This window comes from Silurus aristotelis, assembly GCF_946808225.1.
Source record: "Silurus aristotelis genome assembly, chromosome: 5".
NCBI classification, from domain to species: domain Eukaryota; kingdom Metazoa; phylum Chordata; class Actinopteri; order Siluriformes; family Siluridae; genus Silurus; species Silurus aristotelis.
In genome coordinates this window covers 10,823,111-10,893,250 of record NC_139578.1, presented here as the reverse complement: position 1 = coordinate 10,893,250, position 70,140 = coordinate 10,823,111, and the positions used below count along the sequence as shown (strand labels likewise).

The 70,140-nt window shown below is 38.4% G+C and overlaps 7 protein-coding genes across 9 annotated transcripts; 5 read left to right on the top strand and 2 right to left on the bottom strand.

Annotated features, from left to right (window-relative positions):
• The first annotated feature begins 5,385 nt into the window (after positions 1-5,385).
• penkb (proenkephalin b) lies at positions 5,386-9,317 on the top strand. The gene is made up of 3 exons (XM_083542223.1): positions 5,386-5,520; positions 6,196-6,333; positions 8,122-9,317. Exons 1-3 carry the CDS (start codon positions 5,512-5,514, stop codon positions 8,755-8,757), a joined length of 783 nt encoding a protein of 260 aa, XP_083398349.1. The 5' UTR covers positions 5,386-5,511; the 3' UTR covers positions 8,758-9,317.
• A 2,942-nt stretch (positions 9,318-12,259) lies between these two features.
• sdr16c5b (short chain dehydrogenase/reductase family 16C, member 5b) lies at positions 12,260-20,907 on the top strand. Its single transcript, XM_083542221.1, has 6 exons — positions 12,260-13,376; positions 14,146-14,277; positions 14,416-14,515; positions 14,621-14,765; positions 15,851-15,976; positions 20,363-20,907. Exons 1-6 carry the CDS (start codon positions 13,056-13,058, stop codon positions 20,457-20,459), a joined length of 921 nt encoding a protein of 306 aa, XP_083398347.1. The 5' UTR covers positions 12,260-13,055; the 3' UTR covers positions 20,460-20,907.
• A 548-nt stretch (positions 20,908-21,455) lies between these two features.
• Positions 21,456-30,324, bottom strand: chchd7 (coiled-coil-helix-coiled-coil-helix domain containing 7). Its single transcript, XM_083542237.1, has 4 exons — positions 30,178-30,324; positions 26,190-26,271; positions 24,662-24,760; positions 21,456-22,421 (listed from the first exon to the last, which is right to left on the bottom strand). Exons 2-4 carry the CDS (start codon positions 26,247-26,249, stop codon positions 22,317-22,319), a joined length of 264 nt encoding a protein of 87 aa, XP_083398363.1. The 5' UTR covers positions 26,250-26,271; positions 30,178-30,324; the 3' UTR covers positions 21,456-22,316.
• A 150-nt stretch (positions 30,325-30,474) lies between these two features.
• Positions 30,475-38,216, top strand: plag1 (pleiomorphic adenoma gene 1). Of its 3 annotated transcripts, none has more exons than XM_083542213.1 (3): positions 30,475-30,788; positions 35,702-36,040; positions 36,492-38,216. In XM_083542213.1, exons 2-3 carry the CDS (start codon positions 35,805-35,807, stop codon positions 37,417-37,419), a joined length of 1,164 nt encoding a protein of 387 aa, XP_083398339.1. In that variant the 5' UTR covers positions 30,475-30,788; positions 35,702-35,804; the 3' UTR covers positions 37,420-38,216. The 3 variants fall into 3 exon arrangements, with proteins under 3 accessions (XP_083398339.1, XP_083398338.1, XP_083398337.1); XM_083542212.1 differs by having other exon boundaries at positions 35,617-36,040; XM_083542211.1 differs by lacking the exon at positions 30,475-30,788 and having other exon boundaries at positions 33,392-36,040.
• A 4,222-nt stretch (positions 38,217-42,438) lies between these two features.
• rps20 (ribosomal protein S20) lies at positions 42,439-44,380 on the top strand. The gene is made up of 4 exons (XM_083542236.1): positions 42,439-42,596; positions 43,460-43,559; positions 43,734-43,807; positions 44,125-44,380. The coding sequence occupies exons 1-4, from the start codon at positions 42,594-42,596 to the stop codon at positions 44,305-44,307; spliced, it is 360 nt and encodes a 119-aa protein (XP_083398362.1). The 5' UTR covers positions 42,439-42,593; the 3' UTR covers positions 44,308-44,380.
• A 985-nt stretch (positions 44,381-45,365) lies between these two features.
• LOC310726532 (kinesin-like protein KIF20A) lies at positions 45,366-53,489 on the top strand. Its single transcript, XM_083542238.1, has 19 exons — positions 45,366-45,524; positions 45,570-45,694; positions 45,769-45,861; positions 46,081-46,200; positions 46,278-46,416; positions 48,811-48,995; positions 49,123-49,216; positions 49,305-49,484; positions 49,857-49,968; positions 50,096-50,158; positions 50,263-50,409; positions 50,839-51,004; positions 51,126-51,305; positions 51,422-51,561; positions 51,892-52,057; positions 52,138-52,252; positions 52,340-52,410; positions 52,972-53,091; positions 53,173-53,489. The coding sequence occupies exons 2-19, from the start codon at positions 45,572-45,574 to the stop codon at positions 53,404-53,406; spliced, it is 2,448 nt and encodes an 815-aa protein (XP_083398364.1). The 5' UTR covers positions 45,366-45,524; positions 45,570-45,571; the 3' UTR covers positions 53,407-53,489.
• LOC310726506 (tyrosine-protein kinase Lyn-like) lies at positions 53,439-69,031 on the bottom strand. Its single transcript, XM_083542204.1, has 13 exons — positions 67,966-69,031; positions 67,285-67,458; positions 65,605-65,647; positions 63,203-63,305; positions 62,948-63,046; positions 61,939-62,042; positions 58,760-58,909; positions 58,170-58,322; positions 57,587-57,769; positions 56,317-56,393; positions 55,869-56,022; positions 55,447-55,578; positions 53,439-55,004 (listed from the first exon to the last, which is right to left on the bottom strand). The coding sequence occupies exons 2-13, from the start codon at positions 67,381-67,383 to the stop codon at positions 54,802-54,804; spliced, it is 1,500 nt and encodes a 499-aa protein (XP_083398330.1). The 5' UTR covers positions 67,384-67,458; positions 67,966-69,031; the 3' UTR covers positions 53,439-54,801.
• Between the last annotated feature and the right edge of the window lie 1,109 nt (positions 69,032-70,140).

The following is a 70,140-nucleotide window of genomic DNA, read 5'->3' as shown; positions in this document are numbered from 1 at the left end:
GTCTAATTACCATGCTTCCAAATGATAATACATTACAATTACTATGTAGATTTTTACCTTTGCAGGAATGGATTTAGATGTATTTTTGATTTGCCATTTGCTTACTTCGGATTGCTGAAAGAGTCTAAAATTTCTTCCTCCGGAGGGAAATTTTTTTTTTTTATCTGGTATCACTTCGCAACTGAACGGCAAGTTATAATTTAATGTGTAATGCCTCAGGCAATCAGTGTCAAAAGAATAATAGAAAATCACCAGCTTCCCTTCGTAGAGCACATACACAGACACACTTCTCTAACTCAATCAAAACTAAATTGTTACTATTTAACCGATATGGCGGAGGCTGCGGAATGACAGCTCTACATTTTTGACAAAGTCATGACTACATGCCACACATCATGAGCATACCGAACAACAGAACACTGTTTCGAAAAAAACATAGCGTGGGAGAACTGCATTATTATTGTAATCCAAGACACTATTACAAAGCCAAATGTTTGTGGACACCTGACAATCATACTTATATTTTCCATAAACTGTTTCCACAAAGTGGGAAGCACCCAATTGTATACAATGTTTAGTATGCTATATTTTCCTTCACTGGAAATAATGATCTTAAGCTTGCCCCAGCATGACCATGTTTGCAAAGTGAGACCCATAAAGTATACTTAGCCAAGGTTTACATTTACAGCATTTTGGCAGACTTACACCATCTAACTAAACAGTTAAGGTTTAAGGGCCTTGCTAAAGGGCCCAGCAGTAGCAGCTTGATAGTGCTGAGATTTTGACTCAAATCATTAAAATCAGAAGTCCAATACTTTAATAATTTAGCTAATACTTCACATATTGCTGAAGTCACTGCCACTGAGGGCAGACCACTGGGCCCTATGAAATTCAGGGCACTATGGGGCCCGGGTGGGGCCACAGTGGATTAGCCAAATTATGCCTGAGTGTGGGCCCACAACCTGCCCACAGACCTCCTCACCTTACATCGGTGATGTTCTTGTCAGGCAATAGGCAAATCCCTAAAGCCATGCACTTACTGTATATCTTATGGACAGCCATCCTAGGAAAATGAGATTATTATAACACCAAAAGAGAGATAAATCTGTAATTAGATGTTCAACAATCACATCCAAGTGTTATGATTAGGTGCCCACAGACATTTGTCCATATAGTTTAGATTTTATCCGTAACATGCTGCCCCATACATACCAATACTCATCATACATAAAATTATATCACTAATTATGCAGCACAGTCTTCGAACTGTGATTGTTCTTTGCCTTTGAAAGTTCCTGCATTATGAACCTCTGTGCTCCTAGCATTCTGTGATGATGACATATTGTCTATGATCTATTTTTCACACATTAATGGGTAAATCTACACCACTGACATCAAAATCATCAACATGGACTGCAAATTAACATGGCAAGTTCAATGAGAGAATGGATCTAAAACGCAATATTCAGTAACTGGCCAGTCTGATAAGCAGTGCAAGCTCAATGGGTTAAAAGCCATCTGGGTTAAGAGGAAAAATATTTAAACTATTGTACACCATCCCATTCTGTTCATCTGGTTAGACATGGATTGATGGCAAATGCTGTTCAGATATTTTGGCGGCTTCCATGCCTTTTTTTTCCTCACTTGTGAGTCACACTTATACCATCAGATGTCACAGAATGTCCTTCATCTCACCCTCTTCCAAAGAGAGCCTTTATCAGTGTTAGGCAACTCCATCTGGTAATTTGATGCTGACAGAAAGATGAGCCCAAAGATCAGTTTGAATCCCAGACGTTTTTTTTCTTTTTCTTTTTTGGATTGGATTATTGCTGTATGATGTTTTGATCCTTAGCTGTCTTTTTGTAGATATTACTTTAGGTTTTTATTAATGATGACTATGTCTGCTTGTGGTTTTTATACCTTTATATGGACCATGAAATGTGTTCAGGAAACACAGCTTCAATAAAACAGTCTAGCTGTTGGTATTATTTCTCCTCATCCTTCAACGTGCTTATCTAAAAGTACCTATTAATTTAATGAAAAACTTAATTATTATGCAAATGATCATTTGTATTGACTGTACAGATTTACACTAACCTTACCTCAGACCTTACCTTCTAGAAATTGATTCGAAGAAACACCTGTTTTTCATTTTCTACTAATATATATGTCCCCAAATCAAGTATGAATATGAAAATAACTATAAAGGCCAATGAGGTAGGAGTAATACAAATGCCCATTCCATTCATAACAAAGAAAATAATTGCATAACAATTGCTAATTTGCACTGCTCTTTTCACAGCACTAGAAAACACTTTTACATGAGTACAATACAGGACAAAATAATAATAAACAACAACAAAAAAAAAAATCCTCTGTATCACACAGGAGCCAGAGACCACAGGGTGTAAGCAGAGGCCTTTTTTATATGAAGCTTTTCCAAAAATCCTTTATAGAGACCACAGAAGGGATCAGGGGGCAGACTGACAAAGTCATTATAGAGAAATTAATTAAAAAAAAAATTTAAACAGACCGAAGTCAAAATTAAAGCAAGGAAGAATAACAAAGCCAGCAAAGAAGGAATGTATATAAAACTAAAAAAGCTAAAAAAGAGAAAAACAGGTATCAAACATAAAGACACAGCTTCCAGCTGCAGCCCAAACATATGGATGGGTATGCAAAGACTAGAGACAAGCATACACTTACTATCTGCTTTGATAGGAACATCTGTTCACTCATGCAGTTATCCAATCAGCCAATCATGTGACAGCAACGCAATGCATAACATCAAGCACAGGTCAAGAGTTTCAGTTAATCTTCACATCAGAATGCAGGGAAAATATAATCTTATAAAACTGAAAATGCCATGGTTATTTTTGTGAGGTGCTTTGTTTGAAGTATTTCAGAAACTTCTGCAGACACCCCCTTAGATTTCACATACAACATTCCCTATATTGTACACTGATTGGCAGGAAATACCGTAAATTCCGGACTATAAAGCGCACCCATATATAAGCCGCACCCACTGAATTTTACAAATATTTTTATTTTGAACATAAATAAGCCGCACCTGTCTATAAGCCTATAAGTCTACACTAATGAACTTTACACAGGCTTTAACAAAAGACACGTTAAACATGGTGTAACGGGTGAAATATGTTACGCTTCCTTTAGGAGCATAGCGGTATTTTGGGAATAGCCTGCCACTGCATTTTTCCAGTATTACTGCATGTGTTCAAGACGAGGATTATGTCCTTATTATTTTCTGATGCTCATTTCTAAGTTTCTTTGACTAACCCGTAACGCTGTTGCCAAGAATAATAAAAAAGCACGAGTTTTGGAAACCTGTCTGTGCTTATATGATTTCTGTTGCAACTGGAGTTAGTGAGCTCTCCCTTCACCCAGACTCAACACGTTACAACGGCTTGTATCTAAACAGTAGCCTACCAAGTAAGTCATTGTTCACTGTCTTCCTCCTTCCTTTCACAACTATTTCTCTCGGGAGTTTTTCTTTTGGCATTTAAAAAAAATGTTTTTTCTCCCGATGCCGTGCAGCTCAGAACACAGGTGAGGTGCGTTTTTTTTCCCAGTTTCCGTTCGGAAATTTCATTGGTCTAATGTTATGGGGTTCAGTTTTTTGGCTTGAAGTTTGTGAAACCGGAAAAAACCCAGGAAAAATTCATAAATTAGCCGCTTCGTTGTTTAAGGTTCAAAACGTAGGAAAAAAGTAGCGGCTTATAGTCCGAAAAATACGGTACTATAACTGCAGGTCAGAGTGGGAGTCATCTTGTTGATGTAATGTCAGAAGAGAATGGCAAGATTGGTTCAAATAACCTTTTTGTTTTTTGTTTATTTTACAAATGTGCTAAACAGAGAAGCATCCCAGAATGCTCAATATATCAAGTCTTAAGGCAGATGGACTACGACAACAGAATTTCATGTTTTTATCAGATTACATGCCAAGCATTGCCTAGTCTTTAACTAGTCTGCAACTGTCCAATTTGGTGAACTGGTGCCCACTGTAGCTCCTGTATGTTCTGTTCAAATCTGAACTTATGCAGTAAATCTGAAATCTCTAAGCACAAAGATTGTCAAAACATTTACATTTACATTTGCGGCATTTAGCAGACGCCCTTATTCAGAGCGACGTACAAAAGTGCTTAAAATCTCTAGTAATGAATAAATATACACTGGTATGCCAGATTACAAACTTAATATAAATATAACCCTAGAATTTTACAAACTTGGAAAGTGCTAATTTAGGTATTTAAGGAAGAGGTAGGTCTTCAGTCGTCGCTTGAAGGTAATCAGGGACTCCGCTGTATGGACATATAAGGGAAGTTAATCCCACCACCTTGGTGCCAGAACAGAGAAGAGCCTTGAAGTGTACTTACCTCTCATTCCGAGAGAAGGTGGTACCAGTCGAGCAGTACTGGAGGATCTCAGACAGCGTGGTGCAGTGCGAGATGTGATGAGGTCACTGAGGTAAGATGGTGCTGGTCCATTTTTGGCCTTGTATGCAAGCAAAACGTGTGCTTGTGATTGGGTGCTCTATTCTGTATATTTCGTCTGCAGTCATACATCTCTCAATAGAGCCTATCACCATGCTATGAGAGGATGTAGAAAGAAAATAGAATAGCTTATAAAGCTGAAAATCTTTCTTAGCTGTAGTTTTGTGTGTATATGTTTGTGTTTCTTTAGTGCTTTAGAACGAATATGAATTTATACCTGTGTGGCTGTTGGAGTGCTTTGCATCAATAACCTTTATTGAGAGTCAAAAGTGGTCAATAGGCGAAGAGAAAAGATTCCCATGGAGTTGAAAGCCTACAGCAAAAGCATGAATGCAATATCACCGTCATTCGCACGATTCCAGTGAAAGGCATCAAACGGGATAATGATTTAGATACAGTAGGTTTGGATTGATATTGGCTGGGTTTTCATATCTGAGAACATTTCAGTGACCCCATAGGAAAAAGATACCCCGTTGCTGTATATGTGTTTGTATGTGACTGTGTGCTAGACCCCTAGAAGTGGTTCAACCTAATGGAAATGGAGGATGCGGCTTTGGTCCATTGAGCTCGCGCTGGGATGTGATTTAGGAGACAGGGACCCTCGTGCCTCCGCACTGACCCTTTTCAACGCGATCTCCTTCTCGCAATCTCGCATAATTAGCCGCGTTGGATGGAGGAGGGCGGTATGTTCTAGCGGTTCGTTCCGTTTGCGTCATTTCACGCCGGAATAGCGCGCGTCGTGGAGAGGGCAACTTTATCATCACGGACACGAGTTCTACAGAGGAAAAGCCCAGTCAGACAGCCCCCTTCTCTCTTTCTCTCTCTCTCTCTCTCTCTCTCTCTCTCTCTCTCTCTCTCTCTCTCTCTCTCCCTCTCTCTCCTCTGCCTGTCTCTCTCCTGCTCCCTCAGTTCACTTTACTTTAGTTGGACGGACTTGTGGCTGCACTTCGGCTTCTTCACTCGGCGGCGCGCGACAGAAGCGGACGCTGCGCACAAAGCAATGATGAAGGTCAGTCATCCTCATAAACATGCCAGAGTTCAATTATAGCAATTATCAGCTAAAGCAAGCTACTTATCTGATTCTGGTGCATCATCTTACAAGTCCTATATTTTATATATCAACTTATATAGCTTGATTTTATAAAATCGTGATGTATTTAAAACTCATTTTCAGCGTGCATATTCCGTATAAAGGGAACTTTTTTGTCGGTTTGGTTATCTTTAAAAATATATATATTTAACATTGATACAATGCACTCGAATCCCTGATAATATAATAAAGTAAAACTTGTTTTAACACGTTTTTCTTACCCTTTATCTAATATTCTTACATTCATTTTTCTTGATAATGAATCTTGATTTCATTATTATTATTATTATTATTATTATTATTATTATTATTATTATTATTATTATTATCAATAATATTAGTAGGTAGGATCAGCTCTCAGTGCCGCACAGCCATAAAACAATTATTCAAATAGACATTAGTGTTTAAAGTGGATTGCAATAAGAAGTCACGAGCAGATTTGCATGCTGGAACCGCACATCCCAGCACTGTTAAATACTATCAAACGTGTCATCAAACATTTTTTCTTGCTCCTTCTTTCTTTCGTGTGTGTGTGTGCGCGTGTGTGTGTGCGCGCGTGTGTGTGTGTGTGTGTGTGTGTGTGTGTGTGTCTAGCCGTGCTCGGGGTTGATGCGCATCCGCTGGGCGCTCTTCATCAGCGCGTGCATGCGGATGGTGAGCGCGGACTGTGACTCGGAATGCGGCTACTGCTCCGTGCACCTGCGCCTGCAAAACACACACGCCAACTCTTTAGTAAGTGTGGCAAGATTGTGCGCTTTCACTGCTCTTTAGCGTTCACTACAATACTTTTTCCCTCATAACGCAGTTCAGAAACGGTTTTTTGCACAGCTGTCATAATGAAGACAAAGATCTACTGGACTTCAGGCTGGGAAGCAATGATAAAAATTATTATTATTATTTAATTCTATTCGTATTCTATTATTTTTAAATGCTGTCAAGGTCTATCTTATATAGTATTTCACCCTAATAAAATGCATCATTTTGTTTGAGAGTGCAATTCTGTGATTCATGCCCTTCTTAAGAGTAAAAAAAGCCAATATATATTGATAATACATCCATTTAATGCTAAAAGAGAAGAGAAATATTGTCTGTCATATATTGATTGTGTAGCATTTTCAAGCTATGGCATGTTCCCTGAATCAATTCATGGTGCTTGATGATGTATTGATCAAAGCTGCCCTAAAACTGTTTGTGAATGCGACTGACAAACGAATTTGTGTGTGTGTGTGTGTGTGTGTGTGTGTGTGTGTGTGTGTGTGTGTGTGTGTGTGTGTGTGTGTGTGTGTGTGTGTGTGTGTGTGTGTGTGTGTGTGTTAAAAAAAACCCTGAGCTTTAAATGTGCATTCTTTCTATCTATTTCCTCTTCTAAACATTCTAATCTTGTAACCCGATTACATTTGGAAATACAGACATGGCATCAAAGGAGATAAAACACTATAATTTGAAGTTAAGTTTAAGTTCACTTATTGTAATATGCAACGTAATACACAGTAGAATGCAACAAAGGTTGTTAGTTTTGCTTAAAAATTCCCACTGCATTAAAATTCATGTGGTATCTCAAGAGCTTAATTCTGCTTCCCACCCGCACACACTTACTCATTAAGCATGACCCACTGCTGCAGTTAGAAAAAAGAATGCAGTTAGTCATGTCTAATATTGACTTTGATGTTAGTATAAAACAACCATCAGCACTGATGTGTTTATTTATGCCAGAGTAAGAAGGTGTTAATATGTACACGCACCACGCATACACCTACACAATCATCCGATTACCTAATCAGCCAATCATCTGGCAACAACACAATGTAAAAGTCATGCAGACACAGGTCAAGAGCTTTGGGTAATGTAAAAATCAGAAGTCGGGTGTAATCTATGTGACTTTAACCATCAGTTGGTGTTCAAAGGGCTGAATTAAATATTTCCAAAAGCTGGACAGTGGTTAACAGAAAACATATTATCTGGACTTTTTCCATTGTTCAGTTTGGGTTACTTTGTGTCGATTAAAACCTCATACACTTGTTGTTGGCTGACAGGAGTGGAACCTGATGTGGTCTTCTGCTGTTGTATGTGGTAGTTTGATGTGTAGTCTGATACCACGCTTGTAAATGGTTGAAATTTGCATTTGTCAACTCAAATTAATTCGACTCTCATCTCTCTCATCAGCATGGTGCAAACCATTCGCTTATAGGACATAAAAAAAATATTTTATTGCCCTATTCTGTGCAAACTTGAAAATAGTGTGTGAAAATCCTAGGAGTTCGGAAGTTTCTGAAATACTCAAACCAGCCGATTTGGCACTAAGCAGAGTCATAGTCACAGATCCTTCTCACATTGAAGTGAACATTAACTTTTGACCTGTATCTGCATTATTTTATGCATTGTGCTGCTGCCAGATACTTGACTAAATGTGCAGTTGTAAAGGTGTTCCTGGTAAATTTGACAGTGAATGTACATGTGTTTTTAAGATTAATGACTGCAGATGGTACATATGTCAAAAACCATAATAATGTGTTTTGGCAGGAATGTGTGTTGCAGTGTGAAGGTCATCTTTCCACTGGTGGCTCTTGGGGTATATGTCAAGATTTCCTGCAGACAACCGAAAGCACGCCAGAAGCAGGTCAAGCATCCACAGAAACCTACAGCTTACCCCAACAACACCATGACGAGAAAAGATATGGTGGCTTCATGAAGCGATACGGTGGTTTCATGAAACGTTATGGAGGGTTTATGAAACGCTATGGAGGCTTCATGAAAAAAGCGGCAGAGGTTTATGAGCCACAGCCAGATGACATAGACAGAGGCAGAGAAATCCTGTCTAAGAGTGACATGGAGATGCTGGCCAATCTGGTTGAAGATGATGCTGAGAAGGAAGGGCCTGCAATGAAGGACAGCCCTAAAGTGAAGGGAGCGGTTGAGGAGTTAGAGGGCATGATAAAGCGTTATGGTGGCTTCATGAGGAGGGGTTATAACTCAGGGGGTGGCACAAAACCACTACAGAAACGATATGGTGGGTTTATGCGGCGGGTGGGCAGGCCAGATTGGGGAGAGGAGCCTAAATTTTACAGAGGTGTCTTTAAACGTTCACCACAGGAGGAGGAAGAGCAAGAGAAGTCATCAGAGATGGTAAAGAAATATGGGGGTTTTGTGGAATACTGACATGCTTGCAGACTGCAGTTCGCTGTTGATATTTCTGTTCGATCCCCCTTCATCTGTTGATTGTTAAAGGTTCTTCGTAATTATGACAGAAAAAATACAAACATGCTTATTAATGCACTTGCTGACATGATTTGTACAAATTTGCTTGTAATATCTTTGTAGTGCTCAACATTTTCAGAATGTAAAAAAAAACAAAAAACAACACAGAGGTATATTGTGGCTACTGGAATTCATGGATCGTAGATGCAAGTCTGTGTAGCAGAATCAGACAGCAGATCAATTATAAAGTTTTATCACTGATGCTTGTCTGTCAGACATGCATTTTCCCTCTTTCGTTTGCTCCACTAGAGATAAAGTTCTCTACACCAAATTCACTTTGAGAATATATATCTTTTTTTGTTACCACCATAACAGACTTAGTGGTGTAAAAGTTATTTTAATAACCACAATCGAGTGAATTCCTCCCACAGCAGTGTTTCTCATTGTGGGTTGTTCTGTTAACTGTCTACATTTGTTATATGCTGTACAGCTTAAATAAACTGCTTGAAACTGCAAAAAAATTTCTCTGTGTTTCAAAATGACTATGGTTTTCATAAATATAGCTATAGTTCAAAAAGTCTAAATTACAGTAGATGCTGCCAAAATCCCTGAGAGGTGCTTCAACATACCATCAGCATGAGACTTCCTTTTGACCATTCTGCCATAAAGCCAAGATCAGTTTCTCCTAACTGCACACATGGTCAGTGGAGCTAGACCATGTGTGGAGCTGTGACCACTGGGTTCTTGGCCATCTCTCTTACAAAGGCCCTTCCCCCAATTGTTTACTTCAACCAGGCAGACAGCTTTAGTTTTGCTTGTTCCAAAAAATCTTCCATATAACAAATATGAAGACCACTGTGCTCGTCTGAACATTTTTCATGCTCAGTGAGATGCAGCAATAATGTTTGTAGCGACTCTCAGATCTGAACATTTTTAGTTTTAGATTGGGAGCTGTGGTCTAAGAGATCTGGGCCCAGTCCTACTTAAGGCCCAGTAAGGCAGCACATTTACCTGGGAATGAGAAAAGACAGAGTGAGAAGGTAACAGTTTACTTCTATGGCATCTTTAATTGAAGGTCCTGCTGATCCATTATAGTCTTGTAAAAAATAAAAAAATAAAAATACAGATTTTTCTACCGCGGCATCCGACCTGTGAAATGGTACATAGTAATTTCTTGGATATTGCTTCATAGACTGATTAAAAAAATGTATTTTAGCTAACCACTCCATCTTCAGGTAGTATTCCAAGGTTTGTATGTGGTCTTTCTGGGGTTACTAACACAATTATTTAAATTATTTGACAAATACATATAGGAGTACAGAACAAGTAGGCGTATACTGTTTAGATAAACTTATTTCCCCATCATTTCTATTCATTTCATTTAACTCTAATTGACATTTGCATTACTTATATACATATACACTTATCCTAATGTATTACAACTTTACTTCACCACCTAATTTTAATATTTTCTATTTGCACATGGGTGTTACATGTATTGCATTGTCTCTGTACATTGTATATTGTCCTCAGTAATTTCCTCAGTAGAGTTGAACCTATGTAAACCCCCCCCCACCCTGATGCATAATTACCTTATGCCCTATTCTAAATATAAGAAATTTAGAGCCATTTTACAAGTGAATTTAAGTGCTGATTATGTTAGCTTACGTAGTGCATAATAACTGTTATAAACCTTTCACCTAGGCATGCTGCAATTCTATATAGAGCTTGTCACCTAAGGACTTTGTATGTCCTTACACATAACAACACTGACTGAGTCTTTTTAGTATGGCCTCACCCAGCAACTTTACAGCTTTATTCCTAATGCAATTTAGGCAAAAGTTCTGCAGATAAAATCCCAATTGTGGAAATCTCAGTTGTGAGTGTGAACTGTGCTCTGTTATTTTATCAATCGATAAAATACAACAAAATTCTCTTTAATTGTAATCAATTCAAGTACAAGTTCACAATACAATTTAGAGCATAAAATGAAATGCAAAGGTGCTAAAAAAGTAGTACAAAGAATATTAAGCAACAGACATGAAGTGCGAGTTCTAACAGTTTATGTGTAGACACATAAAGAAAGAAATTCCCATAGACACCTGGATCTAACAGACCTTTTTGGTTTATGTTTAGGACCCTGACCATTTTGTGATTTATAGACTAGAAGCAACATGCTGAAATCAAACTTGTAACAAACTGGAAGCCAGTACAAAGATTTTATAGGAGGAGTTATTCTAATGTGTGTCTTCTGGATTTGGTAAAAACTCATTCAGCAGCATTTTAAATGAGTTGTTAGTCTTTTTAGGAAGGCGAGTTGAGATTTTTATTTTTATTATTATTTTTTTTACAGAATACAACCCTGTTAGTTATAAAAACATGGATAATTTCTCGAGGTGTTGTAGGCACAATAACCCTTTAAATCGAATTCTTAATATGGCTAGTAAAAGTCTAGTGTGAGTCTATTAGTACACCCAAATGAACCCCCTGGAGCTGAGACTTGCACTAATTCTGAAATGGACCACTTTGCTGCCAACCTCGTTTTGACTCATCCAACAATTTATTTGCTCCATACATTGACACTGTGTGAGACTACTGGTTTGGAATTGTTTGGTAAGAGGGCTGAGTTTGTTTGGGAATGATCTGCATAACTATTGGTAAGCAATAGAGCAGGATGTATTAATGAGAGCACATAGAGATGGAATAACATGGTCCAAGAATTCATCTCAGGTAGGATGTTACCTCAGTGTGATCCTGTCTGGTTCGTAACTGCCAATAATTACGAAATAGTTGAACAAAATAGAAGAGTGAAAAAGAACTTCCAAATTTGGATGTACAAAAAGCAGGATATTTTTTAAAGATCTTATGAAGAAAAACAGTTTGGGTGAAGAGATGACCATGAGGCTTGTGTGTGAATACGGTGTATATTTCAACTCAGGAAAAATGTTAAACATGTTTAGTAGCTTTTTGAATTCCGACGATACGAAATGTGATCCTGAAAAGTTTTCTCAGGCCGCCTGGCATGTCATTCGCCATATCTGTTTTACTTTAAAATACCCTGTTTAATAAAAGCGACCCCAGATTTAGGTCCAGTGCATTTACTGGCTGTTCAGAAATTTGCATTTGCATCTCTAAACATTACCTGCATCTGTGTTGTAGTTAATATCTGACAAACCGTTTATTTCACTCCCACATATATGTCTTTGATGTTTACTTCCTGTAGGCAGGAGCAGCCATAGGAATGTTGGGCCCCATGACAGATTAATAGACTGCCCTCAATCCCAATCCAATACAGGAAATCTTTCATACTAGGGGGAGATGCTCTTGGGTCACCCTCAACTTGGAATTAGCTCCACCTTCTTCCCCCAAAGGAATTCTCTCTGTTTTAACCCTCAGCCATATCGTTTTAACGTACATTCTGGAGTTAAATAGGGACTCTTTCAACAATAAGATATTTGAACAGTTTTATACTATACTCAAAACTGTTTTATCCCATCAATGTGTTCAGCAGAACCTCACATTCTTTTTTACTTTAAAATACTGTATTGTTGAGATTTGCAATGCAGAGTATTATTATTTATTCATACAAATTTCAATCTTTCCTTCATTTTATTGAAATACCTACTAAGTCGTCTTGAGAACAAAAGTTTGCATACCCCTAAAAAAAAAAAAAATGTGTTATCATTCAATCACTATATCCCACTCAACATAAACGGTGTATATATCGATTTATTTATAGATAACAAAATTATATTTTTTTATTGATAGATTAATAATCAGGTTATATCTCTCTCTTTTTTTGTAACTGAGTAAAATGCCATTCTGATATGTACAATAGATGTAACACCCTTCAATTCAGTTAGATTGAAACTTAGAGTCACATGTTTTATTCAAACAATAAAATGTAAGTATGTGTTTCTGAAGTGTTGTTGAACTGTACCGTTTCACAGCTCTGCGCCTGTCGGCTCACAAAGAGTTAACAATAAGAAGCCGCGCCTTCCACATCCTGTACCGTTACCGAGTCGCCCGCACAAATACCGACCTTTGTATCTGAGTGTAATTGGACGTTTTGCAGACCGAAGGTCAACCTTTAACCGCTTGTTTATATAGAAAAAAGGGAATGAACTCATCGCCAGTGTTGGTGTCTGGGGGTGAGTAAACTTCATGTACAGAGTGAGGCTGGTGACGGAGTTTACAGTTTAAAGAAATTTACTCGAAGCTCAGAATCTTACATCGGGCGTCCAGACTCTTCTGCCGCCATGAACTTCTTCTTAGAGACCCTAAAGGTGCTCGGGTTGACGGTCGTGTACTACCTAGAGGCGCTTTTCCGGCTATTTGTGCCTTCGCGGAGGAAGAGTGTCGCGGGTGAGGTGGTGCTGCTGACCGGTGCCGGATCCGGACTCGGCCGAATCATGGCGCAGGAGTTCGCGCGGCTCGGCGCGCGCCTCGTTCTCTGGGACATCGACGAGGCTGGAAACCTGGAGACTGCGCGCCTCGTGCAAGAAGCGCACGGCGCGCGAGCGCACACCTACACCTGCGACTGTAGCAGCCGGGATGAGGTGTACAAAGTGGCCGACAGAGTAGGAACACACACACACACTACTCTACACGTACTTATGTGTTCTTTTACCTAAAAATTGTTTGCATTTTATGCTAATATACGATCCCATTTTCTCATTGGTGTAAACCAAATGTCCCTACAAGGTCATATTTGCATATATTCACCTATATAGGAGACATTCTGTCCTCATAAAGAGCCAAGTGCTTCCTTATACACATATACATAAAACTGTTAAAAGTTAGAAACTGTATTCGTTCACATTTTTTTTATCTCTGACCTGAATTTAACCCAAACTGGTTATTGGTTTAGTAGGTAAAGAGACAAAGAGGCTAAACCGAGCCCACTCAACTCGGCTTACTAGTTAGAGTTAAACGTAAAGTGCTCTAGATAAAAGTTTGGAGTGAGTCTTGATGATATTTGACCACTTATCTGAAGGTTATTTAGTTCCTTATTTCTAGACCGAGGCAAGTCTAGACGGGAAATGAGCTAACGATTTGGCCTGCAATCCTGAACAATAATTTTACAATAGTTGGATTCAGTTCGTTAAATTAAGATATACTGATTGGGTCCGTAAAATGTAATTTACTTTTCGATATTTATGCTACCAGACATGACGTGGATAACTGAACACAGACATACAGTTTTGGCATGAAAGCTACTAAAGCCTCTTGATTCCAAACACTGCTAATTTGTACTAGAAAACAGAGCTGATTACTGAAAGCACTGCATCACTGTATGTTTTTCAGTTGGAGATAAATAAGGCTGATTCAATTTGCTTGGCTTCTTAGGTCAAACGAGAGGTGGGTGATGTTAATATTCTGGTGAACAATGCTGGTGTTGTCACGGGGAAGAAGTTCCTGCAGTCTTCAGATACGCTTATAGAGAAAACTATGGAGGTCAACAGCATGGCACATTTCTGGGTTAGTAACTATGACATACCTTTGCAGGGTAATTTTTTTCCCCCACATGTACACATTTCTAGATTTACATTATTCAGTGCAATGACACACACACAGGAAAATCTTTTTGCACCACAGTGATTTTGCTTCCTTCTTTAGACGTGTAAGGCCTTTCTTCCAGCTATGATTGCTGCAAACCATGGTCATGTGGTCAGCATAGCTAGCTCAGCTGGACTTATCGGTGTTAGCGGACTGGCAGGTATAAACCTACAACACAATTTGTGTGACTGCAAACACTGACTTTCCCCCTGTTTAACAACCATCAAGTCTAACCGGTGGTTGTGTGTTTGTGTGTATTTGACAGATTACTGTGCTAGCAAGTTTGCTGCAGTGGGCTTTGCCGAGTCCATAAGTCTGGAGATGTTGGCTATGGGCTGCGATGGAGTGAAGACCACCATAGTTTGTCCGTTTTTCATCAACACTGGAATGTTTGAAGGGGCTAACACAAAGTAAGACTCAGAATGTACCGCAGTGTGTAAAAACGTTCGATAGGAGACATTGTTTCACCGTGTTTAATGTGGGACAAAATTGAATGCTTGCGAATACAAGAATGAGTGGTTTAACATGTTTGTGTTTAGTCCAGGCAGTGTCTGAGATGTCAGTTATTACTTAAACGATCATTGTGTGTTTTCTGTTTGTATGTAGGTGAGTGTTTTTCACACTCACCTGTAGATTAGAAAAATAAAAATAAAAAGCTACCATCTTGGTAAAATGCAAATCTGTTTGGCATTTCCTATGATAAATAACATCATGCAAAATATACAGTTTATTAAACCTGGACATGTCTTTATAATGTCAAGACTAAAATTGGCAGGTAATGTTTTTCTTTTGGCACTTTTGGGCATTTATTTATTTATTTATTTATTTAGAAAGAACCAAACATTTTCTGCTAAATTCAATTGCGATTCACTAAGTGAAATGAATAAAGGCATCTAAGAATAATAGCGTGAATAATCTTAGTTTTGATATATAACAATGTCATAGGAGGAACTTAGCATTGAGAGTTCTCTGTATTACAGATATTTTCTTTTGCCATCATTTCTGTACCATCAAATGGCTCAAATGAGTTATTATGAATCTGGTAGATATAATTATTAAATCATAGCATATCCTAATCACTGTTTTTGGATAGCTTCTCTGAAAGAATTTATTCGAACAAAAAAAGAAGGATTAAGATGATGTGATAGTTTAAATTTTGGACCAAAAATAATAATCTTTAGATAAGAAAATGTTATTCCACTTTGTTGTAGACTAGTGAGGATATAGCTTATAGACTACTAAGTACTAGTTTGAATGAGTCAAGAGTTACATAAATCATTACAAATAATTAAATAAATAAATAAAAACCTTGATTATGCTTGCTAGGGATTTACTTTGTGTGACAGATGCAGTTTTAATACAAATTTCTTCAGACCAATGAGATTTACATTTCATAATTGTAGTAGTTGTAAAGTGTATTCTTAAAGCCCAAGAAATTCTGTTCTTTTATAAGCATACTATTTGTTAACTGGTTAAAACGACTGTATTTTTGTAGGTGGCCGAGACTCATGCCCATTTTGGAGCCAAATTATGTGTGTAGAAAGATCGTGGATGCTGTTCAGAGAGATCAGGTCTATGTCTATCTGCCTCGTAGCATCTATGTAATCATCGCTCTAAAGAAGTAAGTCACATTTAAGATTTAATTCACTCCAGGAAACAACACTGCTGTGTTTGTTGTGTGTGTAACCAATGCTCATGTTGTGTATGCAGGATTTTGTTTATCTGTATACCGTATGTCTGTAAGAGCCCATACACACACACACACACACACACACCTTTCTGCTGTTTGTGCACAAACCTCTTTGAACTCTAGAATAATTGTGCCATCATTTAAGATTTAAATTAGCGAGACCAGACTATGATGCCATAATGGATAAACCACTTACATGTCTGACTGATCATGTGCCAGGTTTCTGCCAAATTGTTCTTTGTGTTTGTGTGCGTACGTGTGTAGGAGTGTGCTGATTATACTACCTCTTTTAGGTATACGGGTTCACTTTTGGAACAGGAATTGGCATAGGATGTAAAATACACGAAATATTGCCAGAATAAAAAAAACAAAAAAGCAGCAGAATAGGGGATAGGATTTTTATTCTGGTAGAGAACATTTAACACCCAGTACACTTTACTTACTTGTCAGAATGAAAAAATTGCAAAAGGGTTAATTAAGTACTTTGTCTGTACAGTTTGCCACAAATTTCGACCTGCTGTTTTAATCTAATTCCAAAAAGTTGTAAAGGTAAAATGTAAAATTTGAATTGTATAATTGCAATGATTTGCAAATCTAGTAAACCAATATTTTACAGCCTAACTTAGAAAACACTTTAAATGTCTAAACTTAGGAAATATACAATTTTAAGGATAAAATAAGGTAATTTTGTATTTGATCAAAAAAATGTGTTTAGCTTCAGTAAACTGTTTGGCATACCCTCTTCTTCAAGAGACTCAATCTTGCCTCCCTTACCTTGTCTCCAGGACGTCCTACATGTGCTGTCGCTTGAATAAAATAATTTATAATGCTGTCCATCCTCCTCAGTCCCAACAAAAACCTCAACATCTTCAGCTCTGCTGAAGATTTACTCAATGCCACTGTCTCTAAATCATACAACATCGCAGATCTCCCCACAGTCCTATAAACTTTCCCTTTCACTCTTGCAGATACTCTTCTATCACAAATCAATCCTGTCACTCTTCTCCACCCACTCCACCCTGCCTGCACTCTTTTCTTTACTTCTCCATCACACTCTACATTACTCTGCATTGTTGACCCCAGGTACCTGAACTCCTCCACCTTCTTCACCTCTTCTTCCTGCAAATGCACCACTTCACTGCCCTCCCTCTCATTCACACACATGTACTCTGTCTTACTCCTACTGACTTTCATTCCCCTTATCTCCAGCGTGTACCTCCACCTTTCCAGGCTTTTCTTAACCTGCTCACTACTCTCACAACAAATAACTATCATCCGCAAACATCAGAGTCCATGGAGACTCCTGCCTGACCTCGTCGGTCAACCTGTCCATTACTACTGCAAACAAGAAAGGGCTCAAAGCTGATTCTTGATGCAGTCCAACCTCCACCTTTAACCAGTCTGTCGTTCCTACTGCACACTTCAGTGCTGTCACACTGTCCTCATACATGTCCTGCACCACCCTCACATACTTCTCTAACACACCTGACTTCCTCAAACAATACCACAACTCCTCTCTTGGCACTCTGTCATACTCTTTCTCTAAATCCACAAACACACAATACAAATCCCTCTGACATTCTCTATACTTCTCCATCAACATTCTCAACGCAAATAATGCATCTGTGGTGCTCTTCCTCGACATAAAACCATACTGTTGCTCACAGATGGTCACCTCTTCTCTCAGCCTGGCTTCCACTTCTCTTTCCCATAACTTCATGGTGTGACTGATCAACTTTATTCCCCTGTAGGTCTGCACGTCTCCCTTATTCATAAAGATCAGTACCAGCACACTCCTTCTCCATTCCTCAGGCATCCTCTCACCTTCCAAAATCCGGTTAAACAATCTTGTTAAAAACTCCATTGCATCTCTCCTAAACATCTCCATAATTCTACCGGTATGTCATCTGGTCCAACCAACTTTCCACTCTTCATCCTCTTAATCACTGCTCTCACTTCCTCCTTGCTAATCCTATCCACTTCCTGCTTCACCACCACCACTACACTATCCAACATTCTCTCTCTCTCATTTTCCTCATTCATCAGCTGCTCCCCCAGATACTTCCTCCATCTTTTCAACACACTCTCTTAACTAGTCAACACATTTCCATCTCCATCCTTCCCCGTCCCTCTGCCTGGCCAATCGATACAAATACTTTTTTCCTTCCTTAGTGTCCAACCTGTCATACAACTCCTCTTATGCCTTTTCCTTGACTTTCACCACATCCCTCTTCACCTGCTGCCGCATCTCCTTGTACTCCTGCCTACTTTTCTCATCACTCTGTCGATCCTAATTCTCTTTTGCCAACCTCTTTCTCTATATGCTTTCCTGCACTTCCTCATTCCACTACCATGTCTCTTTGTCTTCCTGTCTATTTCCACGTCACACTAGGTACCTTTCTAGCTGTCTCACTTATCACTTCTGCAGTAGTTGCCCAATCATCCCGCACCTCCTCACCACCACCAGTCATCAGTTTTTACCATCTTATTCTTCTTTCAGTCCTCACTCTCCTCCTCTTCTTCTTCACCCCAAAACCATCCTACAGACCACCATCCGATGCTGTCTAGCTACACTGTCCCCTGCCAACACCTTACAGTCTCCAATCTCCTTCAGGTTGCATCTCCTACATAGAACATAGTCCACCTGTGTGCACCTTCCTCCACTCATATACGTCACCCTATGCTCCTCCTTCTTCTTAAAATAAGTGTTCACCACTGCCATTTCCATCCTTCTAGCAAAATCCACCACCATCTGCCCTTCCACATTCCTCTTCTTAAGGCCATACCTACCCATCACCTCTGTTCCCTTCACCTACATGACCATTTAAATCTGCCCCAATCTCTTATCTTTCATTCCTATGTACACCTTCTACCACTTCATCTAACTCCAGAATTTTTCCTTCTTCTCCATCTCACAACCCACTTGAGGAGCATAAGCACTGATAACATTTATCATCATCCCTTCAACTTCCAGCTTCATGTTCATCACCCCAAACTCTCTTCACCTCCACTACACTCTTACTGTACTCTTGCTTCAGAATCACCCCTACACAATTTCTCTTTCCATCTACACCACGAAAAAGAACAGTTTAAAGCCACTTCCAATGTTCCTGGTCTTACTCCCTTTCCACTTGGTCTCCTGAACACACAACATATCTACCTTTCTCCTTTCCATCATATCAGCTACCTCTCTCCCTTTAGCAGTCATAGTACTAACATTTAAAGTACCAATTCTAACCTCCACTCTCCCACACTTCTTTTCCTGCCGTCTCTGTAGACGTCTTCCTCCTCTCCATCTCTGTCTTTGCCCAACAGTAGCCCAATTACCACTGCTACCCTGTTGGCTAACGATACCTGTGGCGATCATTGGTAACCCAGGCCTCGACCGATCCGTCTTGGGACCGGCGCTAAGAGTGCACTGGCTTGTGCAACCCTAATGGCTGGGTTGTTTCCAAAATGACATAAAATGGAAAAACTCCTCAGTTTGAACATTTGATATATTTTCTATGTTCTATTCTGAATAAAATATGGGTTTCTGATATTTGCTAATCATATCATTCTGTAATTATTTAGATTTTACACAACATCCCGACTTATTTGGAATTATTGTTGTATATTTCTGCCATGATCGCGATAGATCATCACAGCAGTGAGTGTGATAATGGCAATCACAGATCACGTGAAGTTGTTGTTGAAGGTTTCGCAACATGAAAGGACAGCCAGCACATTTCTTCCTCTGATGAGACAGTCAGGAAACCTAGTAGCACAGTTCAAGTTTCAATGAAAATTAATCCTTCTCTTGCAGGTGTCTGCATTAAAACTGTAGCGTTGGCATACATGATGCTATGGAATATAGTACACAAAAGCATTTTGATGCAAATTACATTTGTTTTTGACACCAATCAATCAAATACCATTTCACAATTTGTTAATAAACATGCACACTGCTTTTACAATACTGTTTTTTCCTACTTCTTATATTTCAACTTTATTTCTCTCCTATTCTTGAATTCGTTTTTCTACACTAAGTTCTGGACTATTTTTGTCAAACATAGCAGATTATTTCATCAAGTTAACGGTCTTGCTGTAAAAGTGAATCTCTATTTTGCACAGATTCATAAGCAAGAGTTTTGCAACTCTTTGCGTACTGCAAAGATCCAAAGATCACATTCTTATCAGTTCCTATACTAATATTACTACTATTATGCCATAAACATGGAAATATAAACATGCTGTACAGCATATAAAGATGAAATGACATTTATTTTGTATTAACATATAACAGTTATCTCTAACATTTATTTATTTTTCTTTCAGTTTGTTGCCCGTTAAAGTAGGAGTGCTGCTTGGTGAATATATGGGAGCTTTTGACTTTATGGCTAAGTTCAAAGGGCATGGCAAGAAGAGCAACTGAAGCCTGAGGAAAAATTAACCCCATCCGTGGAGCTTCGGAATCACTAAATGCAGCAAAAACTGCATTTAGAAGAATAAAGCAATGAAGAATTATTAAAAAATATGCAAAGCAATAGCAATGCAAATACAGCTCTAAGCTGTAATCACTCACAGGCACTTGATCTGGAAAATACATCAAATTTGCCAGTATAATAACAATGTAATAATAGTAGCAAATGTCTAAACATGTTTTACAATACCGTTTGTGTTTAATGGAGATCATTTATCAACTAAAGCAGCTAGTACATACTGGTTGCAAATGTGTCATATCTTGTATTGTTGAAATATTTTTAAAGAAGGGCAAAAGCTTTTTGAACTTTTTAACTAAGAGTGATATGTAGGTAGTATGGAACTGTTGAAGCAATTAAATGCCTTTCAATGTGAAACCTAATAAACTTTTTAAACTTCTAGTGTGACTTTGTTGCTTTGGATTTGTAGCTAGCCTCTTTAATAGCCAACGAAATCGGACATTCATTCTGGATCTGATTAAACACTCACGGACCCACGAAATCGGCTGATTTTCAGATGTATAATTCTACGTTCAGATCCCCGGTACGAAATGTCATTTGCCAGATTTACTGAGCCTTAACGAACTGTTGCGCTAAGTACTGCATTTCTCAACCATTCATCCTCAAGATGGATTGCACGCCTTCGTGGAACACTTACTCTCTAAAGACGATTACTGAGCTAACAATAATAGTGGTGCAATCAAATCACCCTTCATCCACCATTATGATAATAACATACCATTACTCCAAAAGTCGTTCATGATAACCTATCACTATTTAAAAGGAATGTCAACGATCGCTCATTTACGCTTCAGTAGCAAATTAAGAGGCAGGGGGTTCTGTGATTGCCTTGAATCTGAACCAAGAGGCATAGTAGGAGAAACTACTTTGAGTAAAAAAAAAAAAAAAAAACAACAACAACACAATATTGTGAAATTAAGACTTCAAGGCAGTTTTCCCTCTATTTTATATGCAATATATGCTGCTTACAAGCATCATTAAGCCTGAATTCCTCCAATACATGATTCATAAGGAGTCGTGACTTGAGTGGGAGATGACAAATACACTGCATACAGTGCAACAGCTTGTCTGATTAGTAACAGGTTGGCTGTTCACAGTGAACACAAAACACACAAAGGTTACTGAGGCATCTGTAATGGCTTGGACTGTTAATCCGAAAACAATAAACTCACAGCAAGTCCATAGGCTGAGCTTGCTAGAGCCCAAGATGTGCTGATTGGCAGTCAGTCACTAACATGCACTGTAGTATCCTATCACCCTCATGAGGCCACTGCCAGGAAGTGCAAGCTTTCACAGCCTACAGAACTGTTAGGGTAAATAGCAGCACGCTCATTTCTTGGGACATCAGTACTCTTTTCCTTCTGGAATAAAAAGTTTTCAATTGAATAGTAAAGAAGAAAAACAGGAGTTATTTATTATTACATTATTTATTTGATTCTTGAAAATATTTATGTTAAACACACAGGCGATATTTTATGATTTTTGTGTCAACCTGCCAGATTTATAGAATGATTAACATAGAATCTCTGAGCAAACGTGTTCAGAAACACATCATGGAAACACTTGCACGCTGTCAAGTACACACAAACAACTCCATACAAGTACGTGCACACAAATGCTCACGCAAGTATGCACATCACACACCACACACACACCACAGATGCGCCTGCCTACGGGGCTGAAGTGTAAATAATGTTTTTAAGGCTTCCTATTAGAAGGATGCCCTCGTCTACACATACTTCAACTCCGAGAGGTGCAGTCAGTGTTGTGCTATTAAAAGTCGATAGGTTTCAGTAAGGCTTCGCTCCCAGAGAAGCTAGCATTTCTTCCCTCTCTCTAGCCGTAGGCATATCGGGCTTTATACCTTCACGCCTGCGCTGTAGCATCACAGTGTGCTGAAGGAAAGAAAATTTGTACAGTTTAATACACACATTTATACCAACAATGACATTTTGAATGCTTTTTTGAGAAACCATTACGCCCATTTTTGCACTTAATAAATGTAATTATATCATACGATAATCCATAATGACAAAACGAAATGTATTAACAGTCAGCAAAAAGCTCTGATTTAGTTACTTTACTTGCCTAATGCCAGACTTACACTGCGATTTTGGCTACGAAATTTGGCTACGAAAAAAAAAAAAAAATCCTAGAAGATCCCTATAATCTTAGGCTAAAATTTGTAGTCTTTGATCGCTGGTTTGCCCATTAACGGCCGTGGCAATAATTTTTTTTCTCCGATGAAATTCATGCAGTATCACAAGATTTCAGACGCTTTCCTACAGTGCGACTTCTTTTAGAACACCGTCAAACCAAGAACCCATAGGAGTACTAAACCTGATGACGCAATTAATGCAACAACTTCAAACCACCTCAGGGAAAATGCCGAAACGAGTCAAAGAAACTTAGAGTTATGGAGGGAAAAGGAGTTTGTATGACGTTTAATTGAACCATCATGAACCAAATTAACGCTACAGATCGCTTTTGTTTTGCTGCTAGCGTCAATACTTTAAAGCTATTCACGCTTCAGTACCTCGGTTTTTTTAAATCACAGTTCGGATTGTTTTTTGTTTTTTCGTTTTTTACGTGGTATATTATTATTAACATTTGTGAACATCGACAGTTTACATTAAAACAATTATTAATATAGAATAATATTTCATAGAAATAAAATTTCATAAATCAAAATGAATGCAATACACTTTTTATTATTTTGATTCAATTGAGAAAATAATTAAATTGGCACAAACTAAATTGATTAGTTTACATTTGTTAGACCTCAATTGGGTAATACAGATGTGCATACAAGTGTGTGTGTGTGTGTGTGTTTTACACTTAATATTACATTTTTTGAAGATATGATCTACTTTACTGTTCTACTTATTTAAGCATACTTCCTTCCTTCCTTCCTTCCTTCCTTCCTTCCTTCCTTCCTTCCTTCCTTCCTTCCTTCCTTTATTCACTCCCTCAATATGTGGAATTGTTACGATTTTCTCCTTTTAAGAGAAATTTCTAGAGCTGGACATAAAGCGCTAAAGAATCCACACTGTAGCGTTATAGAATCTTTAGCGTTTTCATGCATGCGCAAAACAAATCTTATTGCCTCTATGGAATAAGTGGGCACAGTGACACTGCGTTGTTTCTTTTTTTATACCCCTGGCATTGCTGTGCATTTTCAAGTTGAAAAACAAATAATAATAAAACGCACTCAAAGTGTGAGGCGGAGACTAAACAAACTTGCGGTCCACCACTTATCACGTTTCTGAGGCAACTCAGATTTTATGCTCCGCATGTAAAAAGGATTGCATTCGGTACACGTGTACCAAACCAAAAGCCCTGTACTGAAAAGTTTCGGTACGGACACGTGTACTGTAACATCCCTATTCACTACAGTGGACCATGGTGGTGGCAACATCAAGCTAAAGGGGGCATCTCAGTGGCAGAGGGAGGGAGACTGGGCAGAACTGAGGAAAGCTGAAATGGAGTCAAATACAGAAAGATCCTGGAAACTCACATATTTAATTACAGCTTCGAATTTTCTTTGAAAAGTCTTTACGATCAGATTGGATGAGGGAGAATGTAAAGACATTGCTATGAAGACTTGAAACTGTAACTGCTGTAAAGACACTTCTACAGAGTATTACATGAAGGGTCTAAACACTAAAGACATTTTCATTATGGGTTACTGGGTGTAGAGTTTAATTATCTAAACAAATCTACATGATTCCTTCCATGATGCTCTACCTAAAATAACTGCAGTGGCTAATTATTAGAAGGTGGCATATTATTTTAAAAATGCAATCAGCACGTAGGTTTGTAACGACTTCACATATATTTCTTTCTGAAGCAGCAATTAAATATAACTATTTGAATAATCGTGGGGGAAAAAGAACATGACAGAGCTATAAACTGTGCTCCTATTAGCTAGTTAGTCTATATTACCTCGCAGTTGAGTAATGTATCCGTACCGAGATGCCAGAAAATGCTGGAAGCAGGTCTCTTTTCATAAGAAAGAGATATTACACCGAGGTGTATGTCGAAAATGGGCAATATTTTGTTTGCAATCTTTATGACTTTAATTTGTTGTGGGAAACGTGAAAGCTGGTGTCCTGCATGGAGTTGAAATACTCACCCAATACTTCCTGCAATTCTTATACTTCAAGAAGAATGCAGAGCACATGCTCTTATCATAGTTATTTGCTTCCAGGCATCTTTGGGAACCATCACTCTCCTATACAGAGAAGAAGGCATTACTTTATATTGTAGTACTGTAATTTCCGGACTATTAAGCGCACCCATATATAAGCCGCACACACTGAATTTTACAAAGATTTTTTTAACATAAATAAGCCGCACCTGTCTATAAGCCGTCTACACTGAAACTAATGAACTTTACACAGGCTTTAACGAGAGACTATGACTGTTACACGGCTTGTATCTAAACAGTATCCCGATGCCGTGCAGCTCAGAACACAGGTGAAGTGCGTTTCTTCATGCCCGGTTGATTTCAGCGTGACGAATGATTGGCATTTCCTGTAGACAGTCCAAGTGAGCGGCAGGTCAAACGTCAGAGGAACATCATCCATATTTATGATGTGGTGCGGCCCGATTCAGTGGAAGCGCATCTGATTTACTATAAAAAGTTTTATTGGTTCACCTGAACCCGTTTGGAAATTTCATTGGTCTAATGTTATGGGGCTCAGTTTTTGGCATGAAGTTTGTGAAACCGGGAAAACCCAGGAAAAATACATAAATTAGCCGCTTCGTTGTTTAGGCTGCGAGGTTCAAAGCGTTGGAAAAAAGTAGCGGCTTATAGTCCGGAAAATACGGTACAAATCGTGACTGTTTGTGTTTACTATCATTAGGACAAGCACCTGCTGTGTCTCGTCTCCAGACTTTGCTACAACCATTCCCTACAAGTTCGTGGTCAATTAAAAGACAGCGGTATTTTTTATGGGAAAAAGTGACCACTGAATAATTGAAAATTATATTAAGTAGTGCAAAGAATATAAAAGGAACCAAACAGGTCAGAAAAGAATATATCAGAAGAAGTTACTGATCATAAATGAATGTGTGAAAATATGCAAGGTGTTTATCAGGCTGGAAATTCATTTATCAGACCTCTTTTTATTAATTACTTAATTTGAATTCATTATGATTATAGGCAAAGAAACAGCCTACATGTGTAAACTAGCATTTAATTAAATAGAATTATTTGAAATATTTAAAAAAATTCAATTATTCAAAATACAATTTATTTAATTTACATTTTTCTAACTATCATCTTGTTTTATTGACAAATGTCTTTTTTCTGTCCACCCTGCGTAAAATTTTGCTTTTACAGCAATGTTTATCTTACGACAGCCTGAAAAGCAACAAAACCATGTGAGAACTAGCGGAGGAAAAAAAACGATGGGAAAAGCAGAGCGGAAAGAAACAAACAAGCAAAACGCAAACAAACAAACTGAAGGAAACAAAATTACGACGGACGAATACACAACAGCCAAATAAGTAAATGTGCAGAATTGTTATTGCAACCGTGTTTCCATCTCGGTTGGCTTTACATTTAATCTGACCTTTAGTGCATGTGCATCACCTGCTAAAAGTTTGATATGAAACTGAAAGGTTGATATGATAATAGGAAACACTCATAAACTGACCTCTATACATGGGTTGCTCTCTGCATTTCGAACTTTTCCGGCACTCGACTTGGTGCTCATCCTTCAGATGCATCCGTGAGTGCTGAAATACAAGAGTTGTGGTCAAAGCCACAACAGAGTATTTACATACAATTCCTGCTTTGTACACAAAGTGTCACTTTAGATCTAAGCTGCGCAAAGAAACATGCTACTGCAGCTGAAGGAGATGAAACCAGCGGAGTTGATCGTGCTGCACACTTCTTTTAGGGTGCATGAGAGCTGATTAATTTAAATATTAAGAAATTATCATGTAGATCAGTAACATGGCCCAAACACCCCCCCCAACCCCCCCGAGTTGTTAGTGTTTCAATGTAAACAACCTTATCTATCTCAATCAATCTTTGTAAGAGTGCCAGTGACATTTGTTGCAGAGCCGACACACTCCTGACCCGGAATCTACCTCTTGAAACACGTTATTACTGTATAATAACCTGCATTTCATTAGATACATGTTAATGTCAGTAAAAAATCTAAAGTAACAATCAGGAAACTTTGAGCACGCATTTATTCGTTAATTATAATTTATTATAATTTGAGGCAAAGCTACAATCTACATCTACAAGCCATTTTATGTTTTTTTTTTTTAAATAAAAAACACAATCCCTTATCAGTCATTTATGATTCATATTTGCCCTTCAAAAGCTTCTGGGACTCATTTTGTAATCAAAGTCCGAGTACATATTTTTGAAATAAAGATTTTTCAAGCATGATGGTCATTTTGTTCCCACGTGCCTCAAGACGACGACCATCGTTCCCGTGCCGAAGAAATCTACTGTCTCCTGCCTCAATGACTATAATCCCGTTGCGCTCACACCCATTGTGATGAAGTGCTTCGAGAGGCTCGTCATAAGTCACGTCAAGACACAGCTTCCACCCGCACTGAACCCCATGCAGTTCGCGTAGCGCCCAAACCGGTCCACGGACGATGCCTCTCCATGACCCTTCATCTGGCCCTCACACACCTGGACAACAAGGACTCTTATGTACGGATGCTGTTCATAGACTTCAGCTCAGCATTCAACACAATCATCCCTCAGCACCTGATTGAGAAGCTGAACCTACTGTGCCTGAACACCTCTCTTTGTAACTGGATCCTGGAATTCCTGACTGGGAGAAGTCAGTCAGTCCGGATCGGAAACAACATCTCCAGCACCACCACACTGAGCACTGGGGCACCTCAGGGCTGTGTGCTCAGTCCACTTCTGTTCACTCTGCTGACTTACGACTGTGTAGCAATGCACAGCTCGAATCACATCATTAAGCTCTCGGATGACACAACCGTGGTGGGTCTAATCAGCAAGAACGATGAGTCAGAATACAGAGAGGAGGTGCAACGGTTAACAGCCGGGTGTGGAGCAAACAACCTGTCTCTGAACGTTGACAAAACTAAAGAGATGGATCTTAAGCAGCTGCATCACTGCCTGGTTTGGGAACTGCACCGTCTCGGATCGCAAGACCCTACAGAGGATAGTGAGCACAGCTGAGAAGATCATCGGAGTCTCTCTCCCTCTGATCATGCACATTTACACCACACCCTGCATCTGCAAAGCCAACAGCATTGTGGACGACTACACACACCCGTCACACACACTCTTCACTCTCCTACCATCAGGAAAGCGGTTTCGAAGCATTTGGGCCGCCACATCCAGACTGTGTAACAGCTTCTTTCCTTAAGCCATCAGGTTTCTCAACAAAGAACTGAACTGAACACACACAAACACACACCTGTGTGACTGATCTGTACAACCCGGACTCAACACACACTCATACTCACTTCGCACACCCATGACTTCAGTACCACCCACATAACATCACCTCATTACCATAAACGTTTTAAATGCTATTTTGTGTTTTGTCCTGCCCTGTCCTGTGTTGTCTTTGAACTGTCCTGTGTTGTCTTTGACCTGTCCTGTGTTGTCTTTGCACTGTTTGCACCAGGTTGCACACATGCACTTTACGTGGCGAGGACATTTACTAGTCCTTAGCCCTGTGTTTTCTGTTTCTGTGATTGTTGTTTTATGTTGTTGTATGTAGCATCAGGGTTCTGGAGGAACATTGTTTCATTTCACTGTGTACTGCATCAGCTATAAATGGTTGAAATGACAATAAAAGCTTATTGACTATGACTTTTTTCCTCTGGAATTTTGGAATTTATAAATAAATAGGAAGAAAATATATATAATGTTGCTATTATTTTCAGTAGCACTGCATCCTTGTGAAGTCAGAAAAGCACACAAGTAATAATAATAATAATAATAATAATAATAATAATAATAATAATAATAATAATAACTTATAAAAAACAACAACAACAAAAAAAACATCCTCAACCAATAGATGATCACAAGCCTCGAACACAGACATTCCTATATAAATATAATTAAAGGTGCTTTAGGTAAGACTATGTCTCTAGTTGGATTGGACATTTGAATGTATTTATTTTTTTTTTTTTTTTAATTTTTACAATTTAGTAATTAATGAATGATTTACAGGTCTAACATGTCCATCTGGTCTTCATTTTTCCACCGGCTTTTCCCATTTACCTAATACACTTGTCCTTGGTTTATACCTTTATATTTGATCAGATTTCATCTATCACATAGGTTATTTGTACAAGTATGGAAAAACAAAAAACAAAAAAAAACCCAAAGAATGTTAAATGCACCTTACTATACTATTACCTGTATATAAACTATTCTTCTTTCAGCTTCCCCCATTAGGGGTCGCCACAGCGACCTTCTCCATACCCCCCTGTCCTCTACATCTGCCTCTATTACCACAACTACCTGCATGTCTTCCTTCACCACATCCATGAACCTCCTCCTTGGTCTTCCTCTTTTCCTCCTACCTGGTGGCTCCACCCTCAGCATTCTTCTACCGATATACCCCATGTCCCTCCTTTGCACATGTCCCAACCATCTCAATCACACCTCACCTTGTCTCTAAAACGTCCTACATGCGCTGTCCTTCTAATAAACTCATTTCTAATCCTGTCCATCTTCATCACTCCCAACATCTTCAGCTCTGCTACCTCCAGCTCCACCTCCTGTCTTTTACCTAATACCACTGTCTCTAATCCAGGCAACACCGCAGGTCTCACCACAGTCCTATAAGCTTTCCCTTTATTCTTACAGATACTCTTCTATCACAAATCACTCCTGCTATCACTCTTCTCCACCCACTCCACCCTGCCTGCACTCTTTTCTTCACTTCTCTAACACACACTCTATTACTTTGCACTGTTGATCCCCAGGTACCTGAACTCCTCCGCCTTCTTCACCTCTTCTCCCTGTAACCGCACCACACCACTGCCCTCCCTCTCATTCACACACATGTACTCTGTCTTACTACTACTGACTTTCACCTGTATATACAATATTACTATACTTTATTATACTTTTGTAACTCGTAGTTTCCGGTTAGGAAGGGTGACATTTCTCTCTTTAAAATGCTCTTACACACACTGAGAACACATCCTGGCTGTTTTTAGGGGTCAAAGTGAAACGTTTAAACGTGAAAAAGTCCGTCGTTCGTGTTCAAACCGATCTCACACACCAATAAACCATCATGAAAACTCCATGGAGGCGCTGCTCCATTCAATCTGACTGACCTCCAAGGAAACGGGTGAAGAACGCTAGGCTAAGATAAGCTAAGCTAAGCTAAGGTTGGGACAGCGTAAACAGAACATGCAAAACCGTGGGTTGATTGTTAAATACATATTATGAGGAAAGTTTTATATTTTAAACACTCACTCATTATTACACTCATTCATTCATTCATTCATTTGCAGGAAGTGTAGAAACAGTACCAAAGTTGTAAAGGTATTATTAGCGGCTGTTAGCCTCGGACTCTCTCAGTATGAGACATTTCTCTAGGAATTGTGTAACATTTATTCTCTCCTAATACCTCATATGTTTTAGGGAAGGACGTTTATGATATGTGTACTCACCGGTTTTTGCACCTCGAGCTTGAATAACTGCGTGTAGTCACATCTCTGAGTCGCAGAAACACCTAGTAACTTTGCCTCATGAACACTGAACTCCTTTCAAAACACAACCCAGCAAACAAGTTCCGCCCCCGCCCGAGATGATTGACAGCACATCTGACCAATAGGCAGTGGGAACTAAAATAAACCGACGGCTAAATTGCCGACTGACAGCTCTTCCAGCCACTAATTGGGAGCCTCTGGCGGTTTTAACCCACCTATTGTTTTAAATAGAAATTAACCCCAAGTCATTTCGATTGACAGAATCGTCGACGAGTCCGAAATTTTAGAGTTTTTTTCTGAAAGCCACGGCGGGTGAAAGTGAAACTTGAAAATGACAGGGCTCTGCACGAATCGACGAAAGAGAGGGGCGGGGTCTAAAAAGTGGGCGTGGCTAAAGGTGTTCGGTTGCACCGCAGCGCATAGCCTACACAATGGCTGCTGGAAAGAGGAGAAAGCAAACAATTTTCAGGCCCGCCGCGTCCAGCAAAAAATATGAGAAAAAATTTATTAAAATTCGGGAAATAGGTGAAAGTCAAGGAAAACGCCCTGGAAAGGATGTTAAGGCTCCCGCGGTAAGTTTCGCGTAAATGAAGCAAATCGTTACGGTGTTCTTGAATTAAAATATCGGGGTTGTTCAAATGATCAGAGTGAGAGGGTGAGCGAGGGGGAGAGAGAGAAAAAAGTTTTGCGTTAATCAGCGCCCAGTCCGGGAGCTGAGAGAAAAGCGGCGGAGGGAGAGAAATTCATAGAAAAAAATCAAGTTGTACAGTCTCGTCGCATCGCGTTCACTCCAAACGAATGTCAACAAACGGAATCCCGAAGTTGTAAAAAAAAAAAAAAAAAAAAAAAAAAAAAAAAAAAAACCACAACAGAAAAAAAAAGTCGGGGAAAAGTTGAGATTTCCTTTTTAGTGTTTTTGTTTTTGTTTTTTTTTGCTGAATATAATAAGGACGGGGGGGTGGGGGTGTCGGGGGGAGCCGTGGCGGTCGCACGCTCAATTTTTGAATATATAAAGGGGCTATGTATACGTATAAAATGCACGCGTCGCTCGCGCTGCACAACTCTTTTTGACACCTACGTGCACGCGAGAGGACGGTAAACAACGGCACGTCTGCGGAATTGCGTTTGCACGCGCCTTGTTTGTTTTTTTTTTTTTTTTTTTTTCTTGTGCGTGGCGCCGAAATTGCGTTACTATTTAAGTAAATGAAAAATAATAATAACAAGTAAAGTGGGCTATCAGGGGGTTTTCGTTTAACCCACGTGATTTATCGGAGCGGTCGGTAAAAAAAAAAAAAAAAGCGCGTGAAAAGAGCTGACAGATAGTGCACGGCGTTTCCGTGTGGCTCAGAGAGGGCTATCGGCGCGAGGAACGCTGCTTGTCAATATCGCAAACAACCAAAATGGAGGGAGAAGTTAAAGGGGGGGTGGGGGGACTAATTGGCCGATGCTGAACATTTTCTCGCCCCTCTCGTCCCTCCAAGTCCAAGTGCATATTCAAGTCAATAACCGACCCCATGCACTGCGTGTTGATACCTGCCCCACACTCACATTTGCGTTCGGTTATTGGGGGTCAAATCGAGCTGATTACTCACTAGTGCAACATTTATGTCGTGGTCAGGCATCATCGGAGTGTGTCCGAGGGTGACTTCGTTTAGCAGAGGGGCATATGGGGCTTTGAGGATCAAGTCCATCACATCCAACTTTGGTGCATCACACAGTGCTGGCTGCAAAGTTTTTTTTTTTTGCAATCACTTTGTGGATGCGTGCCTGAGGATGAAGGAGGGGGATGAGAGAGAGGGGGAGGGGGGGGAGGGAGGGGGTGTTTTGCCGGCTCAGACTTGGAACACGCGTGCAACCCGTTTACTTAACGCATGGAACTGGTGTGTTTGAGTGTATGCGAGTGGTGGGCTGGTGTGTGCTCCATTTGTTCTGAAGGGGTTTTCAGTGCGGCGCGTGCGGAAAGTTGCGACTTTGCCCGAGTTGTGCGCAGCTCCACGTGCGGGATCCGCAAAACCAAAACCCGACGCTTTCTCTTTTCAGCGTGTTTTTTTTGTTGTTGTTGCGTTTCCGCTTCAGAGAAGGGGACCGGGTGCGGGGCAGCGTCCTAAACCGCACAGGTTACTACCGCCCACTATGTAGTGTGTATGAAACTAGCGACTTCGGGTATCTATGGTAACCCTACGACGGCGTACTATGTTTGTGCGGTTTGAGAGGCCATGTGCACACTCCAGAGCTGCAGATGAAATCATTCGAAACGATTTTATAAAGGGATTCCAGGATGCAATGCATCTTCTGTCCATTTCTATTAGCATTTACACATTTAATACATATTAAATTGTATACAATGCATTGCACTGTTTTGGTTTGTGTGCGAGAAAAAGTAGTTTAATACAGCAATTTAGATATGAAATATTGTTTAGGTGTGGGGTGTAATTCTTTTTTTGTTTTGTTTTTTACTTCACAATTGAATTTAAAAACCACATGAAAATTTTTAAAATACTATACTAAATCAGGAAAAATTGATTTGCTGGTTATAACATCTTGTGTGCTTATAATAAAAAGTTTCTTTTTGCTGTGTTTAGGTAGGAGTTTGTGTGTACATGCGTAGTTTGATCTGTTTTATAGGACGCGAATTAGTATTTTGAAAGTTTGCAAAAGGATTTAGTTTTGACTACTCTTGCTCGAATCAAAATGTTATATTTTTATATATATGTATTTTAAATCTTTTGTAAGATGTCAAATCATCTCTTTAATTCAATACATGAATTTACAAGGAGAAAAGGCAAAGCGTTAACACATTTTTCAAAATGTTTTTCTTGTGAAGCTGTTTTAGATCTTTTCCTCGAAGCAGAATCTCATTTTGGTATTTGTTATTATTTAAATAATGCCGAGCGCTAACGAATTGTTAAATAAAGCTCAGCAAATATTTATTGGGATTTTAAATTATGTCAAATTTATGCGAATTTCTTCTCATCTGATACGTTTCGTTCTTTGTGTAGCAAAACTTTCTCCTGAACGATTCTTCAAGTTTGTCATGATTTAAAGGTTTTCTTATCAATTTGGTTAATAATTTTCTGAATTAATCTCAGTTAATAAGTATGTTTATATGCAGTGTATATGAGAGAGAATTGTGCAAAATTTGCATAAAAAAAAAAACAATTTATTGGAGATAATTTCACCTATTGCTCATCAGTAGTAAATATATTTTGTTTTTCGATAATAATTATTACTCAAATAATATTAACAATTTAGAGTAAATAAGAAGTCATTTCTTTTTTTTAATAAATAAAGAAAAGGTACATAAAATGTTACAGTGCATGTTGTATTGAAATGCAACATAAATGATTTATAAGTCATAATGCTGCTGTTTTTAGAGAAAAGCCTAAATTAAAATCCATAGTTCAATTCATAGCTCATGAAGAACTCTGAAGTGGGATGAAGAAACATTAAACCACACCGTTTTGTGAATTTATATAGATGGTTATGGATATAAAGATAAAGAAATGCATTGTTGTATGGTTCCACAAAGAATGTCTATTGGCTTTTTAACTGAGGGACAAACTGAAGACTCGACACACAAACTGGATATTTAGAGTTCTAGATGTAACTTTAGGTTCCTTAATTTAAGAGTTTAGAGCTAGTGGGTAGATAGTAAGTCTTTTGGTAGACCTTGGTACAATATCGTAGACATAGAGTGCCGCCATGTAGAAATGAATGATAGAAAGAAGTCAAATTGAGTAATGAAGGCATATTGATTCTACTCCATGTTGTTTGGTAGCGATAGTTTGATTACATTTTTGTAGCTCAAGTAGTCTTAAAGAAAATAGTTGAACTCTTTTCACTGTAGATTGAAAGTGTTTAACTCTGTCTTAAATTATATAATTAAGAAACTAATGCAAAATATTGTTAGAGTGAGAAAATTTCTGGAAGCAACAGCAGGTCATGAAGGATTAAAGAGTCACAATAAATATATATATTTTCATTTTATAAATGATTATTGTTATTCTTTTAATCCCCATCATCCCAGTGGTTGGTCGATGGGATGATAGTGTAGATATAGGCTGCTGAACTTGAATGCAAGGCAAGGACTGCTTAAAAATGTGTAAGCTTGATGAAGGAAATATGTTTTTATATAGCAGTTGTTGTTGTTTTACTGTAAGTTGTGAAGATATGCATTTTATTTACTCAGTTCCAATAACAGACCTAAATTTCAGTCCATTCATAATTGGACAGTCGTCTTGCTGTTTTCAGACTGTATGTGTGCACTGTTCACTATTAAATTAAACGATAGTTCTGAAAAGGCTTTAATATCAAGCATGTGTAGCCTACATTCAAATCAGGTGAACCGTGCAGAATTATATTCGTTTTTATACATAGTTCTCTCGGGTTATAATCCCAGGCGTAATTTGGTAATTGACTGCTCAGTTATTTCTTGGCCAGTCATGTGTTGTTACATCACTACTATAGAGCTGACAAAAGGTCCAGAGTTGATTCAAGATTTTGCATCTGGAGTTACTGTTGTTACTGTTGCCAGTGCCAGTAAAGGAAGCCATCATAAGAATGAGAAGCAGAATAAATCCTTCTGACAAATAGCCTGGACAGGTCACCTGTATGGTGCAGTGTTTGGTACATGCGCAGGAATGAAAACTATAAACCATATAGTTCTTCACCATCTTCTCAGGAACTTACCCCAGGTAACCACTGATACAGTTTTTGTAGATATGCATTAAAAACTTATAGACCTTTAGCACAGTTTCGTGGCTAAAAGAGGCAAAGATGAAGTTATACCAAGAGTCATAGAAAGAGGAAAGTTAGGAGAAAAGGGAACTGTTCACAATATAAAGCAAACTACCTTGTATACATGAAAGATGGTGTTATGACCATGTATGGCCTAGAATGCATTACTTTAACAGAATGCAAAAGTCCCCAAAACAAGCAGGAACTGAAAACAGCCTGCACAGAATAACCAGGAAAGATACCCAGCGTCTGGTGATGTCTGAAAGTCACAGTCTTCAGGAAGTCATCAATCGCAAGGGATTTGCAACCAAGTACTGAGTTACCGTTTTTATTAAGAATTGTGTCCATATGTTCATCTTTCTTCTTGTATTTCTCTGAGATAGAAGAGGGACTGTGTGTATTTAACACCTTGTGATTGCTGTGTGTTTCACCTGAACTAGATATAAAGGCAAAGACAAACTCGGGCTGACATTTTGCACCCTTTCAAAAAGAAACACCATCCTTCTTACTTATATATGCAGTTTGTGTGACCGTGTTTGCTGTTGTTTATTGCGTATGTCAGCGCTGCTGCGATTAATCGCACAACTCTGTTCAAAAACAAAGCAGCCAGTAGAGTTTTTCCACTGTAGCAAAATTGAGAGTCATTGTTTTTTTATCAAACAGAAATGCAGGATGTTTGTCCAGTCTCCGATCTGCTTTTTCCTTTCTTCTTTTGGAACACTACCATCATCCTCTCTCACTTCCTCAGTGCCTGGCCTCTCTGTGGTGTTGAAGATTCAGCCTCTGTCACTCTGTCAGTGATCGGACACATCGCTTGTGTCCACTGTGTGGCTGGCCCGTGCTAAGTCGCCATGGCCACAGTCACCCCCGACGATGACTGCCCCAACCCGGCAGAGCACGATCGAGTGAGGAAGAGGAGGCCAGAGGGAAAAGGGAGGAAAAACTTCCCCTGTCAGCTTTGTGAGAAGGCCTTCAACAGCGTGGAGAAGCTGAAGGTGCACTCCTACTCGCACACAGGCGAGAGGCCGCACCAATGCACACACACCGACTGCACTAAGGCCTTTGTTTCAAAGTACAAACTGTTACGGTAGGTTTCCTCCGGGATAACACACACACACACACACACACACACACACACACACACACACACACACACACACTAATTAACAGTCGCCTTGAAACAGAATACTACCTCGCCTTCTGTTTACTACATGGTAATAAATGTGTTATAAACAATATTTAATGGCATCAGACTGAGAACGTAAGACTAAAATCTGCCCACTGTGATCCTTCCAGTAGCATTTGTTAATACGCTCGTCAGTCCAACCGAATAGGGATAGAGCAATTATTTAAATGTAAAACTAACACGCATTACTGCCGTCTATCTAACTGCGGTTTTAATAAGACATTAGGGAACGTGCTGTTATCATATATTTTAATGCTTCTCCTATACATTGAATCATTACACACAAGAGACACACGTTTTTTCCCTCTTTTTGCCTTTCAATATAATAATCCATGGTAGTTTGCTTCCACAGCCACATGGCCACACACTCACCTGAGAAGACCCACAAGTGTAGCTACTGCGAGAAAATGTTTCACCGTAAAGACCACCTGAAGAACCACCTGCACACACATGACCCCAACAAGGAGGCTTTCACTTGTGCCGACTGCGGCAAGAGCTACAACACAAAGCTTGGCTTCCGAAGGCATCAGGCTCTGCATGCGGCACATCGTGGTGACCTCACCTGCCAGGTGTGTTTGCGACCGTATCCCAACACCACCCTGCTGCTTGAGCACCTGCGTGCCCATGCTGGCAAAAGCGCTACAGCTGGAGCCAAGGAGAAACGGCACCAGTGTGAGCACTGCGAGCGCCGTTTCTACACGCGCAAGGATGTGCGACGTCACCTAGTGGTGCACACGGGTCGCAAAGACTTCCTGTGCCAATACTGCGCCCAACGATTCGGCCGCAAGGACCACCTGACTCGGCATGTGAAAAAGAGCCACGGCCATGAGCTGCTGCGTGTGAAGGCGGAGCCGCTGGAGTCCTCAGAGCCACACCCCTACCTGTTTGGCCATGTTTCCTACTCTCCTCCACCACCGCCACTCCGTCCCGAGCTGGAGAGCTACCTTCTCGAGCTGCAAGCAGAGGAGGTGCCGAAGTTGAGTGCTGCTGCCACGTCCTCCGGAGAGACACCTCCATCTTTGGACTTCTTGTCTCCTCTGTTTAACTTTCTGCCCTATGGGCAAGGGGCGGGGCCAGCCTTGGGGGTATCCTACAGCCAGGACGAGGGGCTTCCTGTGATGACACCTTCTCAGGACGCTCCCGATCCTCTCAGCCCAATTCACACTCTCAATCATCCACACACGCTTTCACAGACGCACACCCTCACCACAAGTTACACACACTCGCCAAGCCTGAATACAACCACCACCCTGCCTCGCTTTCACCAGGCCTTTCAGTGATCCAAACATACACACATTTAGCAGTCATAGCACTTACACACACCTACACTTACATCAGCATGGCACTTAATTTCAAATACAAATAAACATACCAAGACATCACATATTACTTGGGTCACTGACGCTCATTAAATTATGTACCTTCGAGTACATATCACTTGTTCATTTAATCTATTTCAGTCTGCGAGTTAGCAAATAGAAGATGTTGAACATCTGACAGCTATAATTAAAAACAATCTGTCTGGTTTACGAATGTGTATGTGCCTCGGTTTGCAGTGAAGTTTTGCTCTCAGACACTGAGTGCATATAGCTTTCCCATTTAGCACTTTGAATTTCTAGTGATGTTGAAGTTCCATCAAAGCTAAACATTTTTTTTTGGTATTTTTGTCTATCACTTTGTTTGTTGGCTCACAAGCTGATGGGTACTGAAATGCCAGCATCTGAGTGACTATACACAGCCAAAGGCAACCAAACCCCTCAGAGCCAGAGTGTGGATGGCTCATCTTGTTTTGCCTTTTATTTTGTTTTCTTTTTTTTTTTTTTTTTTTTTTTTTTTTTAAATGTTTTTTTTTATGGCTGTTTGCCTTCATGCTGCTGCTCATTTTAAGGGCCTTAAAACTTTACCAGTGCAGATCTGCTTCACTATACAAAGCAATAAAGGGAAACATGGACTGACATTACAAAGACTATCAAATGTAGACACAATCAGCTCTTAAACACCCCCTTCATTTTTATCCCCTTGCCGTTTATCTTTGTTTAGTTTTTTTTTTTGTTTTTGCTCCCGGACACCAACACAACCTTCAACCTCATCTGCCAGAATGCTGTCCATTGCACTGATTCTGAATCTCATCAATAATAAAACAAAAACATTCAGTTGTATGGATCTGTGCTGTCGCATCCAAAGCACACACAGAAGTCTGAATGGCATACACAGTCTGTGAAGAAGCTCTGTTGTGAATAAGTTACATTTCTACAGCTAGTTTTACAGAGACTATAGACAGCTCCAAAGGCTGTAAAACACACATATGGTTGGCACAATCCTTTTCCCAAAACACCCCGGCAAAACCCCTGCACAGATGTGCGTGCATGTGCACATGTGTGGGCAGAGATGTTGGAGGTGTTTCAGAGTGAATTTTGGGGTCTTGTTGATTATACATTGGGAGGGGAAGGATGTTGGATGCTGGAAAGCGTCCAAGCTGGGCATATTTTTCATAATGGCACTTTTTAAAGAATCTGATGCCTTGGATTTGTCATGTTATGAAAATGTATTATATGTTAAACCTCCTGCATAAAATGTTTAGATGTCATATATAGCTTTTAGCAGATTGTTTTAGCATGTGTGTATATACACTATATTGCCAAAAGTATTGGGTCACCTGGTCATAAGTTTGGTATGTAATATGTGAATTCCACATTTAGTCCCAATTTGCTCTTATATTTCCCTCCACTCTTCTAGGAAGATGTTCCACTAGATTTTGAAGTGTGCTTATGGATATTTGTGTTCATCAGCCACAAGGTTGAGAAGGCCTGGGGTGCAGTCATCTTTCCAAATCATCCCAAAGGTGTTTAGTAGGGATGAGATCAGAGCTCTATAGCAGACCACTCAATAGCTTCCTCTCCAAATCATGTAAACCAGATCTTCAAAGAGCTCACTTTGTGCACAGGGGCATTGGCATGCTGGAACAGGTTTTGGTTTCCAAGTTCAAGTGAATGCAAAATTATCTATTATAGCGCATCTAAAGACGTCCTGTACAATTAAGTGCCTTTAGCTTTGTGGTAACAGTTTGGAAAATAACTAAATATAGCAGGAAAGGCCAGGTGACCCAATACTTTTGGCAATATTGTGTGTGTGTGTGTGTGTGTGTGTGTGTGTGTGTGTGTGTGTGTGTGTGTGTGTGTATTTTTACAGGTACACTTCATACAGTGTTTAATGTTGTAAATGTCTTCTGTTTTTGCTTCATTGCACAAAATGTCTGTGTCTCTCACTGAGACTTAATGCGAATGGTTTATTCCACCCATATTTCTTCTAAGCACCTCCAATGTTTGTTAAAGGTTTTATTTTTATTATAATATATATATATATATATATATATATATATATATATATATATATATATATATATATATATATATATATATATATATACTCATAAATCTGCAGTGTGTAAATACTTCAGTATTGAGAGAAGTGTATAAAACTGGGAAGACCAGAATGCCTCAATATTTTAAGGTATGAAATGGTGATGTCATTTGATGCTGCTGAGTGGTTGACTGATTGTGTAGAGAAGCTGATTGAAACGCTCTGCGTCCGAGCACGTTTTCATTGGGAGACACAGACCTTTAGCAGTTCTCCTGTTCAGTTTCAGTGGTACCATCATGCAATGTGTGTATGTATGAAAGTGGAACAGTCTCTCGACTTGGATAATGCTGCTAATGGACATGGTATAGCCCATGAATGGCGCAACAAATCTTTTTTAACACCCTCCTTTTCTCAAATCCATGAAATGTTTGAAGAGGGAGTGGATATGTGTCCACGCGTGTCATATTTTGACGTGTCAGTAAGGTGATGTAGTTCTTCAAAGCCGATTAGAAGCTGGATACTGCCACAGCCGTGTTTTTCGGGAGAAGGGTCTTTTGTAGAACTGAACTCTGAGTGACCTTTTGAAGACGAGAAGAAAAGGGAAAAAAAGAGAGCGTGTTTTGTTCAAGAGACAGCATTCCAGCCATAATGGTGTTTTACATGGTGTCCTTATTGTTTTAATCACATTTCTGTAACGCCATCCTGTGATAGTGGCTTTTGCTAATCAATGTATATGTTACCATAATGTACTTTTACAAACTACTGTTGTATGTGTATATCCCAAGACAGAATGATTCATAATTATCTGTGTGTGTGTGTGTGTGTGTGTGCGTGTGTGTGTGTGTGTGTGTGTGTGTGTGTGTTGAGAACTTGCTGCTGCAGCCTGCGTTTTCTTTTGTCTCCAGATGACATCATCCAAAGAGAAAGTTATTTAGTGGCTGGCTGGATAAGCCAGTTGTGTGCTGTAGAAGGTGAATGGCAAACGTGTGAATGTGTGCGTGTTTTGTGTCTGAGAAAGAAAGTGTGTATCTGTGTGCATTCAGACGACCTTTGCTGCTATGTGAGGAGAGGAGAGATTTGGTCCAGTGTTAATACTGTTCACAGTACTGAGAGCTCAATAAACATACCAGAAAGACTCATGTTACCGACTGTCTTTTTTGTTGTTGTTGTTGCTGTGTGTATGTCTGTATACAGCATGTATGAAAATGTGGAATAATTGGTTGGCAGCAAACTGGAAAATGGGAATGGTAAAGGGAAAAGGAATGTACTTCTGTAGGACTGTGCATTCTATGTTTCACGAGGGAGTAATTTTCGAAATATCTTTTTATGAGTGATAGCATTTTTATATTGATTTAAATTTTTTTATCATATAATTTGAAGCCTACGGTGTGCAAATTGTTTATGATATCGCTTAAGTACTTAAAGAAAAAGTTTATAAAATTTAAATCTAATACCCTTTCGTGATCTCAGATTTATGATGTATGCAGAGGAGGAGGAGGAGGATTATCACCATCATACCACAAACCTATTTCTTTTAGTACTAACATAGTAGGAACAAAAAAATAAACATCATACATTAAAAAATAATAAGGTTATAATGTTAATAGTTGCTTTGATGTAATACAGGACATAACAGGACCTGCTATTAACTTCTATCTATTAGATGCTTTCCTATAGCTCGGTATTACTGCAGTGATAGTCATTGTGCATTATGTCTTTCTGCAGTATCTGCTTTTTAATGGAACATGCTTTTATTGAATTCAGGGAATTGAACTGGACAGTCCAAAATATTCATCTTTTCCTAACCCACTAGGACAATGAGTATTTTTTTGGTGTGTGTGTGTGTGCTTTTAGAAATTGCCTGCAGTTAGTGATGTAATGCTTCGAGTTGATTTGTCAGGAGACCAAATGTTTCTGTCCTCTCTTGAAATCACTGAGATGAATTAATAAATGCACACATGCTAAGTACCTGTCCTGAATTTGTGCTTTGGATAATCAGCAATATTTCCCTGGATCATTACTGAACATGCAGCACACACCTTATTTTATTGTCCTTTTTTTTTTTTATTGTATTATAATTGTTACAAATATGAAAAAGTGAAGTTTCCTTGCCTCGATGTCTGTGGTATGTATAAATTCCTTTGTGCTATTTTTTTTACTCTCTTTTCTTACCAAGTCCAAAAGCTCCACACAAACGTGTATTGAATTAAATGATGTGTATTAGATGAATATAGTGAATATAATATGTTAGCTATGCTTTTCAAGCTATTCAAGTTACAATTTTGGACACATAAAGCTTCAAAACATATGCAGACAAGCCAAAGTGCAATCGAAAAACTATATTCTGTTTATCATGTTTATGTTTAGATTTTACTCACCCAAGATGAGGCTTTGTTTTTATGCCATCTGTATTAATTCTTAATGCCCTTTCAATGCTTATTTATTTTTAATTCATCCCTGCCTCAGTGAAATGTATTCATTAAACATTATGGTGTGCTTGGCTCTGATTAGACCACACTATATCTTCAGAACTGGGTTTGCTCCAGACTGCTGATATTGTTCACATGGTTTATGGTTTTCTACAGTCACAAGTTACAACTTTGTTGTTCATTTGAGAGAAAAAGTTCATTCAGATGTATGACTGTACATGCGAATGATGGGAAGACGTGAAATTAACGGTGGATTCTCTCCTTATAGTCCTAGTGATGCACAACATGGCAGTCTGAGCTGGACCTGCAGCGCGTCAGTGAGCGCATATCCTGGAGCGCCCAGTGAACCCGCTGACCCTCTGTCCCGCTTCTGGACGCTGACGTCAGTGGGCGGAGACGCTGTCAATCATTCGCCACAGCAACCAATCATCTCACGCGATCCGCTCCCGCCGCGAACCTGCCCTTTCTATTGGTTTTTTTCTCCTCCACGACATGACGCTGCACCGAGGTTGCGCGGTACCCGGATGTTCCATATATAAGACTCTGAGCAGGCCTGAAGCCTTCCCTTTTTCGTGCATAAAGCACACGGCGCGTGTCTTTGTGTTTCCTGGCTCACCGCTGTTCGCTTTATTTCTCACGAATAAGTCGGTCAGGAATACTCAATTATGGTAAATGTTTTAAATGAATATTATTATTATTGCTATTATTACACTGCCTTGTCGAAATGTCTTTCAAATGGTGTTTTTCTTGGTGCACGTGCTGCTCGTGTTAGCTTGTTAGCTTCCCCTTAAAGGATTTGTCTGTTGTGACTGTTTATGGTTGTTTATGTTTATTTATATATATATATATATATATATATTGTGTATATAGATGTGTATGTGTGTATATAGATGTGTATGTATGTATATATGTATATAGATGTGTATGTATGTATATATGTATATAGATGTGTATGTGTGTGGTTTTTTTTTTTAAGCACTTGGAGGGTTTCTCTTGATGATTCGCCTGATTTGGCTTCCAATAATAGAAAATAAATACTAATTTTAACCAAGTTTGGTGCCTATTAAGGTATATTCTAGTATGTAGTTTATATGTAATGTGTTCCTGGTCGCTTGATCTTTGCGTTTTGACGTCATTCCTGTAAAAGTTGTTTTGGGAAAATTCTCATGCAGTTTAAATTCAAACTGTGTTGCTTGGTTTTCCCATTGGTCATATACCATTCAATTAGAAATTAGTTTCCAAATATTCATAAAGTGACTAATTTCCCTCGCAGTTTTATTGCTCCTAACATTAAAATCCATCCTGATTTGATTCTCTTTGCTGCATTTTGTTTATATATTAAGTTTTTGACTCAGTTGCTTGTGTTCTCATGTTCAGTGCATCACACCAGGGTTTGATTAAAATTTACCAAGAACTAAATCTGTGTGAAAGTTTAAAGCGTACAGAATGGCTTCTCGGACAGGGTTTATGGATACATTTTAGTAGGTTGATAAATTAAATTTGTTCCTTGATGCCTGTTTCTAACTTGCAGGCATTCAAAGACACTGGCAAAGCTCCCGTCGAGGCTGAAGTGGCCATTCACCGCATCCGGATCACCCTCACCAGCCGTAACGTCAAGTCTCTTGAAAAAGGTTTGTATCCAAAAGTTTTCTTTTTTATGAGCATCCCCTGGCAATGAGGACAACCTTCATTACAATGATTCTATGTGAATTACAAATTATACGCTATTCTGAGCCGATGTTGCACTCAGGTTTAGGATTTGCCTTGTGTGGTTTTTTTCCTGATTTGAAACTTGTCTCTTTTAGTGTGCGCTGATCTGATCCGTGGTGCCAAGGAGAAGAATCTTAAGGTGAAAGGACCAGTGCGCATGCCCACCAAGGTAAATAATGCATGGGAACAGAACAGCTGTAAGCACGGAGTTAGAAAAAGAGCTTCTTTTTTTTTTTATATAGTTTATGTTAAAAGTTGCAACTGGAATGTGCCTTTGCTATTAAGTGCATGACGTTTTTTGTTTAACAAGTGTAATCTGGGGGAGAGCAGATGAACGCACTGCAAAAGTTTTTTTACTTTTTTTTATTTTTATAAAAAAGGATAAATGGATTAATGTATGATGCAGTGAAATGACTAATGTGGCTTATAAAATGTATTCGTATTTCTCGTCATTCTATCAATATCCAGTTTTTTTTTCCCTTTCAGACTCTGCGTATTACCACTCGTAAGACTCCTTGTGGAGAGGGTTCCAAGACCTGGGATAGGTTTCAGATGAGGATTCACAAACGCCTCATTGACCTTCACAGCCCCTCTGAGATTGTCAAGCAGATCACCAGCATCAGCATCGAGCCTGGTGTAGAAGTTGAGGTTACCATCGCAGACGCATAAGCTGCTCTGTGTTGCCAGAATGAACAGCATTGACCTTTTCATGACTGTGCAATAAAAGAAAAGTTGGATTAAACATTGTGGTTTTGTCTTTGTTGTCTGATGCAGCACCAAGAGTTAAAGCATAATGTCTGTTTATTCATAAAGGATCTACCTAGGTTCAGAGTCCTTGGTTCTTTCTACATGATGCCATGCACAAGTTTAGACTTTGCTTGCTTTATATTTAATATTTCTAGTTTTCTGAAAAAAGTTTACCTGCTCAGAGTTCAGCTGCGACTATGAGGGCTGATTAAGCAGATTGAGATCACATGCAGCAGTAATTGTTAAATATATTTATGCATACATTCTTAAAACTGAAATACACTATGATAATGGACAAAACAATTCCATTTAATGATGGCTTTAGGAAGTACTGGAATGGATGTTTTTGGAAGCGTTTAAGATGGGGAGAACTACAAAATGCAGGATCCCCATATATTCAAGGTTAAACCGTCAAAGAACCCATGAACCACTTGCAGTTTTGAATGGTTTTAGCAGAAGCTCTGGCCATGGAATGTTAACATTTTCTTTTTGAACATTGTCAAAGATCAAGTTTGCATTACTTAATGATTTAATAATTTATTGAACATTCAACTGTCTAAAGTGTTTCAGATGACACATTTCCGAACCTTTTCTCTCTGTGTAATGAGTTAAAACAATTTTACCCTGCAAACGACCATTTTTATTCTATTGTGTCTAGTATGTAATCATGTAAATTAATGAGCCAAATAGATAGGCCTGATTTATGCAGTAGACCTATAACTTGTTAGGTTGGCTGATGCATAAATGAATCGATATTCATTATTAATTTAACAAAAGTGTATTGGGATTTATAATTTCAGTAGGTATGCTTTTGTAGTTTCACTATATTTATGAGCATACAAGGGTCTATGAAGTGTCTAATGTTTCAGCAGTCAGATAGTTGCAACCTCCACACTCATGAAGATGATTAATGCTCAGATCTGATTGGTGGGCTGTTTTTATGACTAACATGATTGGCTAAGTGGAATTTTGGGGCGTGGTTTTGACTCATCACAGAAAGTGGATAAAGCTGTCTTCCTCTTGGTTTTCTTCTGGCTTTAAATCTGAATGGGTTGTGTCCAGCTTGCCATTTCAAACAAAGGCAGTTTGGCATCACTAGATGAAGTGTGGATAAAGTTGGTTTCTGGTTACTTCTAAAGGTATTTGATAAGCAGAAAACATTGATTTATTTTTTTTTGTCACAGTCATGGCAGCAACTATTGACCTGACTCACGATGGCACGGTTTTGGTGGCCATGGAATCAACAGCTTGTGATCCTCATCACATTGAGCTACCTGAACTTTCTGGTGTTTCGTCCATCACTTCACAGGTAGACAGGGTGCCATTTAACCTTCATTTGACTCTAGTAGCCCTGATAATTTGACCTTGTTTGCATGTTCACAGAACGAGTCTGTTGATGGATGTGAGCAGCAGCTTCGAGTATTTCTCAGAGTTCGTCCTTTTAGTAAGGAGGAGCTCAACAACAATGAGGACCAGGTTTGTGCTTGCTGGCCTTAATGATTTTGTGTTCTGTGTTAAAGTTGATTGTGTTGTGTAAACTGGTGGTTCTTGGTCATCAGGAACCCTTTAGACAGTCCTGTTTTTGCTGCTTATTCAGTATTGATATAGTGCAAAAGTATTTATTAAAAGGGCACTGAGGACTGATTTGAGGAACTGAATGTGCAAATCATATTCTGTTTGGATTTCCTCCTTTAGGGTTGTGTAGTGTTCGAGAGTGCAGAAACTGCAATGCTTCATGCCCCTAAAGGCTCTGCTACTATGAAATGCAGTGAAAAAGGCATTGGCCAGCAGGTGCACAAGTTCAGCTTTACCAAGGTACTTTCTTAGAACTAAGTCAGATCCTTTTTATGGCCTTCTCTATGCAGTTTTAAGAAACTATGTTTATGATGTAGATTTTTGGGCCAGAGTCAACTCAAGCGGAGTTCTTTGATGGCACGATCAGATTGCAAGTTCAGGACTTTCTGCACGGCAGAAATGCACTGGTGTTCAGCTATGGAGTAACCAATGCTGGGAAGACTCATACTGTACAAGGCATGGAGTATTATACTGGAGTTTTGCACAAATACTATAACGCAAGTTGGCGGTTTGTTTTGAAAGTCAGAAATGACATTTTAAGAGAAGTATAAAATAAAATTAAAATTATTTTAAAATTAAATATAAAATTTAGTTAAATGGATTTTGACATCATACACTGAATAATTGATCCTTTTGTATGCTTTTATTTTGTTTGTTTCTTTAACATTAATTTCACAGATTTTAATCAGAGGATATACAGTGCATCCAAAAAGTATTGTGCGTCATGTTTACTCAACATTTTATGTTAAAGCCTTATTCCAAAATAGGATAAATTCATTATTCTCTTCAAAATTCGACAAACAATACACCACAATGACATTGTGAAAATTTGTTACATTAAAAATTTGTTAGAAAAAAAATAAATCCATCTATATGTGATCACAGCCTTTGCCATGACACTCAAAATTGAGCTCAGGTGCATCCTGTTTTCACTGATCATCCTTGAGATTTCTGTGGTAAATTCTGTTGATTGGACATGATTTGGAAAGGCACACACCTGTCTATCTAAGGTCCTACAGTAAATTGAGCATGTCGGAGCACAAACTAAGCCATGAAGTCCAAGGAATTGTCTGTAGACCCCTGAGACCAGATTGTATCAAGGCACAGATGTGAGGAAGGGTACAGAGAAGTTTCTGCAGCATTAAAGGTCCCAATGAGCACCATGGCCTCAATCATTATGAAAGAGCTCCAGGTTTTCTCTGAGGAGAAAGAACTTTCCAGAAGACCAACCATTTCTGCAGCACTCCACTAATCAAGCCTATATGGTTAAGTGGCCAGACAGAAGCCACTCTTTAGTAAAAGGCACCTGACAGCCTGCATCGAGTTTGCCAAAAGGCACCTGACTGACTCTCAGACCATAGTTTGAACATGTCTGGAGGAAATCAGGCACAGCTCTTCGCCTGGCCAATACCAATCCTACATTGAAGCATGATGGTGGCAGCATTGTGCTGTGGAGATGTTTTTCAGTGGCATTATACGGAGATGAGAGACTAGTCAGGATTGAGGGAAAGATGAACGCAGAAATGTGCAGACATGCCTGATTTATCACCAGGTCAAGATTCACACAGTCGGCCCAGGTGCTAGTTCAGTCTCGTCATTTTAAAACTGGACTACTGCAAGGTCTTTCTCTGAATGCTATTCGTCCACTACAAATGATCCAAAACGCAGCTGCACAACCTGTGTTAAATCTGCCCAAGTTCTCCCACACCACCCCACTGCTGTGCTCCCTTCACTGGCTTCCGGTAGCTGCACACATCAGATTCAATACACTGATGCTTGCCTACAATGCCAAAAATGGACCAGCACCATCTTAACTCAGAGACCTAATCACACCTCACACTGCACCACGCTGTCTGAGATCCTCCAGCACTGCTCAACTGGTACCACCTTCTCTCAGAATGAGAGGTATGTAAACTTCAACGCTTTTCTCTGTTCTGGCACCGAGGTGGTGGCATGAACTTCCTTTAGATGTCTGTACAGCAGAGTCCTTGGTTATCTTTAAGCGACGGTTGAAGACCACCTTCCTAAAACATTTAAATTAGCACTTTCCAAGTTTGCTTTGTAAAAATCGAGTTATAGTCTGATTTTTATATTAAGTTTGTAATGTAGCATACCAGTGTAGATTTATTAATTGCTAGAGACTCAAAGCACTATGTCGCTTTGGACAAGGGCGTCTGCTAAATGCTGTAAATGTTGAGGGAAAACCTGCTCCAGATCGCTCTGGACCTCAGACTGGGACGAGGGTTCATCTTCCAACAGGACAATGACCCTAAGCACACAGCCAAGATAACAAAGGACTGTCAACGGGAAGACGCTGGGATCTGGCTGGGCAACTCAAGGACATTCACAGACTTTAACCCGATTGAACATCTCTGGAGAAATCTGAAAATGGCTGCGCCTCATCCAACATAAATGGAACTTGAGAGGTTCTGCAAAAAAGAATTGGTGAAACCGTGCAAAAATGTGTGCCAAGCTTGTTGAATCATACTCAAAAAGACTTAATTGGTGCCATAGGTGCTTCAAAGAAGTATTGAGCAAAGGCTGTGAATACTTATGTACATGTGGTTATTATTTATTATTTTCAAGTTTATTTTTAATATGCAAAGATTTAAAGCACACTTGTCACTTTGTCATTATGGGGCATTGTTTGGGCAATTGTTTATCATATTATTAAGAAAATAATAAAATTAAACAATTTTGGGAAAAGTAATATAATATAAATCATGGAAAAAGTGAATTGCTGTAAATACTTTCTGAATGCACTATAGTTCAAATACTATGTAAGGAGGATTGAGGATATTTTTACCTATTGTGATATTCAGGACTAGACTAGTGTCTGTATGAACGCAGGTTCTACAAAAGACCCTGGTATTTTGCCACGTGCTCTGGACACAGTGTTCCGCCATATCAATGGGCGGATGTATTCCCATATGGACCTGAGGCCGTACCTGAACTCGGATGTGCAGAAACTGGATCCTGATCAGCTCCGGCTAGAGAGAGCTGCCAAGACTGCTCTTTTCAGTATGCTGAAAGAGGTAGCAACACTTGTGTCCAATGGCTGGATAAAATCCTATATATACAATGATTTCTACGAATATTGACATTTAAAATTAATGCATACTTGCATGAAATATGAGGATGGATTTTATTTATAACATACAGGACTCAGAGTCTTCCAGAACCAGCAGGAGTCGGAGTTCCTCCTCCTCTTCAATCAACAGTCTCTCATTCTCTGGAGTCTCTTATGATCAAACAGGTGATATTGGAATAAAAATTTGCTTGGCAAAAAAAAAAAAAAAAAAAAGTAGAAAAAATAGCATCATGTTTCTTTTCTGGTCTCCCAGTGGACAGTGCAGAGGGAGCGATCAGTGATGTGCAGTGTGTCTACTCTCTGTGGGTTGCTTACTACGAGATCTACAATGAGCAAGTGTACGACCTGCTGCAGCCTGCACTCTCGAACAGGACAAAGAGGCGTGCTGCATTGCGTTTGTGTGAAGACAGTGCTGGGAATTCTTATGTTAGAGGTGACCACATGCTTTTTGTCCACCTATTACCATACCCCCACCCAGTGCTTAAATTGAGGGGGGCTGGGGGGATCTGGGACCCCCCCATAAGGCATTAGGGATCCCCCCATGACAAGTAAAAAATAGACTGGGGGGTGGCCTCCCTGGGGACCAGAGTTATGGGGAGTCCCAGCACCTGGGGACTTCCCATAAGACTTGACTCAATTTGAGCATTTGAGGTGTTACTACTACCCCTTGTGGCCATGTATTTAATTTTCATATATTGCCTATCTATTACACCCAAATTGTATTATAAGCATGGATTGTAAATCGATTTTTAAATTTGATGTAGCCATGCTCCATGCAACAGTGTTATTCCTGTGTATGTTATAGATCTGAGGTGGGTTCATGTACAGAGTGCAGAAGAGGCAGCTAAGGTTTTACGTGTAGGGAACAAGAATCGTAGTGCTGCAGCTACCAAAATGAACCAGTCATCCAGCAGAAGGTAAAATTTAAACCTCTTTAAAACCTCTTACCATTTTAGCAATGTGTATCATCTTTCATGATCTCCATAGTCAATGAAGTGTATTATTGGACTTAAAATGTTTTACTTCATTTTGTTTTCTAAACAGCCACAGCATCTTTTCCATCAAGCTCTTACGCATTGATGGCGCTGATGTACAAGGCATATCAGAGTAAGTTTGTTTTTCACTGTACATGCATGATTTATTTTTTATTTTTTTGTGATTGGTATAAATCACCTCCCCCCCCAACCCCCCCCCCCCCCCCCCCCCGCCAGGCTTTCTTTGTGTGACCTAGCGGGTTCGGAACGATGCAATAAGACACAAACGTTTGGGGAACGTCTAAAGGAAGCTGGAAACATCAACAATTCCCTGCTGATTCTGGGAAAATGCATAGCAGGGCTCCGCAACAACCAAGGTGACAGGTATGGATGTTCTGTTGAAAGAAATGGCTTTGTATTGACCACTTTGGTTATATTCCAGGAAGATGTGCCAGTCCTTTGAGGACATAAGCACATGCTCTTCAAAAATTATAGAAGTGATTTGAGAACCTGGTCTTTGATTAGTCTGGAATGTATGTTGACTTTTCTTGCTTAACCAATTATCTTGTTAAGGAATAGGCATTAAATGTGTGAGTGAGGATAATGCCCTAAAATTGGAGTTTCATTTTAAAGAATAATTACAATCTATAAAAGTGTTTATTCTATATATGCATGTTTTGCCTGAACTAATACAAGGAGGGTTTTTTTTTTATTTTTATTTTTTTATATAAAGTGTGTAATGTATCCAGTACTATGAAACTGGGTCATATTATTCTGGTGTCACGCTACTGGTTTAACCTCCACCTTTTCTAGGGCGAAGAACAGCTACATTCCTTTTCGTGAAAGCAAACTGACCCGCCTTTTCCAGGGAGTGTTTTGTGGTCGTGGTAGAGCCTCCATGATTGTGAACATTAATCAGTGTGCTTCAACTTATGATGAGACTCTGCATGTCATGAAATTCTCTGCTGTAGCCAAAGAGGTACTTCTATAGTGACCTATATGCTAGAAAAAAATAAATAACTCTTTAGATAAAGGTTGGATGGACCCATTTTTATGGGAATGGCTTACCAGAACAGTTAATATAACTTTTTGCCTGCCAGGTGGTCCAGGTGATCCAACCTCGGTCTCTTGAGTGTCTAGCACCACGCTTGCTTGGTCGGGATGGAAAGCCTTTGCTAAACAATGGGGTGATTGATAGCCAGGCAGTGGATGACTACTTGTCAGAGGAGGAGCTGTTGGACGGTGATGAAGAGGCAGATATGTCAATATTACCCCAGGAGGTAACATTTGTTGCAATGTAATGGCAGCTTTAATGCAATATACTGATAGCAAACACGAAACTCATGTATAATAAATAGAAACTACGGCTTGTTCAATTAAATGACTCTCTGTGTAGGAGCTATTAAACTTGGTGGAAAGTCTTCGGGCAAAGCTGATGACTGAGAGGAAGAAAAATCTGCTGCAGGAGATTCAGATCCGCAGAGAGATGGGAGATGCCATGATGCAGCAAATCATGGAGATTGAGGAACTTCACAGGTGAGAGACCAAAATGCATAATTTACCATATATTGGGTGTGATGATTTTCTCTTCTCCAATCATAATGATTATGGCTAAACGTGTGTAATATTAATATAATACACACACAATCTAACTGGATGGTTTTGCTCAAGCATAACGAGGCTGGGGACATAGCAGTTTGCTTAATACTGATTAATACTTTGGTAAATGTACACTTGTAAAAAAAAAAAAAAAAGAAAATATGAAGATTTCCCCCCTTTTTTTCTTACAACTGGTCCATTCTGTGTAGAAAAAAAAAAAAAAGCTAAATCTGGAAATTAGTTGATCAGAGATGGTCCACTTTTTAGTCGTCAGATGGCAGACCTGAAGGAAAGTTATGAGGAGAAAATGGACAGCACATTCGAAATGTATAAAGAGGCGCTGAAGGAGCATGCCTACCAGTGTGCGCTGGAACGGCTAGAAGAAGAATACGTCCCACTAGAAGAGTTCACTGCTGAACAGGACCGAGCCAAGGTGTGCAAGTGAAATACATTCACTAAATTGTTGTCTTGTTCTGACGAGCTCACTGAGTGATTTGTTTCCTGTTTAATTAGGAGCTTGAGAGGCGTGTGAATGAATTGGAACAGAAGCAACGTGGTTCTGCGTTGGTTCTTCAGCAGGAAAACTCCACACAGACAGACCTGATGCAACTAAACACAGAGGAGACTGGTTGGCTGATTGTGTGCATGTGGAAATCTGACATTTTAGGTCAAAATGGGCATATCAGGTTTTTTCTTTTTTTCTCTCAATCTTCAGATTCTGAACGGTTCAAGCTTCTGTACAAGGAGAAATGTGCTGTGGAACAGGTGTGCGCAGAAAAACAAGAGGTAGGGCATGTTATCGAGGTGCCTATGAGGAGAAACTGACAAAAGCAGACTACTTGATTTTTTTTGTCTGAGCAATGTGTCTATGCTGCGCTTCATAGAGTCCAAATATAATGTGAAAAGGACACCTGGTCTCCTTTTCCACAACACTCTGGAACAGTGAGTGATTAAAGCCATTCTTCCAAAATATATTGCCTCAGCTGGTGTTTTAATTGTGGGGGATGAGAGATCAGTCAAAAATCGAAGTTCTTTGGGTTGAGATCTGGTGACTGAAGGCAATGATATATGGTCTGTTATTTGCATGCTCCTCAAACCATTAAATCAGCCTTCTGACTGATGAATGGGGGAGGGGTTTTCCATAGAAAAGGTCACTTATCAGGTGAGCTGCTTTATCGTAAGAAGATAACGATCACTTCAAATAGCTATTGATTGGTAGTGTTGCTTCCCTCAGTGGTCACAATCATTGTCAGTCAAATGCTTACACGGTTTAAAAGGGCAACATTTTATTTTCCATTGTAAACAATTAGTCTTTTATTTATTTATTTTTTGCTTTCTTCTATTTAGTTGATTGTTTCACTTGAGAAACGGATCAAGGAGTTGAGCGAGACTCTCCAGGAAGCTGGAGAGAGCTACATGGAGAAACTTGCTGAGGTTCAAAATTTACAGAATAGGCTCAATTATCAGGTGTGTGAACATGGTGGCCTGTGAACATGAACAGTTGGAGCTGTACGACACTTGTTCATGCCTCGCTGTCTTTGTCAATAGGAGCGAGAAACTGAGCATTTGCAAGGGGAGCTCACTGAGAGAGAGCTGGAGCTGCATGGTGTAAAGGAGGACCTCGCCAAACTAACCCGTGACCCTGTAGGACAATCTCGCCCGAAGAGGGGACTGCTGGTGAACATCAAAGAATCCATGTCGTCCCCGTCCTCAGGAAATCTCTGCCGCACAATCAGAAAATCAGTCCGCACTACGACAGCATTGAGAAAAAAGCCCAACTAGTGGAGTGTGTAAAATCTTTGCTCAAGCAGGTGTTTTATTGTAATTACTTTTATTTGTTTAATAAATTCCTTTTTTACCACAAACTGTCTTGTATTCTGAAAGCACTGAAAGTTTCACATAAAATCCTAATCTAATAAATATGCATGGTAATTAATGCTAACATGAGGCAGTTACTAATTACATATGTACCAACGTACACCAGGTTACATATAGGTTTACTAATTATAGACAAATTATAATATTGGTTTAAATCAATTTCCAGTGTTGGGGAACATTGTCACATTTTAGTATAACATTTTTAATTCACCCGCTACAATAAGCATGTCCTGCTTACGTTTAAAATCTAACAAAAAAAACCCTTATTTACAAAAGAGATTCTCAGAAATGAATTGTTACAACTATTTAGAGCACAATTCTTTCCTTCACTCACTGGCCACCTTATGTGCCAAGTCTGTACATTGGGCAGAAATGCCTTCCGTGGTAAATGATCCAACTGGTTTGAGCAGATGGAAAGGCTACAGTAACTTAAAAAAAAAAAAACTATCTGATCCCATTATGAGCAGAAAAGCATTTTAAAAGATCTCATGAGGCAAATTGCTCCATTTGTGCCCACTGCAGCTTCTGATTCCTCTTATGAGGCTGGCAGCGACTTGGCATGTGGTCAGCTTGGTGGTTAGGGATCTGGGTTACTGATCAGAAAGCTGGATGCCACTCCGGGGGCCCCTGAGCAAGGCCCTTAGCCCCATTGTGATCCATGGGGTACTGTAACATGGCTGACCCTGCAATCTGACCCCGCTTCCCAAAATTCCTGGGATATGCAAAGAAAAGCTTTTCACTGTGCTGTAAGGTACGTGACGAGTAAAAAAACCTTTACCTATCTTTCCATCTGAACTTGTGAACTCTTTCCTCCATTATCATTTTTATTGTAAACGTTATCTGAATCTTTTGACCTATACCTTCATTATTTGTGCAACTGCCATGTAATGGACCGATTAGATAAATATGAGGGGTTTTGGGGTTCCTTAAATGTCAGCATCTTTAAGATCTGACCACACCCTTATAGTGCACTAAGCTGAGTACTTTTTTTGTTTGTTTTTTCACAGTTTCGTGATTATTCCAGGTGATTCCAACATCTGCTGGTGGATCAACTGTTAGACTTTTATTATTACCTTGATCTCTAACAAACCTGAAACCTTTTATTTTTCTGTTTGTTGACCATGCATTGGGTCCACTAAAAGAGATCAGCTAAGAGTATTAGCTTCACCTGCTGAAACTTCATTGCATATTTGTGCATTTCTTCTTCTAAGAAGTGTTTCCTTGTAGCCCATAACCTGGCACCCATGTAATAAAAAAATCCGTTATATATGATGCTCTTGTTTTGAATATGGCACAGTATCATGGCTGGCTCTGGTACTGGCCCTCTGTGGCTGTATAATAGTCCTCCAGCACACTCTGTATGTAGTCAAATGTCGGTCGATCCTCTGGTTTGGCCTTCCAGCATGAACCCATGATCTCATACAGTTCGGCCGGGCAGTTTTCAGGACACTGCATCCGATAGCCACGCTGCACTCGTGCCATTACTTCGCTGTTGCTTAGACCTGGGGTGAGGTGGCAAAATAACAAACCTTTTACATTATCCTCAAAGGGGATATTATTATTTGCATAATTTTGAAACGTGTCGACATTTCCTGGTTTCAAATAATGCATGGTGACTAAACGTGCCAGAAACAATTAGGATGTTTTGCCACTAGAGAGCAGCAAACAACATTCAAAAGTCTTTTCACTAGCTGTTATAACAAGAATTTTTTTTTAAATGAGCAGGGCATAAGGCACTCCAAAAAACATGCCTAAATGGACTGAATAATGCATACAAAGTCCTTTTGTAGGTGATAATTACATACGAACTGGGAACACATTGATTGCACCATAATGTAAAATGGTTATCTTTCAATTACTGTTCTGTTACATAAAAGTGCAACAGTAAATGGCATGAGTGAATTATGAAGTGGTTAGGGAATGATACTGTAGTGTCACACTAACCTGTGTAGGGGATTTTCCCAAACGTGACGATCTCATAGAGAAGAATGCCAAATGACCACATGTCTGATTTGATGGTGAACGAACCATAGTTTATAGCTTCTGGTGCAGTCCATTTAATGGGAAATTTAGCACCTTAATAAGAGAAAACAATAGGCAGTAATAAGTAAAGGGGAAGTTTAGTTAGTATTAATAATTAAATTCAGTAGTATGGAGACGGGTGATCTGCTGCGGCGACCCCTAACGGGAGCAGCCGAAAGGAGAAGAAGAAGAAGATAAAAAATTCAAATCAGTCACTCAGTCAGAGGAAACACGGAGAACATGAAAAATTCAAAACAGATAGTACAACTAAAAAGCAGCCATGCTACCCATTGACCCATAGCCAGTGTAGTATGATAAAGTGAATTGACTTTATTTGCCTATACCTTCTCTGGCTGAATATTCATTGTCCTCAATGACCCTAGCTAGGCCGAAGTCAGCGATCTTACACAGTAGGCTTTCACTAACAAGAACGTTTGCAGCTCTCAAGTCTCTGTGAATGTAGTTCTTCTTTTCTATGTATGCCATACCTTCTGCAATCTGACACAGAAAAAAAAACAACAAAAAAAGTTCCATTATGAATCACTCCCAGTGATGCTGAAAACCAGACTTCTGCTTTAGTCTGATTACACACGCCATGCTTCACAGAAAGTCTCAGTTCTCTTAAAATATTTATGTAATTCTGAGAATATCAACCACCTGTTATAAACAGCACTATGTAGTACATGACTATTTGATATAATTTGGTGTGTGTGTGTGTGTGTGTGCGTGTGTGTGTTTATGTATGTATGTATGTATGTATGTATGTATGTATGTATGTGTAATTATACGTACTTGAGCTCCAAAGTCAATCAGTTTAGGCAGCTGTATTTTTCTGCCCGGTGGACTTTTCAGAAAGTCCAGCAAACTCCCTAACAGACAGAAACAGAGAATAAAAATGGTTTTAAGTGTGTTTATGCGAATAATAATAATAATAATAATAATAATAATAATAATAATATTAATAATATAATAATAAAAGCTGTACATCAGAAACATTTTAAACAATCAAAAAAGGTTATATTGATGGCCAACGAGGTGCTGATATGCAAGAGTGCGATAGTTTGTTTGTATGCAGGTTTAAATGTGTTTACTAGAGGTATAAAAAAATTATATATTCAGATTGAATAGATAATGTATCCTAAACAAATTCGGTACAGTACAGTATTTGATTCAGTTTGTTTGTTTCTTTGTTTTTAAGAAAGTAAAGCTCAACAGGCTTCAGCAATATTTCCACCCCAATTGCAACTCAAAAAACACACACGCAACCATGCACACACATGGGCGCACACACACATGCGCACACGCATGCGCACACACACATACACACACACACACACACACACACACACACACATAGAACACACACGCACACATACATGCATAATAAACACAAATAAACAAACAAACAAACAAACAAACAAATAAATAAATAAATAAATAAATAAATAAGACCTTGAAACTAGCTAATATGAAACTAATGTTTGGACATAAAAAAGGTGGATAAATTTTTCTTCTTTTTTTTCAGTATTTTCAGTCTGAATTACAGTAAATGTCCAATATAATATAATATGTGTGCGGAACTGTTTGACTGTTCACAATCTCTATTAAATTTGCAATGTTTTCTGGAATTTGACCAAAGAACCTAATTAAATGAGCTAAAACGATTAGATGACTATTACTATAACCAGGTGTTAATACCATTGTTGTTATTGTAATTAATAATAACAGTTTAGTGAGGATGTCACTGCTTTACTCTGTCTTATTAGATAGAAGATTAAAAAAAAAAAAGCTTGCTAGAATGTTCCACAGAGTGTCTGAATTGAAAAAAAATTATTTTTTTTTTATAATTTTAATGGTAATTTTTTTACCACCATCATTCCTGTTCGGTTTGATGGTGTTTTCAGGGCATAGTGATATTCGCCAACATAAAAGAAGTCCATATCGTATAATGCACAACTAATCCCGTTGTAATTTATAATATTAAAACAGGTAAGGATCATTTAAGCACCAAACAGACACAAATGCAGATATAACGCAATATTGTTACAGCCTTAATGTGTACCATTAGCCATGAATTCAGTGATGATATAGAGGGGCTGTGTTTTGGTGACCACAGCGTAAAGACGGACAAGTCGGTCATGTTGGAGCGTTTTCATCAAATTCGCCTCCTGCAGAAATGCCTCAATTGACATGCTGCCAGGCTTCAAGGTCTTCACCGCCACTTTGGTAGTGTTTTTATACGTTGCTATAAAGATAGAAAGCAAAGGTAAATATTCAAGTTACTCATTAATATCCAAATGACAATAAAGGTGAATGTAATGTAATGTAATGTAATGTAATGTAATCTAATCTAATCTAATCTAATCGCTAATCTAACTAATTAAACTGTTCATCAACTAGAAATACATGTTAAAAGTAGAATTACTTTCTTAGTTGTTTCTTAGTGGGTTTGGTAGACGACAGCAAGCTTTAACCATTTGTTTTATGTAGTAATGGCAACTGAGGGCATTGGTCTAGCAACCCGTCCCCCATAACAAAACTGTTATGAAAACAGTAAGTAAGCTATCAGGCCTTTGCCCTCCGATGCACCTCGGGAATAATAATAATAATAATAAAAAAAAGGCAACTGAATTGTACACACTTACCTAACCAGACCTCACCAAACTGACCAGCTCCAAGCTTCTTCGTCATATGAAGAGATTCTTTGGAAATTTCCCAAGCGTCTTCATCCCATTGGACTGCATTTTTAGGTTTCACACACGGTTTGCTTAACCGATAACACAAACCATTGGCTTGCTCTACAAACAGACACACAAGTGTGTAAACACCAGAACAGTCATAAAAAAAAAATTATTGAAAAAATCTATTAAACTGTATATTTTCAGATTTCTGAGGTCTGATTAATTAACTAAAATTTAGGCAAACTGTTAGTAAGTCACTATATAAAGTATAACATGCTGGATGCAAAACTTTTGAACCACAATAAATTACACAGTGTCATATCATTTTTTCCAGAATGTGCCTGGTATACACATTTGGTGCATTATTTTTTTCATATTCTAATAAATCACAATATATGTTTTTCATTATTCACTTTACAGAATCTAAAATGCAAAACATTTTATGGGATATTAATATTATCAGAAATAGATGTAAATAAAAGTGAATGTATATAGTAATAATTGTGAAAAAAAATCATTGTTTGATATTTGTGCTTATATGCAGGTTTACATACTCTTATAATATGCAATGAGGTCGTCTAATGTTTTGAAGGTGACTCGTGGAGAGATGTAAAATCCTCCATTTTCCAAAAGGCGGATCTTATAATGCTTTACCACAGCTGAGCCGTTAGGACCCACGTCTCTCACTGACATAGAGTAACATCCTGTACAGAAGAACAGATATGTTTACATGCATAAATCTGCATAAAAATAGAATACAGTTATTTGAGTTTCATTAAAGGTATGCTTGTTGAGTGGTTGAATTAAACTTATTTTACCTATTACTGTGTGCGTGGGGGTGTTCATGTGAGTATGCGTGTGTGCATGTGTGAGTATGCGTGTGTGTGTGTGTGTGTGTTTGTGTGTGTGTGCATGTGTGTGTGCGCATACGTATGTGGAGATGAGTGTGTGTGTGTGAGGGTGAGTGAGTGAGTGATTGAGTGAGTAAATGAGTGAGTGAGTGAGTGAGTAAATGAGTGAGTGAGTGAGTGAGTGAGTAAATGAGTGAGTGAGTGAGTGAGTGAGTAAGTGAGTAAATGAGTGAGTGAGTAAGTGAGTAAATGAGTGAGCGAGTGAGTGGGTAAATGAGTGAGTAAGGAAATGAGTGAGTGAGTGAGTGGGTAAATGAGTGAGTAAGGAAATGAGTGAGTGAGTAAGTGAGTAAATGAGTGAGCGAGTGAGTGGGTAAATGAGTGAGTGAGTAAATGAGTGAGTAAATGAGTGAGTGATTGAGTGAGTGAGTGAGTAAATGAGTAAATGAGTGAGTGTGTAAATGAGTGAGTGAGTAAGTAAATAAGTGAGTGAGTAAGTGAGTGAGTAAATGAGTGAGTAAGGAAATGAGTGAGTGAGTGAGTAAATAAGTGAGTGAGTGATTAGGTGAGTGATTTAGTGAATAAGTGAGTGAGTGAGTGAGTGAGTGAGTAAATGAGTGAGTGATTTAGTGAATAAGTGAGTGAGTGAGTGAGTGAGTAAGTGAGTGAGTGAGTGATTGAGTGAGTGTGTGAGTGAGTGAGTGAGTAAATAAGTGAGTGATTTAGTGAGTGAGTGAGTGAGTGAGTAAATGAGTGAGTGATTTAGTGAATAAGTGAGTGAGTGAGTGAGTGAGTAAGTGAGTGAGTGAGTGATTGAGTGAGTGTGTGAGTGAGTGAGTGAGTAAATAAGTGAGTGATTTAGTGAGTGAGTGAGTGAGTTAGTGAGTAAATAAGTGAGTGAATGAGTAAATGAGTGAGTGAGTAAGTGAGTGAGTGAGTAAATGAGTGAGTGATTTAGTGAGTGAGTGAGTGAGTGAGTAAATGAGTGAGTGAGTGAGTGAGTGAGTAAATGAGTGAGTGAGTGAGTGAGTGAGTAAATGAGTGAGTGAGTGAGTGAGTGAGTAAATGAGTGAGTGAGTGAGTAAATGAGTGAGTGAGTGAGTGAGTGAGTAAATGAGTGAGTGAGTGAGTGAGTGAGTGAGTAAATGAGTGAGTGATTTAGTGAGTGAGTGAGTGAGTTAGTGAGTAAATGAGTGAGTGAGTGAGTGAGTGTGTAAATGAGTGAGTGAGTGAGTGAGTAAATGAGTGAGTGAGTGAGTAAATGAGTGAGTGATTTAGTGAGTGAGTGAGTGAGTTAGTGAGTAAATGAGTGAGTAAGTGTGTGAGTGAGTGAGTGAATGATTAAGTGAGTAAGTGAGTGAGTGAGTGAGTTAGTGAGTGTGTGAGTGATTGAGTTAGTGAGTAAATGAGTGAGTGAGTGAGTGAGTGAGTGATTTAGTGAGTAAGTGAGTGAGTGAGTGAGTGAGTGAGTAAACGAGTGCGTGAGTAAGTGATTTAGTGAATAAGTGAGTGAGTAAGTGAGTGAGTGAGTAAATGAGTGAGTGAGTGAGTGAGTTAGTGAGTGAGTATGTAAGTGAGTGAGTGAGTGAGTGAGTGAATAAGTGAGTGAGTAAATGAGTGAGTGAGTGAGTGAGTGATTAAGTGAGTGATTTAGTGAATAAGTGAGTGAGCGAGTGAGTGAGTAAATGAGTGAGTGAGTGATTTAGTGAATAAGTGAGTGAGTGAGTGAGTGAGTGAGTAAATGAGTGAGTGAGTGAGTGAGTTAGTGAGTGAGTGAGTAAGTGAGTGAGTAAGTGAGTGAGAAAATGAGTGAGTGAGTAAGTAAATGAGTAAGTGAGTAAGTGAGTGAGTGAGTAAATGAGTGAGTGAGTGATTTAGTGAATAAGTGAGTAAGTGAGTGAGTGAGTGAGTGAGTGAGTAAATGAGTGAGTTAGTGAGTGAGTGAGTGAGTAAGTGAGTGAGTAAGTGAGTGAGTGAGTGAGAAAATGAGTGAGTGAGTAAGTAAATGAGTAAGTGAGTGAGTGAGTGAGTGAGTAAATGAGTGAGTGAGTGAGTGAGTAAATGAGTAAATGAGTAAGTAAATGAGTGAGTGAGTGAGTGAGTAAATGAGTGAGTGAGTAAGTAAATGAGTGAGTGAGTGAGTGAGTAAATGAGTGAGTGAGTAAGTAAATGAGTGAGTGAGTGAGTAAGTAAATGAGTGAGTGAGTAAGTAAATGAGTGAGTGAGTGAGTGAAAAAATGAGTGAGTGAGTAAGTAAATGAGTGAGTGAGTGAGTGAGTAAATGAGTGAGTGAGTGAGTGAGTAAATAAGTGAGCGAGTAAGTAAATGAGTGAGTGAGTGAGTGAGTGAGTAAATGAGTGAGTGAGTGAGTGAGTGAGTGAGTGAGTAAATGAGTGAGTGAGTAAGTAAATGAGTGAGTAAGTAAGTAAATGAGTGAGTAAATGAGTGAGTGAGTGAGTAAATGAGTAAGTGAGTAAGTAAATGAGTGAGTGAGTAAGTAAATGAGTGAGTAAATGAGTGAGTGAGTGAGTAAATGAGTGAGTGAGTAAGTAAATGAGTGAGTGAGTAAGTAAATGAGTGAGTGAGTAAGTAAATGAGTGAGTAAATGAGTGAGTGAGTGAGTAAATGAGTGAGTGAGTAAGTAAATGAGTGAGTGAGTAAGTAAATGAGTGAGTGAGTAAGTAAATGAGTGAGTAAATGAGTGAGTGAGTGAGTAAATGAGTGAGTGAGTAAGTAAATGAGTGAGTGAGTAAGTAAATGAGTGAGTGAGTGAGTAAGTGAGTGAGTGAGTGAGTGAGTGAGTGAGTAAGTGAGTGAGTGAGTGAGTGAGTGAGTGAGTGAGTGAGTGAGTGAGTGAGTGAGTGAGTAAGTAAACTGCAAACCCGGAGTTGTCTCGCTTTCGCGGATGAGGAAAGCACCAGGTTTATTGGCAGGAGCCATCAGGTTTCTCTCAGCTGTAATTCTGCTGATGTTTTTAAAGAACCAGCTGTAAAAAAAGCAATCAAAGTTGACAGTGTGAGTTGGAAAGAAACAAAGAGTCTGTGGAAGAAATGTATGTTTGCTTTATTCTCCAAAAGATCTATGGACTAGTAAAGATATTAATGCAATGAGACTTAACTACTTTTTTTTATATAATACACGTTACAGAAAGGGGGAAAACATAGAACTAACCAAATCCTACTTTATAGATCAGTTATATAAGACTGAATGCTGAGTACAGTGTCAGTTCTCATATGTTTAAATCCTGACTTACTGTATATTCACCAATACAATATAAGGAAAGAGTCCTAATGCATATATATTAAACTCAAATTGTTTCAGTGGGTAAGGGAATCTGTTTCAAAACATTTCAAATCTGACCAAAATGCTCTTGCAATGGAGGACAAAAGAGACCCAAACCCAGCTGATAAAAAACCTCACAAGGCTGAAATGAATTACAACTGTTCAAAACCATCACACGACATCATCAAGAATATATCATTTGAAGATTCTTTGAGCCATTTAAGGTATAGAAAACATGTTTTCATGGCCATTAATCACAGTCTTTCTTTGCAAATTTGGTTTTACTTCACTGTTGCAATGGGAGCACATATATACATGATATTCTCTATCATTCTCATTTTGTTAAAACAATATAATACAATCTTAGCACCCAAAATACCATTACATTATCTCTACCAGTTACTAATGCTATTACCACTATTGGTACATGCAATTCTTTGTATTTCCATTTTTCATTTTTATAAGCTCTTTCCAATATTTTATATATATATATATATATATATATATATATATATATATATATATATATATATATATATATATATATATATATATATATATATGCATTTGCTGGAGAAAAAATTTATACAATCTTAAAAAATAACTTACTCTTTGTTATCCAGGGTTTCTTCTAGATTTATGTAATTAGAAGGTACTAATCCTACTTTGCCAGAGGAAAGGGACTTTGCTTTCCACCACTCGCTATTGCTAACACACAGACATAACACACATAACAGTGATGAAAAATGATAATGATAGATACACAAGCACGCAGAAAAAAAAAAAAAAAAAGATCAAACGAGCATTCAATTTGTGGATGTGGAAATCTCATACTGATTTACGGTGTGTTTTTTTTGTACTCACTCATCCAATATTACGAGTTTCTCTCCTTTGTTAAACGATAGCTCATTCTTATTCTCGGCTTCATATGTGAATAAGCAGATGGCTATCTTGTCTGTGGATGTAGCTGGGAAAACACGAACACGGTTTTTATCAAGTATAAAGAAACAAACAAATAAATAAAACACTATTTGTCATACTGTGTCTTTCAAATAAAAGGGAACACACATCACTGATCTATAAGTTGGATAACTAACCCCATATAACGTGAACCAAATGTTAATATACACTTTACCACTGCTAAAAAATGCATTGCTGCTGTGAGTGATAACCTAAACTACAATGTCAGTGTCACTGCTCTGTAGATGAGAGAGCAAATGAATTTTGCCTTATTATTTGTAAATAGTTGTCCGAAAAGTGTCTTTAATTATTTTTTTTTATTTACTGTTTTGTTCTGTGCAACTGTTTCACTTCTGGTGAGAGGCTTCCTCTAGATATAACTCTTCCGGTTGTATGAGCATAAGAGACAACTAAAATTAAAGTTATCATTCAACCCTCCCACTTACATAACTTTCCATTATACACTAGTTTCTAGTTTCTACAGTTTATTTTTTAAAACAAACATACACAGAATTAAAGTTTCCAACCTGGCCCTGCACTACAGCCTTCTACTTTCTTTAATAGACATAAAATGTTTATAAAGAATGTGTCGTGATGAAAGTCTGAGAGCTCTTTTTTTTTTTTATATATATTTATGACCAGAAAACAAAATTTTATATAAGATTTTGTTTAAAGATTTCTGATTTACAACTGCAAAGACTACTGTTTATTTATTCAGATATCCAGTCATCAGGAAAATCATGTTGTAGCAGCATAATGCAGAAAAATCATGCAGTTATAGATAAAGCGAATCAGTTAATGTTCACGTCAAACATCAGAATGGGGAAAATGTATGACTTCAACTATGACATGGTTGGTGGCACCAGAAGGGCATATTTGAGTATTTCAGTAACTGATGATCTCCTGGGATCACACACACAACAGTCTCTGGAGTTTACACACAATGGTGTGAAAAGAAAAACACTGAGTGAGTGACATTTCTGTCTGTGTAAATGCCTTGTTTGTAATATTAGCTCAATCATTCTTTACTCCTGTGATGAATAAAAAACATTTCAGCATTCACAAAACTTTGACTTTGAGGTGGATGAACAATTAAGGACACAGGCTCATCCAAATTGTACATAAAAAAAAAACACAGTGTCTGGAACCGGATATGGCCTGTTTCGTGCATGCTTACTTTTTCTGTACACCATGGTTGTAAAGAGTGATTAATTACACAGTTGTATAGACTCCTCATTCTCCTTTGTGGTGTTTTAGCCTGAAGATTCTGCACTTACATTGTTTTTTGTCCATTCTTTGTAAAATTTTGAAACTGTTGTGTGTAAAAAGCTTAGGAGATTAGAGGTTTCTAAAATAATCAAACCAAAAATTATAGCATCACCAACCATGCCCCAGTCACAGAAACCACATTTTCCCTCATCCCTCATCCTGATGTTTGATGTGAAGATGAACTAAAGCTCTTGACATGTATCTGCATGATTTTGTGTTGTGCCTCTGCCACAAAAGTATATGATTGGATCCAAGGGTGTACAGATGTTCCTGGTTAAACTAGATGGTGACACTCAGTCCCCTTTAAAATAGTTTAAATTGAAAAGCCCATTTACTGTTTTTGATATAAACTTTCTTTCGGCTTCTCCCATTAAAGGTCACCACATCAGATCATCCGTATTCATGAGCCGGATGTTCGATTTGACACGTTTTTACGCTGGATGCCCTTCCTAACGCAACCCTCTCCATTTATCCGGGCTTGGGACCGGCACTAAGAGTGCACTGGCTTGTGCAACCATAATGGCTGGGGTCAGTTCCCTGACTGGGAATCGAACCCGGTCCTTTCCAATACTTTCAAATGGAATCAATCCAAGCATCAAGTGGCTTTACATTTCACCCATATACATTCAGTACACAGTGAAATAAATTCTTTATATGTTCATTCAGGACCAGGGTGCAATGTGAGACAGCATAAATAACAAATTTTCGCACAATATGAGACCTACACACAGGACTACATCATATAAACATTAGCAGTTTTTAATAAGAGAATGTGTGCATGTGCATGTGTAACAGTTCAGTCACTTTGTGTTAAGGAGTCTGATTGCTTGGGGTAAGAAAGTATTACACAGTCTGGTCCTGAGATGCTACGGCACCTTTTTCCAGACAGAAGGAAGATGAACACTGTGTATGAAGGGTATGTGTGGCCGACCACAATGCTGATCAGGTGTGTGTGTGTGTGTGTGTGTGTGTGTGTGTGTGTGTGTGTGTGTGTGTGTGTGTGTGTGTGTGTGTGTGTTTTGCATATTACGGCATACCATCCGCTTTCTGCAGAACCTGCCCAGGCAACAGTGATGAATTCTAGAGACAGAAAAACTAGAGTGACATTGATGCACAGTGGAAACTGTTTACTTTTCAACAGATTAATTACATTTGAATATATAATTTGAATGGAAAGTCTGTCTCAGGTTCAGTGCACACAATCATTAATTTTATAAGAGCACTAGCTGCATATTAGGCTTTAGCGGTGAATGATATTCTGTTACTTCCTTGGACCACATTTGATAGAATCTGACAATTGCAGACTGGAAAACACCCCACAAGTGCTGCAGTTTTGGAGATGCTCTGACCCAGTCATTGAGCCTTTGTCAAACTCACACAAATCCTTATGCTTGCCCATTTTTCCTGCTTCTAATACATCAACTTTAAAAGGAAACTGTTCTCTTGCTGACTTATATATCCCACCTACTAACAGTAGCCACGATGAAGAGATAAAAGGTGTTATTCACTTCACCTCTCATTATGTAATAATGTCATAATATTATGCTTGGGCAGTGTATATATATATATATATATATATATATATATATATATATATATATATATATATATATATATATATATATATATATATATATATATATATTAGGGGTCTAACCGTACATGTATTTGTAGGTACATGGCTTTTGGTACCGAATGCTATCCTTTTTACATGCGGAAGGTAGTATTAAATGGCGGACTGCATGTTTGTTTTGTCTCCACCTCACACTTTGAGTGCTTTATTATTATTATAAACATACACATCAATGCCAGGGGTATAGGGCAGTGTCACTGTGGCTACTCCCTCTGTACCGGAAATCCGATTTGTTTGGCGCATGCATGAAAACGTTAAAGATTCCATAGAGCTAGTGGATTCTTTAGCGTTTTATGTCCACCATCAAGAATTTATCTTAAAAGGAGAAAATTCTGGCAATTCCGCATATCAAGGGAGTGAATGAATGAAGGATGGAAGGAATGAAGACATTTGTTAAAATATTCTGAAATAAGTAAAACAGTAAAGTAGATCATATCTTTAGAAAATTAAATATTAATTGTATAGCACACACACACACACACACACACACACACACACACACACACACACACACACACACACACACACACACACACACACACACACACACACACACATATCTGCATTACCCAATTGGGGTCTAACAAATGTAAACTACTTCATTAAACTTGCTATTTATTTATTTTTAATAAATTAAATACATTTGTGCCAATTTAATTGATTACTTAGTTTAATAAATTTAATAAAAAGTGTATTGCATGAATTTGATTGATTCTATTTTATTTTTTATATAAGATTATAAAATATTATTTTATATATTATTTAACAGAGCAGGCATTTTATTTTATTTTTTATTTAAAAAGTAAACTGTTGAAATGTTGATGATCACAAATGTTAATAATAATAAAAAACTGGGTTATAAAAAAAAATGACAAGCAATCTTATATTTTGCATTTCTTCCCCCTAACTGTATCGAAATTGAACTGAACCGTGAATTAAAAATCGAGATACGAACTGAACCGTGCATTTTGTTTACCGTTACACCACTAATATGTACAGTATACGAATTTTCAAATAGATCAACAAGCACTACTGTAATGAATAAATGAATAGAATTTTAAACATCCTTTATATTTAAATTTACCTTAGATGGGTCTTTGGTATATCTGTTGACTTCTGGGGGTCGAGATTTCTTCCCATGGTTCATATCACCCCCCTTTTTCACAGAACTCACACATCCCATACTTGCAATGAAGACTGACTGAGTGTCAGAGATGAAGCAAGTTAGAATTCGTTTTGTAGAACTTTTAAAGGCCCCCTATTAAAAAAAAAAGAAGGACTTATATGAATAAATAAAATTTTAAAACTGATTATTTCTCTTCACTAGTGAAGCATAAAGCTTTATATTATTTTTAAAAATGTTTAAAGCTTTTAAACATATAGATTTTAACAGCATAAGTCAGTTTCAGCTAAACAAAATTAAGGTAAAATAACATTCTACACTCAGAAAAAAAGGTTTCATAAAGTAAATGTACACGTCTTTCAGTTTGTCTTTTTGAGGCTCTGGTTCTCACAGTGAAGTCTTAGAGGGATATGAAGCATAACCTATGGGTTTACAATCTAAATGTTTTGTTACAGTTCATCAAATCATCAATCTACAATTATTATATTATTATATTGAATTTTAAATCCAAACCTCAATTATTTTAAATACAGGCTGTGTTTTAATAATGCTGAAATTAAACCCCATGTGTTTGGTGAGTGGAAAGTCCCTTAAAAATCCACCAACTAAAAAAAATGTTTAGAATTGCATCATCCTACTCACCTACTGAAGGTTCAGTCAATGTTCAGAATTCGCTCTGGCTCCAAGGTGATGATGTATCACATGTTTTAGCATCACTGGGCAGGTTCTCGTAACTTTGCTTATATGTGATTGTAGCTTTTGGCATTCAAACACTAAAACTACTGCACTGCTTCATTTGCATAAACAGCCATAAAAAGCCATGGAGATATGACAGTGTGCATAGGCAGATTCAGACTTATTTACCAGTCAAAGTAAACAGTAACTACGGAAATTACGCTCATCATAAAAATGCCAAACATGAATTAGTTACAGAAATGAGTTAGGAGTTTGTTTTTACTAGAAAACATTGCAGAGGATATTAATGCTGCCAAATCAATCTTCCAGTGAATGAGGAATTATGAACTATATACAGGTAAAAGAAAAAAGAAAAAAGGTCACATCACTCAATAAAATTGTAGCATACAGTGAGCAACAGTTATATCTACCTTTTCTTTACTTCCATTAATAATGTTTGTTATAGTTCTTTGCCCTATTTTATTATCTTTATAAAAAAACAATATAGTATGCAAAACAGGTATGTGTATTTGATAATTAAATTCATTGTACGTGTTTTTAAGGGTTTGGTTCTAGTTTTTTACAGTGTTTAAATTAATTCAATAATAAAGCTATCCACAGTCATATACCTAGAAACATCTATAAACTCGTTTGTTACATGATGCTCTGTTATCTCAACACAGATCCCAGTTTCAGTCAAAGACACACCATTGTACCTAGCATTTCCGTTTGTGGTTAGATGAAAAAAAAGGAGGGATTTTTCTCGCACATAGTTGGTCAAAAAACTAAACAGGAGCTCCAGTGTCTTTCCAGTCACTGTAAAAACTGACAGTATATATATTTATATAATATTATTTACACTTTTTAAAGGGCTATACATATTGTTCTTTGAATTTAATGACAGATAATCTGCACATAAAAATGTTAATTAGAGGAAATGTGCAAGCTCAAAAATAAGTCAGATAAGTAAGTATGTATGTAATGTTGTTAGTGCAGATGTTAGAGTTGCCACCTCACACAGTAGCTGGAAGATACCTGGTTCAAGCCTGAGCTTTGACTGTTGTCTCCGCAAAGTTTTGCATAAACATCATGTCTGTATGGATTTCCTTCATGTTCTCTGGTTTTCTTCCACTATTCCAAAACATACAGATTGGCTAAGGTATATGTAAATATGTAACGTGTCTGAATGTGTGTGCATGGTAAATCACTGATGGACTGGGATATCGACCATGGTGAGTTCTCTGGGTTCCTGGGATAGGTTTCAGACCCACCACAACCCTGGCTGAGATAAAACATATACTGAAGATGATTGAATGAATGAATGAATGAATGAATGAATGAATATTCTATAATCCATGGAAGTAAATAAATATAACAAATATAAAATATTCTCCAGAAAAAAATAATTAAAATAAAATTAGAATAAAAATGCACATATATTTAAAGCTAATGGTACAGCACACAAACACTGGATTAAGTGAGAAACAAAAGCAGAAATGTTAGACATGAATTTGTCAGGCAGAGAAGAGCTGGCATGATGCTGAACGGCAACTCCCTGATGAATGATGGGCAGGTGGAACTAATGTTAGGAGCGTGAATTAAAATGTCAAAAGTATGTTAATACATAAAAAAAACTGAGCCAATTTTATTCACCATCAGCAGAGATCTCGGGCTCCAAATCATTTTCAGTATAGCAAAATGTATCAGTGTACGTCCCTATAAAAGAAGTTAAGCGTTTATGCTGCCATCTAGTGGTAAGAAATGTTTATTCGTTTTAGGACAGAAAAGAATACAAATTGAACATTTACTGTAATTAAAAATATTAATATTACCCCTGAGAGAAAAAAAAGGTTGCTGCTATTGACCATTAAACGTTAAATTTAGACATTTAGAAATTTAGAAAGATTTTTTTTTATATTTTCTATCACCCAACTTACTATACAGTATATTAATGCAGGATATATAGTATTTCAGTCATAGCATTAAAACCAGTGACAAGTGCAGTGAATAGCATGAATTTTGTGCAGCAGTAGTTAGTTTTCAAAGCTGATGTGTTGAAACCTGGAAAATGGGCAAGCGGCTCTGATTTTGACAAAAGCCCAATTTTGATGTCTAAACACCTGGTTCAGAGCCTCTTGTTGA

Excerpts from the sequence above, each read along its gene's own strand:
- rps20 (XM_083542236.1), top strand. Across the intron at positions 43,560-43,733 it reads CGTCAAGTCTCTTGAAAAAG|TGTGCGCTGATCTGATCCGT; the intron begins GTTTGTATCCAA and ends TGTCTCTTTTAG. Across the intron at positions 43,808-44,124 it reads CAGTGCGCATGCCCACCAAG|ACTCTGCGTATTACCACTCG; the intron begins GTAAATAATGCA and ends TTTCCCTTTCAG.
- LOC310726506 (XM_083542204.1), bottom strand. The coding sequence starts at position 67,383 with ATGGGATGTGTGAGTTCTGTGAAAAAGGGGGGTGATATGAACCATGGG. Across the intron at positions 63,047-63,202 it reads AAACTCGTAATATTGGATGA|CAATAGCGAGTGGTGGAAAG; the intron begins GTGAGTACAAAA and ends TCTGTGTGTTAG. Across the intron at positions 55,579-55,868 it reads TGAATATTCAGCCAGAGAAG|GTGCTAAATTTCCCATTAAA; the intron begins GTATAGGCAAAT and ends TCTCTTATTAAG.
- chchd7 (XM_083542237.1), bottom strand. The coding sequence starts at position 26,249 with ATGAGCACCAAGTCGAGTGCCGGAAAAGTTCGAAATGCAGAGAGCAAC. Across the intron at positions 24,761-26,189 it reads AGAGCAACCCATGTATAGAG|GAGAGTGATGGTTCCCAAAG; the intron begins GTCAGTTTATGA and ends TTCTCTGTATAG. Across the intron at positions 22,422-24,661 it reads AGAATTGCAGGAAGTATTGG|CACACTGTGATGCTACAGCG; the intron begins GTGAGTATTTCA and ends TCTTTCCTTCAG.
- plag1 (XM_083542213.1), top strand. The coding sequence starts at position 35,805 with ATGGCCACAGTCACCCCCGACGATGACTGCCCCAACCCGGCAGAGCAC. Across the intron at positions 36,041-36,491 it reads TCAAAGTACAAACTGTTACG|CCACATGGCCACACACTCAC; the intron begins GTAGGTTTCCTC and ends TTGCTTCCACAG.
- sdr16c5b (XM_083542221.1), top strand. The coding sequence starts at position 13,056 with ATGAACTTCTTCTTAGAGACCCTAAAGGTGCTCGGGTTGACGGTCGTG. Across the intron at positions 14,766-15,850 it reads TTTGAAGGGGCTAACACAAA|GTGGCCGAGACTCATGCCCA; the intron begins GTAAGACTCAGA and ends GTATTTTTGTAG. Across the intron at positions 15,977-20,362 it reads GTAATCATCGCTCTAAAGAA|TTTGTTGCCCGTTAAAGTAG; the intron begins GTAAGTCACATT and ends TTTTTCTTTCAG.
- penkb (XM_083542223.1), top strand. Across the intron at positions 6,334-8,121 it reads ACACACACGCCAACTCTTTA|GAATGTGTGTTGCAGTGTGA; the intron begins GTAAGTGTGGCA and ends GTGTTTTGGCAG.
- LOC310726532 (XM_083542238.1), top strand. The coding sequence starts at position 45,572 with ATGGCAGCAACTATTGACCTGACTCACGATGGCACGGTTTTGGTGGCC. Across the intron at positions 51,005-51,125 it reads TCTCTGCTGTAGCCAAAGAG|GTGGTCCAGGTGATCCAACC; the intron begins GTACTTCTATAG and ends TTTGCCTGCCAG. Across the intron at positions 52,411-52,971 it reads TGTGCGCAGAAAAACAAGAG|TTGATTGTTTCACTTGAGAA; the intron begins GTAGGGCATGTT and ends TCTTCTATTTAG.